The 72089-nt window shown below is 43.2% G+C and overlaps 1 protein-coding gene across 1 annotated transcript; it reads left to right on the top strand.

Annotated features, from left to right (window-relative positions):
- Positions 1–2249: 2249 nt before the first annotated feature.
- sfrp5 (secreted frizzled-related protein 5) lies at positions 2250–41598 on the top strand. Its single transcript, XM_021580873.2, has 3 exons — positions 2250–3454; positions 18315–18392; positions 40053–41598. The coding sequence occupies exons 1-3, from the start codon at positions 2866–2868 to the stop codon at positions 40379–40381; spliced, it is 996 nt and encodes a 331-aa protein (XP_021436548.1). The 5' UTR covers positions 2250–2865; the 3' UTR covers positions 40382–41598.
- Positions 41599–72089: the final 30491 nt, after the last annotated feature.

The raw sequence follows: 72089 nt of genomic DNA on the forward strand, positions 1-72089 counted from the left end.
ACTGGACCGCACGACTCTGCTGCCAACAACTAATCGCCTATAGAGCCCATAATCTGTACCTCATATGGACTAGTGAGCTACAGGCAGGAATCACAGTAATGTTTTTGTGGTGAAGCACACTGGTCACTCAGACCCTTGCCAAGGCCCCTTGTTCCAGGAGTTACCCCAGGGACTGAACATAGGCTAAACAAGAAAGCTACCTCAAAAACTCCACCGTGGGGAGGCAGGAATGGCTAGTAATAGCAAGCTTTCCTCAGTGAGTTAGCCAACCTGGTTAAAAAGCTATGCAGTGCTCATTTGTCTAGCCCGGTCTCAAAACTTCACATTGGACCGGATCACCGAGGTGGGACCAGACCCTTCATCAATAAGTCTGGGAAGAGAGGCAAGCAGTGCTTGACCGAGGCTGACACAGGCGCCGGGGTGTACCCACCAAACCTGGCCACCCTCTCTCTTTGAGTAGCCTCCTGTAATCGGCGACAGAGCACACAGGAGTCGGGTTGGGCGCGGGCAGACAAGGCAGACAAGACATTTGCTCCGACCACCCAATCCATCTCCTCTTCCAGCACCTCGGTCCCAGCCGATACTGGCATCCGGGAAGGGAACGTTGTCATCGGTAATTCCAAGCTTCCTCAAGAATGCTTACACGTCTTTCCAGGATGTTGGTACACAGTACGTGGCAATGCGCACATGGACTGGTTCGAGCGAGGGCCGCCGAAGCATGCTCCAAGCCAAGACACACTACACATAGCATAGACTGTGAGTATCTTTCAGAGAAATGCTATAACCACATGACTGGCAGCATAATCTCGACCCTATTGCACCTATTGCACCAGCAAATTGAAGATTAATTAATTGTTTGTGATTAGAAACTTAAGAGAACAAGCACAACCTTCAACACACAATGTTGTGGGGGTGAGCACAATCTAGCACTAAGAGACAGTTTAGTTAGCACAACATAATTGTTTGTTTAAGTAGTGTGAATTGTTCCTCTTCACTCCAAGGTGAAGAGCAGAATAATTGAATGAATGAATCTGAGTCTCAGGCTTATCACCTGTGGAAGGTGGGGCTTCCAGCAAGCCACCAAATTCTTTGGCCTTGTCAGGTGTGATTGTAGATCCTTCAACCGATGTCGCGAGAGTGCAACTCCCCATAGTATGTTATACCGAAGTTGACTGACTGAAAGATAGGCTTTGCTGTGAACCCCTATTTATAGTATTTTCACCAGTTTTAGCATGCAAAGAACATGCAAACACAAATCCACTAAAATGTGTCTGGTTGAAGCCCCTTTCCCAATCTCTAACCCTGCTTTATTGTGGTATTTGCAGAGTGTCTGGACAGTGACATGAGCCCATATGTCCTGGCAGCGGGGAGGTTTCAGCAAAGTTGCATGGACGCTGGGTTAATTGCTGTGTGTGTGTTTGACCCCCCTAATTAGTGGACATAACTCTAAAATCCATTGGTACTTTCTTTGTCCACCCAATATGGTGACTCAACAGAATTTGAAGAATGTGTAGAACACTGAAAAATCACCTAATTGAGGGCATCCATATGAATCCAACACACCAGTCCACCCACTAAGTTAGAGTGCTTTGAATGAGAGATGAATGAGAATTGGATTCATTTTGATGCTATTGTTGGGCCCCTCTGTGTGTTGTGTGTGTCAGTGTTACTGATGGAAAGAGACAGAAAGGCAGCGCACCTCTATTCAACACCACCATAGACATTAGCATATCTCACAGAGTGTAACCAAACGACCTAGCCACCTGTAGCTGCTGTAGCCTGACTGACTCTCAATATAGTGCAAAAACATTTCACTGCCACCCCACTCTGTGTGTGTGTGTGTGTGTGTGTGTGTGTGTGTGTGTGTGTGTGTGTGTGTGTGTGTGTGTGTGTGTGTGTGTGTGTGAGCGAGAGAGAGAGAGCAGGGAGAGTAGAAAAGTCTCGACACATTGGGCTTTCCTTCTCTCTCACTTCTTACTCTCCCTCTCCTATCTCTCCTGCTTTCTCTCCCTCTCCCTCTCGCTCTCCCTCTACCTCTATAACTCTCCTTCTTTATCTGTCTCTCTCTCTCCACAGCACACAAACACACACACACTTGGGCACACTTAGTGCTACTCTCTCTCTCTCTGCCTCAGGGAGTGTCTACCAGAGAGGGTGATGAGGGGGGAGAATCTCATCCCCCTTCAGGACCTCCCCCTGGTCTCTGATTGGTTGAGGTAGCATTGTGTGAGGCATGTGATAAGCTGAGCCAGAGCTGTGTGGGGCCAGTGGGAGGGAGAGTGTTCTGGGAGTCTGCTAGGGGACCTGACAGAATACAGGGAGAAACTATCCCACTAGCTGATATACTGTAGCTGCTCCACACACACTGCTAGACACAGACAGAGAGAGAAGGAGAGAGGTGGAGGCAGAGACAGAGGAAGAGACAGCTGTGGAGTGAGATAGAGAGAACTGCAGGAAGAGAGTAAGAGAGAGATAGAGAGATATAGAATTTGACAGACAGAGAATTAGACAGAGGGAAAGGAGGCACACACAGCACTCACCCTCCACTGACCCCTCGTCTTACCCTCGACTCACCCTTATCTCCCCACTTACAACAACCTGAGGCAGAGACACACAGCTCTACCAGCGCAGAGATGAGATGACTGGACACACACTAACACACACATTTTCTCTCTGTTGAAAGAAGACCAGAATACACACTTTCTTTTTGTTTTCTGTCTCAGCTCCTGCTCTCGTTCTTGGCCAGGAAAAAAGGATTACAGTTTATTTCTTCAGCACAGTCTTTATTCTCCAAAAGCCCCGAGTCACGTTGGACAATTTGGATACGTTCCTCTTTCCTTTCTCCCTCCAAGAGCACAGAGCAACATGGCACAGGGACAAAAGAACCACAGCAACAGCAGGCAACAGCGGGCACAACTACTCACTAACCCCTTCTCCACCATGGCACTGTCCCTTTCCATGTCCTTCTTCCTCCTCCTCCTCTTCCTCACCTCCCCTGCCTCGACCGCCGACGAATACGACTACTACAGCTGGCAATCAGACAACTTCCACAACGGTCGTTTCTACACAAAGCAGCCGCAGTGTGTGGACATCCCCGCCGATTTACGCCTCTGTCACAACGTGGGCTACAAGAAGATGCGCCTCCCCAACCTGCTGGACCACGAGACCATGCCGGAGGTCAAACAGCAGGCGGGTAGCTGGGTGCCGCTCCTCGCCAAGCGGTGCCACGCAGATACACAGGTGTTCCTGTGTTCCCTTTTCGCCCCGGTGTGTCTGGACAGGCCCATCTACCCGTGTCGCTCGCTGTGCGAGGCCGTGAGGGATAGCTGTGCCCCAGTTATGGAAACCTACGGGTTCCCTTGGCCAGAGATGTTGACCTGTGATAAGTTTCCTATTGATAATGATCTGTGTATCCCCATGCAGTTTTCTGGGAACCAGGCCACCCCGGCTCCAGGTAAGATCACACACACACTTATTCACAACCTTATTTTTTCTTGCATGTTTAGAGACTGTATGCTGACTTGTGTAAAAGATTGCCCCTAAATTACATGGTAATTGTCCCTTCCCTATAGTAATAACTTGTTTAGTTGACTGTTTGTCAGGTTGAATGTTGCTTGTGCCTCCACACATCACACTGGCTCTAGATGGGAGAGAGCCCAAGCCCTAATGCAGGTTAACTCTTACTCCTGCTTCAGAGCTTTGAACAGAAGATATGGTAGAACAAGATTTACGTTTCATTTTAAGTAATGGAAGGAATAATCTTTTGATAGGAAAGAACAAACCACTGAAACAATTTTGATAGTTATAGATACAAATATACACATTTAAGTCAATGTAACTGCTATAAGATATACTGTAGCTAGGGAAGGAAGTATAGTGATGTTCCAGATTAGATATAAGAATGAATTATATTCCATTAGGTCAGCTAATATGCAAGTCAGTGTTTCTTCTACTGTATGTGAAAGCTGGAAATAATAGATAGACACAATGAAATGTCCATGTGTTCAATATAACTTCTACTATAAAACAGAGTGACATTAAAGAAAGACCAAGGGGACGTTTTCATGTCAAATATTGCAACGATTTATTGTTATTGCAATGGCAGAGATTAAAATAAAAGTTATTGTAGACAAGGGAAAGATTTTCAGTTCGTGTATCAGACTACAGTAGAACTGCTAGTGTGTGTAAAAAATAAAATGAAGAACAAGTTGACAGTTTCAGACTGATCTCAGTGACAGCAGCTTTTCAGATAAACCCTTATACCAGGCACAGTCTAAGGCTATTCCTGAATCTCTGAAAACACTTTCAGAGATTCTGCCTTCAGCATGCTTTTAACTCTCGGAGTAGGTTTATTCTGGGTCAGGGAAACCGACCCTAAACTTAAATGTGCTTCCAAACAAATTCTCAGTTAAAACAAAAAAAGAAGAAAATATCAAAATCAGATGCTGATTGAAACCATGTTTGTCTTTTAATATTTTAACTGATTTTAGTTACATTCTTGAACATTTCTTGAACATTATCAGTGACTGGGCTGATCAGGGAGCTATTCTATAAGAAAATCTTAATAAAATCACAAAACAAACTATGTAACATACCCGTAGAATTCATGCAAAGTAGGGATTAACTATTCTTCACAATGATATAACATGAAATATAAGATGTTACATTTACATGCAGTAAGTGATGAATAGATTATCATCATTCATAATGTTAATGTCAACATGGTCTCGTTAGTATATGTAAAAATAGTGATATTTAACCATTTGAGACATATTTTACTGACAGTGACATATTAGTTATATTTTTGCTAATGTAACACAGAAAATGGCATTAAATCTCATATGTTATGAGTGATGTGCTGACAACAGACAGTGAGTCTAGTGAGAAACTAGCCAGGAGTAGTTTAAGCACAGAGAGACAGGGAGCGTGGAGGGCTCTCTGGCTACGACTCGAGTGCAGGACAGAGAAATACACACTTTTCCCAAATCAACTACTGTATGACCCCTGATGTGTGAGTTTGTATGTGTGTGAAACTTAGAGTGAGTGTGTGTGTGTGTGTGCACAGCAACTAGCTAGAGAAAAAGAGAAAGATAGAGGAGAAAGAAGAGAGGAAAGAGAAAGACTGTGAGTGAGAGAGAGAGAGAGAGAGAGAGAGAGAGAGAGAGAGAGAGAGAGAGAGAGAGAGACTGTGTGTGAGAGAGTCAATGTGAGTCTAGAGTCTATAGAATGTGAAGGGGACACTCTCCTCTGTGTCTCTGTTGTCCAAGCCTGCTCTGTCTTTTGTCTGGTCGGCCACTTAGACAGCCAATTAACTAGCCAACTAATTACTGAGGGCGAATTAGTCTACAGAGAGAAAAGGAGAGACGGAGGGAGGGGGGCAGTTAGAGAGGGAGAAGGGGGTGTAAGAGAGAGAATGAGGGAGAAAAGGAGAGAGAAAAAGAGGGAGGTGAGAGAGTGATGGAAAGAAGGAGAGAACGAGTGGGCTTTAGAGAGAGAATGAAAAAGGGGAAAGAGAGTTTAGTGAGAGAGGGGAGGTTGTGAGGGAAGTAAAGTGAAAGAAAAAAGTAAAGAAAAGAGAGTGGTTCCCTTCCAGTTTCAATGAGGAAGGGAAAGAGAATGTTTCATTCATTAATTCCTTCATTTATGTTTTGTTTTGTACTTTGCTACCCAGGTTGGTCAATTTAGAACCAGGGCCCAGATTCACAAAACAAAGAAGAAGAAGTTCATAAGATAGTTCTTAAGTGCAATTCCTCAACAATATCTTAAGATTTGACTAGATATCTAGCTAGCAATGGCAATCATGCTAGCATATTTCTTACTGAGATTACTGTTGTAAAACATGTTCTTGGGTTTAAAATAGTCAACACTGAAACTTTCAGCTGAAGTTTGTGAGTGAATTAAACATCTTTGCTTTCATGAGATTTGTTTTATCACTGCCCTGAGTTTAAGACAAGGGTTTATCTATCTTGAAATTAAGAACATTTCCAATAACTTTATTTTCAAGAATCAAATTTCTTCTTTACTTTTTGCTTAAGGATAAACATAAGAACATTTTTGAGGAATAGCAATATTGCTTATCTTTCTTCATAAGTCTATAGTTAAGGAGAAAATGGCAGTTAATAAGAAATGTCTTCTTAAGAAGGTTTTGTGAATCTGGGCCCAAGTTTTCACCTACAGTGCACCATCTCAGGCAATATGAATAGAATCGGTCTATGTAATACTAGAATCCTTCTGGTTCTATGCTTCAGACTGAACAATCTATTTAAAAGAGTACAAAGACAAGAAACTGGCTTAATAGAGTCAGACAAACTTGGCCGAGAAGGACAATGTAAAGTGTGGATAGGGGAAGGATGAAAGAGACATATGGCCGACTTAATCTAGGAAAACATGTGTCAGTTTTAATCAGTCTGAACTCTGAATGATAACATAAGTCTGCAAACCTTTCATGTTTCATCAGGAAATATGAAGTGTTCAGGGAAAACTCATCCAGCAAGTGTCTACGAACACACACACACACACACACACACACACACACACACACACACACACACACACACACACACACACACACACACACACACACACACACTCAAACACACACACACACACACACACACACACACACACTCAAACACACACACACACACACACGTGCGGTGTGAAAGGAAGGCATTTGATAGCATTGGAAGACAGAGATTCATAGAAGCTTTTTCATTGAGCTCATGCAGAGGAGAGAAGTATGTCCCAAATAGCACCCTATTCCATATGTAGTGCACTGATTTTGAAAAGAACATGCACGATATGGAGAATAGGGTGCCATTTTGGATGCAGATCATATTCCATTATGAAAATATATGTTGTGTTTTTATAGGACTAGAATCAACTATGTGACATATTCACTTCCCAGAGCCATAACTCACTCTTTTACATGGTCCTTGGAAAGTAGACGGCATGAATTGTACCTGAACTTTATCTTTTTATATGGAAAACCACATGTTTATCTATTCAAATGATAATATATAGGTTATTTCAGAGTGTACATTTAATTTCAATGACTTGTTCATGGTCAAATAGTTACAATACAGTTGCAAAGTCCAAGCACACAATGTGATATTACAACATATGCTGCTTTTGAAATACCCAAATATTGGTACAAATAAAATAAACGCTTTATATAAATATTTTACTCTGTTATGTTCGGATTAATGCATTTTTTAAAACACTGATCACAAGGTCAGTGTCATAAAAAAAACTACGATTTCAAGAACAAAATGCATTTTTGACTTTTTTCTGGAAACCTGGTTACAGCTTTTGATTGAATATGGCTCCCGGTTTGTGTCTCCATCCTGTTAGAGTGGAGCATTTGAGATTTACGCTTGGCAAATGTGTCGCCGTCTTTGTGTGTGTGTGTGTGTGTGTGTGTGTGTGTGTGTGTGTGTGAGTCTTTGTGTGTGTGTGTCTGTGTCTTTGTTTGTGTGTGTGTGTGTGTGTGCGCGCGTGCGTGCGAGCGAGCGTGTGTGTGCATGTGCCTGCGTGTGTGTGTGTGTGTGTGTGTGTGTGTGCGCGTGCGTGCGTGTGTGTGTATGTGCCTGTGTGTGTGTGTGTGTGTGCGTGCGTGCGTGCGTGTGTGTATGTGCCTGCGTGTGTGTGTGTGTGTGTGTGTGTGTGTGTGTGTGTTCCTGCGTGCGTGTGTGCGTGTGTGTGTGTGTGTGTGTGTGTTCAAACAGATTGAACCCTTATCAGTTCTAGCCTGGCGGGTTAGAGGCTGCTGACATGCTGTTAAGATCCAGAGCTTCTCTGATGTACCGGCTCCATGTCCTGAGAGCCTCTTAGTCTGATACTACACCTAACCCTGCAACGTTTCAGACACACCATAATAATCCTTCTAACACACAACTGCTACGAAACTCCTCTAAAGACGCAATCTACACTGAAAGAACATACAGTATAAACGCAACATGTAAAGTGTTGGTCCCATGTTTCATGAGCTGAAACCAAATATTCCAGAAATGTCGTATAAGCACAAAAAGCTTATTTCTCGCAAATATTGTGCACAAATTAGTTTACATCCCTGTTAGTGAGCATTTCTCCTTTGACAAGTTAATCCATCCACCTTACTGACAGGTGTGGCATGTCAAGAAGCTGATTAAACAGCATGATCATTACACAAGTGCACCTCGTGCTGGGAGCTATAAGAGGCCGCTCTAAAATGTGCAGTTTTGTCAAACAACACAATGCCACATATGTCTCAAGTTTAGAGGAAATATGCATTTGGCATGCTGACTGCAGGAATGTCCACCAGAGCTGTTTCCAGAGAATTAGATGTTCCTTTCTCTAACATAAGCCACCTCCAACATTGTTTTAGAGAATTTAGCATTACGTCCAACCGGCCTCACAACTGTAGACCACGTATTTGGCATGTGTGGGTGTGTGGTTTGCCGATGTCAACGTTGTGAACAGAGTGCCCCATGGTGGTCGGTGGGGTTATGGTATTGTCAGGAATAAGCTACGGAAAATGGAAAAAAATTGCATTTTTATCGAGGGCCATTTGAATGCCGAGATCCTGAGGCCCAATGTCATACCATTCATCCGCCTCCATCACCTTATGTTTCTGCATGATAATGCACGGCCCCATGTCTCAAGGATCTGTACACAATTCCTGGAAGCTGAAAATGTCACAGTTCTTTCATGGCCTGCATACTCACCAGACATGTCACCTATTGAGCATGTTTGGGATGCTCTGGATAGACATATGCCAATATCTAGCAACTTCGCACAGCCATTGAAGAGGAGTAGGGAAACATTCCACTTGCCACAATCAAAAGCCTGATCAACTCTATGCGAAGGAGATGTGTTGTGCTGCATGAGGCAAATGGTGGTCACACCAGATACTGACTGGTTTTCTGATCCACGCCCCTACCTTTTTTTAAGGTATCTGTGACCAACAACTGCATACAGTATCTGTATTCCCAGTCATGTGAAATTCATAGATTTGGGCCTAATGAATTTATTTCAATTGACTGATTTCTTTATATGAACTGTAAAACTCAGTAAAATCTTTGAAATGTTTGCCCAACGGTGAAGTCACAATTTTTCCAACATGGTAGAGTACCAGCTTAGAGGTATCTCATACATACACTACTTAGTCTGGTCTAGGGATGCCCCCGATAGTATCTGGAGAACTGAGGGGGAACTTCAGAATTGTAAAATCTAAGCACATAAACAGGTGGCCTTAATGGAACAAATTAAAGCACATTATTTATATTTTTAGGTAGTGATTATTTGTTCAACTTTTTTCTCATAGCCTCTGTTCCTCTACTCAGAGCTCTAAAATCACTTCAAAGTGTAATGAATGGTTGGTCTTTAGAAACCTCTAGATCATTCTTCCCTGTATCGTCTTTCTGACTTTTTATCACTCAGAGGGATCTCTCCTGTCTGTCTGCAAGAACCAGATACCAGCTATTCTGCAATTGCATGATATAGCACAGCTACACACACACACACACACACACACACACACAAACACACACGCACGCACGCACGCATGCATGTTCATTCACACATACATGTGCACGTTCATTCAAAGTGACACGCACATACAAACACACACGTACACACACATACACACACGTACACACACATACACAAGAGAAAAGGGAAGAGTGAGGAAAGACAGAGAGAGAGCGACAGAGAGAGACAGGAAAGATAGATAGAGAGAGGAAAGAGAGAGCAAGAGAAAGAGGGAAAGGGAACACAGTTAGGGAGCTGGTGTAGAAACTAGCACAACAGAGTTAGATTCACTTTCCACCTCTCGCTTCAGAGAGAGAGAGAGTGCAAGAGAGATAGAGAGAGAGGAGCACTACCAATGTCCAACTGTGTGTCTGTGTGCTTGTGGTGTTTGTGTGCTATTTGTGTGCACATGTCCATGTACGTGTGTGTGTGTGTGTGTTTGGGCACTGGGTGTGCGATTACATGAAACTGACACCTAGAGATAGCAAGGCAAGACAAACAAGCAGCGGTACCTGGCAGGACCATGGGTTTTGGGGTTGTTATAGGAGAGAGCGGAACAGGGAGGCTGGAGTGTATGAAAGCATAACAAGCAGAAGAGGATTGGACTGACAGTGCAAGTGTGCATGTGTAGGGTGTTACTCAGTGTTGGTGCAGAGCTTCTGCAGGATTTGATAACCACTTTGTGGGACGTACTCAGCTCACTCGAGAAATGGGATGAGGGGGTCTAGAGGGTAGAGAGAGAGAGAGCGAGAGAGAGAGAGATGAGGTGAGGTGAAAAGGAGGTGTAGGAGAGAGAGAGAGAGAAAGAGAAAGAGAGGTAGAGAGAGAAGAGAGAGATGAGAGGGAGGTCTGGGAAGCCCTGTCATCCTAACCTTAAAAATCCAGGGTGATGCCTAAACTTAACCTTAAACACTTTGAATAACTTAGAAATTTGATGTTTGAGAAACATGAATGAACATCTAACTCTGACGCGAGGCTGTGAGAGCTGGTAGGCTAGGACACTTGTTTTTATTATTTTCTGTTTTAACTCATCCCTAACCTTAACCCTTACCTTAGCCAGTCGAAACTAATGACTAAACGTATTATTATTATTTATTTTAACCCTTTTTCTCCCCAATTTCGTAATTTCCAATTGTCCTATCACTGAAACTGCCCTATGTACTCGGGAGAGGCGTCCTCCGAAACACGACCCTGCCAAGCCGCACTGCTTCTTGACACAATGTGTCGGAGGAAACACTGTCCAGCTGGCGACCTAGGTCAGCTTCCAGGCGCCTGGACCGCCACAAGGAGTCGCAAAAGCGCGGTGGGATAAGGAAATCCCGTCCGGCCAAAACCTCACCTAACCCGGACGACACTGGGCCAATTGTACGCCGCCTTATGGGTCTCCCGATCACGGCTGGCTGTGACACAGCCTGTAATCAAACCAGCTTCTATAGTGACGCTTCAAGCACTGTGATGCAGTGCCTTAGACCGCTATCCCACTCGAGAGGCCCAATGCCTAAACTTAACCGTCAAGTTTTTCCTGTTTTAACCCTAACCCTGTCCCAACCCTTAAACCTTGACTTAGCCAGTCGGAATTAATGCCTAAACTTAACTGTCAAGTTTTTCCTGTTTTAACCCTATCCCCAACCTTAACATTTACCTTAACCAGTCAAAATTTGATGTTTATCCCCCCCAAACGTTGGATACTGAAGTGAGACAGTGACATCTTGTTGGTCACTGAGTGTGTGATGACTGGCCTGCTGTCTACTGTCAGATTGAATAACACTGATCCTAAACAGAGTGTGCAGTATCACACACACACACACGAACCCATGCATACACACATGCTACCGCACAAACACGCACGCACACACACACACACACATGTAAACACACATGCATACACACGCACACACACACATAGACACACACTCATAGACACACACTCATATTTGCACACACACTCACACACTCCCATGTATCAGAGGGGCTTTTATGAATAAACTATGCACAGGTCACAATCTCACGGCTCATTTGGGCTGTTTAACTTACGAGCAGAGACACTTCTGACATAAAACGCTGCTGTGGCGGGGATGAAATACACACACACACACATGAAATACAGCATGTGATTTATGTCAGTGAGGCTAACATCTGGTTAAATGCACCATGCTCACAGACAGAGAAGAGTTTAAACATCGCCCCGCAGGCCGACCCCTGGGACCACTAAAATACAGCACGCTTCTCGCATCTGTAGGAATCCTATACCCACAGTGTGTATGTGTGTGTGTGAGTGTGTGTCCTCTACAGAACAGAAATAATATTCTCCAAAGGCATGGCCAGTGTTCCGTGTACAGAGCGTTGGATCAGATGTTCCCTTTTAACATCAGCCCAGCAGTATGACTAGTGGTCATTGTGCTATTGGTGACCTGAAAGTTTTAGACTGGTCCCAGATCAGTCCTGCCAACTCCTATGGTCACTGGTCATACAGCAACGTTAGGACCTATACAACACAAATTGATCTGAGAACTGGCTATGACAGTGCTGACTCTCTGTCAATGTTTAGAACATACACTGACCACTTTAACGAAATTATTAGAGGCTAGTGTATTTACATGACCCCTGTCCAGTTTGTACTGTCATGTGCAGATACTTATGCATTCAAACATGTACTCATAGAACTAAATAAAGAGAGAGAGGGAGGAGAGGGAAAGTAAGAGGGAGTGAGAGAGAGCCCATTCATTATCAGGCCAGCCCGTTCACCTCCAAAGGTCAGAAGTCAAAGGTTGGAGGTTATCACCTGGTCCTAACTAGCCGTCTGGCCTGATAATGAGAGGGGTCAGAGTTCAACATGCCTCACTGCACTGGGTCGCATCGAGGTGAACTTTTTAGTCACACAGTGTGTGTGTGTGTGTGTGTGTGTGTGTGTGTGTGTGTGTGTGTGTGTGTGTGTGTGTGTGTGTGTGTGTGTGTGTGTGTGTGTGTGTGTGTGCGTGCCCTTGTCTTATTGTCAGCAACACACAATTAAAGCCTTGACCCCCTCTGTGTAGCAGGCCTCACTGTGTTAATGCATGGGAACCTTCACGGTGGAATGACAGTCTCTCTCTCTCTCTCTCTCTCTCTATCTCTCTCTGACACACACACACACACACACACACACACACACACACACACACACACACACACACACACACACACACACACACACATACACACAAACGCACATACACACAAACAGCCTCTCTCTCCTCCCCCCATCTCTCTCTCCCTCTCTGCTCTGCCTGTTTTGAACGATTCACTTGGAGGCTGTTGCATCTTATTCATCCCATAGAGTAATAGATTGTAATTTCTCTGGGGTTGTGGTGTGTTGGCTGGCTGCCCAGTTGTCTCAGTGCCAGGGTTTGTGTCAGGAGAATACATTCCTTCTATACAGCACAACCAACGCTCTGTCCTGTTTATTCATTAACAGGGGAAATCAATTAGACTGGGCTGGCTGCAGTCAGTGAATAGGTCCCAAATGGCACCCTAATCGCTATATAGTGTGCTACTTTTGACCAGGGCCCATACTATATTGTCTTGTGATGTAAGTGAATTGAATAAGTTCCTTTTAATTAGATATTCCCATAGCAATCATGAATTTAAAGAAATTTGACTTGTGATTTTTTCCCTTGTCCAAATACACTCTGTTATTATGCATTTAAATTAACAATCAGGTAATATAGAGTGCCTTTGGGAAAGTATTCAGACCCCTTGACTTTTTCCACATTTTGTTAAAATACAGCCTTATTCTAAAATGTATTAAATAAATGTTTTCTCTCCTAAATCTACACACCCTATAATGACAAAGCTAAACAGGTTTTTAGACATTCTTGCAATTTTTATATAAGTATTCAGACCCTTTGCTATGAGATATAAAATTGATCTCAGGTACATCCTGTTTCCATTGATCATCCTTGAGAGGTTTCTACAACTTGATTGGAGTCCACCTGTGGTACATTAAATTGATTGGACATGATTTGGAAAGGTCCCACAGTTGACAGTGCATGTCATAGCAAAAACCAAGCCATGAGTTGGAAGAAATTGTACGTAGATCTCCTAGACAAGATTGTGTCGAGGCACAGATCTGGGTAAGAGTACCAAAAAATGTCTGCAGCATTGAAGGTCCCAAAGAACACAGGGGCCTCTATCATTCTTAAATGGAAGAAGTTTGGAACCACCAAGACTCTTCCTAGAGCTGTCTGTCCAGCCAAACTGAGCAATTTTGGGGAGAAGGGCCTTGGTCAGGGAGGTGGCGAGCTCTAGAGTTCCTCTGTGGAGATGGAAGAACCTTCCAGAAGGACAACTGTCTTTGCAGCATTCCATCAATCAGGCTTTTATGGTAGAGTGGCCAGACGGAAGCCACTCCTCAGTAAAAGGCACATGACAGCCTGCTTGGAGTTTGCCAAAAGGCACCTAAAGACTCTCAGACCATGAGAAACATGATTCCCTGGTGTGATGAAATCAAGATTGAACTCTTTGGCCTGAATGCCAGGCGTCACATCTAGAGGACACCTGGCACCATCCCCACGGTGGTGGCAGCATCATGCTGTGGGGATGTTTTTCAGCTCGCAAAGCCGTCGGAGGTACCACAAATAAAACCGTCACTCTCTCATGGGAATTCCACTAACGGTCCGTATGTAGACAAACATAGCTGTTGCTCATGTCGGTATTTGTGCTGATGCGCAAAAGCCACGACAGGGAGACATAGTGGAGTGATAACGCACGTGCAAGCAGTTGTTCCCGACACCACTTGGGTACACTGCAGCATCCACTGAGAGGCTCTTGCTACCAAGGGAATGCCTGACAGCTTGAAAGACGATTTGGACACTACAGTGAAACTGGTTAACTTTGTTATAGCAAGGCCCCTGAACTCTCATGTATTTTCTGCACTATGCAATGATATGGGCAGCGACCATGTAATGCTTTTACAACATACAGAAGTGCGCTAGTTATCAAGGGACAAAGAATTGACACGTTTTTTAAAATTGAGAGACGAGCTTAAAGTTTTCTTTACTGACCATTATTTTCACTTGTCTGACCGCTTGCCTGATGACGAGTTTCTCACACGACTGGCCTAATCAAGCTTACAGACAATGTCAAATGTGATATAGTCGAAGCACCTGAGTGAGTTGAGTGCACAATTACGCAGGTACTTCCCCAAAACAAATGACACAAACAACTGGATTTGTTATCTCTTTCATTCCCTGCCTCCAGTCCACTTACCGATATCTGAACAAGTGAGCATCATCGGAATTGCAAAAAGTGGTTCTGTGAAAATTGAGTTTAATCAGAAGCCACTGCCAGATTTCCATGGCAAATCGTGCTGTTAAGACACTGATGCCCTTTGCAACCACATACCTTTGTGAGAGTGGATTCTCAGCCTTCACTAGTATGAAAACTAAACACAGGCACAGACTGTATGTGGAAAATTATTTTTGACTGAGACTCACTCCAATACAACCCAACATTGCTGAGTTATGTGCATCCTTCAAGCACACCCTTCTCATTAACCTGTGGTGAGTTATTCACAATGTTTGATGAACAAATAAGGTTTTATATTTAAGAAGGTTAAATAAAGAGCAAAATTATTGATTATTATTGTATTATTATTTGTGTCCTGGTCCAATAAGAACTCTTTGTGACTTCTGACGAGCCGGGTTGTGACAGAAACTCACACTCATTCTTATATTTAATAAATGTATCGTACTGTGTGTGTGTGTGGTAGGCTTACAATGATGACAAAAACAACATTTGAGAGTGCGCTGACCCTGGTGCTAGAGGGGGTATGCAGCTGGAGGTTGAATGTTGAAGGGGTACGGGACTATAAAAAGTTTGGGAACCACTGATGTAGATGAAGCAGAGAAGACAGGTTAAAGAACAATTTTTAAGCTTTGACACAATTGAGACATTGATTGGGTGTGTGCCATGGGCAAGACAAAATATTTAAGTGCCTTTGAACGGGGTATGGTAGTAGGTGCCAAGCGTACCGGTTTGAGTGTGTCAAGAACTCCAACGCTGCTGGGTTTTTCATGCTCAACAGTTTCCTCTGTGCATCAAGAATGGTCCAACACCCAAAGGAAATCCAGCCAACTTGACACAACTGTGGGAAGCTTTGGAGTCAACTTGGGCCAGCATCCCTGCTTTCAACATCTTATAAAGTCTATGTCTGACGAATTGAGGGTGTTCTGAGGGCAAAAGTGGGTGCAACTCAATATTAGGTAGGTGTTCCTAATGTTTTGTACACTCAGTGTATGTTACAGTGGTAAACATACTATTATTGGCAACCACATCCTTACCCCCGCTGTCTCCCCTCTTGCTCTCTTTCTCTCTTCCCTAAACGTTTGTGTGTGGATCAATTAACTAATTTCGGTCTCTATAGGAAATGGCATAAGACAACTGCATAGACATTCTTAATAAAACCATGTGATTTAACACACCCATGTGCACACAAACACACACACACACACACACACACACACACACACACACACAGTTAGTTAAACTGAGACGAGAGGCCTAATTTTAGTAATTTTAGTAATTTGCTTTGCTTTTCCCTTGATTTTCCACTGTAGCCTATCAGACTACATTTGTGTGTTTCATGTTTGGGACATACTGTATGACTGGTTCTCTGCTTCTGCACACAAAATCACTGTTCATTAAACTTAGCTGTTACTGTAGCCATTTACCTCTTACACACAGACACACACACACGCACACAAACATGAACACAGACACAGATGCACGCATGCACACACACAATCCAAGCCCCAACACACACACACAGTAATGAGAAAAACACACATACGAACACACATGCCACGCCTCAACACCAAAATATACAACTTCTCAAATTAAAACATTTTCTCCAGAGTAATTGCAGTGAAAACATCACTCAAGATCCTGCGCTATATATTCCCTCTTCGGCAAATAACTTCTGACAGGCTGCTTCTAAACAAGTGCTTCAGTCTAGACTAGGGCATAAAACAGCACAGGCTGATCTATATATAGTGCATTCAGAAAGTATTCAGAACCCTTGACTTTTTCCACATTTTATTACGTTACACCTTATTCTAAAATGTATTAAATTGTTTTATTTCCCTCGTCAATCTACACACCATAATACCATATAATGACAAAGCAAAAACAGGTTACATAAGTATTCAGACTCAGAACTTTGTTGAAGCACCTTTGGGTAACGATTACAGCCTTTGAGTCTTCTTGGGTATGACTCTACAAGCATGGCACACCTGTATTTGGGGAGTTTCACCCATTCTTCTCTGCAGATCCTCTCACGCTCTTTCAGGTAAGATGGGGAGCGTTGATGCACGGGTTCAAGTCCGGGCTCTGGCTGGGCCACTCAAGGACATCCGAAGCCACTCCTGCATTGTCTTGGCTGTGTGCTTAGGATCGTTGTCCCGTTGGAAGGTGAACCTTCACCCCCAGTCTGAGGTCCTGAGCACGCTGGAGCAGGTTATCATCAAGGAGCTCTCTGTACTTTGCTCTGTTCATCTTTCCCTCGATCCTGACTAGTCTCCCAGTCCCTGCCGCTGAAAAACATCCCCACAGCATGATGCTGCCACCACCATGCTTCACATGGTGATGGTGCCAGGTTTCCTCCAGACGTGACGCTTGGCATTCAGGCCAAAGAGTTCAATCTTGGTTTCATCAGATCTTTAGGTGCCTTTTGCCAAACTTCAATCGGGCTGTTATGTACCTTTTACTGAGGAGTAGCTTCCGTCTGGCCAATCAAGCATAAAGGCCTGATTTGTGGAGTGCTGCAGAGATGGTTGTCCTCTGGAAGGTTCTCCCATCTTCACAGAGGAACTCTGGAACTCTGTCACTGTGAACATCGGGTTCTTGGTCACTTCCCTGACCAAGTCCTTCTCTCCCGGTTGCTCAGTTTGGCCGTGCGGCCAGCTCTAGGAAGAGTCTTGGTGTTTCCAAACATCTTCCATTTAAGAATGATGGAAACAAATGTGTTCTTGGAGACATTCAATGCTGCAGAAATGTTTTTGTCCAATTCCCCAGATCTGTGCCTTGACACAATCCTGTCTCGGAGCTCTACAGACAATTACTTCAACCTCATGGCTTGGTTTTTGCACTGACATACATTGTCAACTGTGGGACCTTATATAGAGAGGTGTGTGTCTTTCCAAATCATGTCCTATTAATTGAATTTACCACAGGTGGACTCCACTCAAGGTGTAGAAACATCTCAAGGATGATCAATGGCAACAAGATGCACCTGAGCTCAATTTCAAATATCATAGCAAAGGGTCTGAATAGTTATGTAAATAAGGTATTTCTGTTTTTTTGTTTTAATGAATTAGCAAACCATTCTAAAAACCTGTTTTCATCATTTTGGGGTGTTGTTATTATAATGATCCATTTTAGAATAAGGCTGTAACGTAACAAAGTGTGGAAAAAGTGAAGGGGGCGGAATACTTTCCGAATGCACTGTATGAACAAGCTGATTCTCTGCTCTACAGTAGACTTCTTCTCTTCTTTAGTCCACTCTACTCTACTGTACTCTGGCTGTTGTATATAAGCAACTGCCTACACTAGCTGAAATTAATACATGCATTTTCAGTAATAATTCATTATATCGTTGCGATCTTAACCCAACACAGAGCTTTGTCGTGAAGAGGTTTGAATGTCTTGGTGTGAAATCCAAGGTGTTGGGCTGAAAGTCGGAAGGTCCAAGGTTCAAGTTCAGGTTGGAACTGCCCTCTGCCTTTGCCACAATATCAATCATTCTCCTCTCTCTCTCTATTTCTTCCCAGCATCTAAAGCCTGCCCTCCATGTGACAACGAACTGAAAGCTGACACCATTATGGAACATTACTGTGCCAGTGACTTTGGTAAGTACTACAAACACACGCACACACACACACACACACACACACACACACACACACACACACACACACACACACACACACACACACACACGCACAGTAGTGTGACGTGTGATGTGTGTAGTTGGGTCATTCCACCAATTCAATTTGATTTCGCCAAATTTTTACATTCTGTCTACATGTTAAACTTCATAAAAAACACGTTTTCCCATCTCAAAATAATTTAGTAAGTGCCTATTAAGTGCCAAATAAAGTAACAGGGTTGGCCGTAACAGGGTTGACAATTTCATCTTAATTCAGCCATAAATCCCCTTGTGACATGGGGAATGGAAGCTTGTTGTGTGCAAAACGTGTCAAATTGCCAAAAATAGTAGAACCAGCTTTTATATTATGATTTATTTCACTATTAGATGTTTCATGTTTCTTTTGAAAAAAATATATTAAAAAAGGAATAGTTTCATCATATTATAACAAGTGTTCAGTAACAGGGTTGACCTTAAATGAGCGACAGACGTAAATGATTCACTAATCACATGAAATAAATCATGATCTTCAGAACATTTAAAACATCTGATTTATTGAATTCTCCATGTTGTCTTTAATAAAGGGCAATTTGTTTAATATAACAGGCCTTGGAATTCTATATTGGTGCATAATCTTTTCATTTAAAAGGGACGCAAAAGTGGAACGACCCTGTTAACAGGAATGGCGAATGACAGTTTTATATGTGTTTTGATGTTATCACAATTATTCTACAATGTAGAAAACAGTAAAAAATAATGAAAAACCCTTGAATGAGTAGGTGTGTGCAAACCTTTGACTGGTACTGTACGTGTAATCAGATCCTCCCCAACGCTGATTACAAATAGGAAAGATACAATAATACAAATAGAAAATCTAGTCGGCAGGTTGTGTTCGAGTTCAGTTTAAGTGCATTTTGAAACAATTTAATGTAAATTGTTAAACAATTTAATCTACTCAATTTGATCCATTTCATATTTTAAATGGTACAATTCAGGCAATGTCCTGATAGTAACGTCCATACAACATAGAGGTCATGCATGGCTGCAGGAAGATGTTTTGGTTTGGGGGTACTGGTGACCAAAATACTAATACACTACCATTCAAAAGTTTGGTGTCACTTAGAAATGTCCTTGTTTCCCATGAAAAGATATATGAAATTAGTTGCAAAATGAATTGGAAATATAGTCAAGACATTGACAAGGTTATAAATAATGATTTTTAATTGAAATAATAATTGTGTCTTTGCTTTCGTCAAAGAATCCTCCATTTGCGGCAATTACAGCCTTGCAGACCTTTTGACATTCTAGTTGTCAATTTGTTGAGGTAATCTGAAGAGATTTCACCCCATGCTTCCTAAAACACCTCCCACAAATTGGATTGGCTTGATGTTCTTACATTTATGGTACATAAGGTAAAGCTGCTCCCACAACAGCTCAATAGGGTTGAGATCCGATGACTGTCCTGGCCACTCCATTATAGACAGAATACCAGCTGACTGCTTCTTCCCTAAATAGATCTGGCATAGTTTGGAGCTGTGCTTTGGGTCATTGTCCCGTTAGAGGAGGAAATTGGCTCCAATTTAGCGCCGTCCACAGGGTATGTCATGGCGTTGAAAAATAGAGTGATAGCCTTCCTTCTTTAAGATCCCTTTTACCCTGTACAAATCTCCCACTTTACCACCACCAAAGCACCCCCAGACCATCACATTGCCTCCACCATGCTTGACAGATGGCGTCAAGCACTCCTCCAGCATCTTTTCAATTTTTCTGCGTATCACGAATGTTCTTCTTTGTGATTCGAACAACTCAAACTTAGATTTGTTTGTCCATAACACTTTTTCCCAATCTTTCTCTGTCCAGTGTCTGTGTTATCTTGCCCATCTTAATCTTTTTTTTTATAGGCCAGTCTGAGATATGGCTTTTTCATTGCAACTATGCCTAGAAGGCCAGCATCCTCTTCACTCTCTTCACTGTTGACATTGAGACTGGTGTTATGCGGGTACTATTTAATGAAGCTGCCAGTTGAGGACTTGTGAGGCGTCTGTTTCTCAAACTAGACACTCTAATGTACTTGTCCTCTTGTTCAGTTGTGCACCGGGGCCTCCCATTCCTCTTTCTATTCTGGTTAGGGCCAGTTTGCGCTGTACTGTGAAGGGAGTAGTACACAGCATTGTAGGAGATCTTCAGTTTCTTGACAATTTCTCGCATGGATTAGCCTTAATTTCACAGAACAATAAAAGACTGACGAGTTTCACACACGTTCTACACAAGTCTGTGTAGAACTATTCACTGAATGATTATGATAATCATGGACATTGCCCAAGCTGTCCAGATCTCTAGTGGCAATCAATCAGTGTTCAAAACAAGCAACTAAAGCAAAGATATTCTACGTCTTTCAGGTTTTTGTACATGAGATCACAGAGTACACTATTACCTCTTTTATGTATCACCCCAAAATGTAAGATATTACCCAAGTTCATATGATACCAGCCATACCTTTAATTAATGAGAAGGTACTTCTGGTTGAAGCATGGCGGAACAGTGTCATTAATAAAATGACACAAAAGAGTGAATGTGTCCCAAATAGAACCCTATTCCCTACATAGTGTATAAAGCCTTATAAACCCAAGTCAAAACCAGTGCACTGTACGCGCATTGCGCTAGCCATATTTCGCAGGTCACTACTTTTTAAAAAGGCAGAAATGCCTTCTGGAATGTAAACTTTCATGTGCCTTAATAACAGACTTGTATGCCATCTGTAAATGCAAATTAAAATGTTAAATTATGAGCCTACTGTAGTTGGTTTAGCCACAGAAAAAGACAGCAATCTTCTCGCTAGCCATGATTGGCTGAGATAATGAGTGGGCTGGACATGCCGAAAGATGAGTTCGGATTGGTCTGCCTTATAGCACGCTTCTGTGTATTTGAGCAGGTAAGTATGTGTAAGTAATCCTGTCTAAGCAGCTTTTTTTATATATCGCATCATATAACAGCATAAGTGTTGTTCACCACTTTCTGGAGGACCGAGTTTTGAAATCAGTGGAATTAGAGTATGATAGCTAAGTAGATGGAGAAAACACCTTTTCCGGATTACAGCTTCAAACTAAGGGCAACCATGGCATCCATGACAAGGAGTAGCGTCTATGATGTATATGGGTAAGATAGTCTAGAAAGCTACGCAAGTAACCATTTCAATAGAATGTCACTACGACAACTGTTGATAGACGTAGCTGGTAAATTCAATATGGCTATCTACTCCGATTTCAGAGCACGGGTAAGATAGTCTAGCTAGCTACATTTTCAGATATTACACGTTTCTAATTTTGACAGAAGGTCGTTTTCATTTCAAGTTAGTGTACTGTTAGCTATCTAGCTAACGTTAGCTGTCTGGCTCGCTAGCTAATGTTACGTGTATGATCTTATTATTTGTATCTCAGAGCCATTTGCTTTGCTAGTTATAGCCTAATGTTAGCTAGCTAACATTGAACCTGGTTGGTTAGCTACCTGCAGATTTATGCAGGGTAGTAACTTCATGAGTTGGGATTATGGCTAATTGTTTACCTAGCTAGCTAGCTAGCTACATGTCTTAACAAAAAGACTCCACTACGCAGGTAACCATTTCAATAAAATGTCACTGCGACAACTGTTGATAGATGAAGCTGTTAAATTCGCTCTGGCTATCTACGCCAATTTCAGAGCACTCAGCCTCAGGCAGACCGACATTAGTTGTAAAAACACTGCCCCTCTGTGTCATTCAAACATACTTTTTATTATGTTTTATTTGTACTTTAAAAAAAACATTTATCTTTAACAATCATTCTATAGCCCGCACAGCAACTGCACTCCCACTTGTCTCCTATTCCACATACCAACCCCCAGCTTCCCTCAGCCCATCCCATCTATCTCTGCTGGCCACCCACTTTGGGTTTCTACACAACACATATCTTTGACCTATGCTGTGATGCTTAATGTACAATTTCAATCTATCTAATCGAATATAATTTACAGATTGCATTTTAAAGATAAATACTTTTACTAAGAGTATTAGTATATTAGTAATTGACTGACCGGTCTCTCAAGTTCTCCAAACAGTACTATTTCTAGGGTCAATTTTAGTTCAATGCTATGCATTTTCAGCCATTCCTGAACCAGAGACCAGAAACAGGCTACCTGAGGGCAATACAAAAATAAATGGTCTATTGATTCTGTATCCTCACAACAAAATCTGCAGAGCTTCGATGATTTTATGCCCCAAATATTCCACATTTTGTTGGTGGCAAGAATTTTATGTAATAATTTTAGCTGAAAAGCATGAAGTCTTGAATCTTGTGTTGTCATATATTAACTCATACACCTTGTACCATGGAATTGGTAGATCAAAAATCTCTTCCCAACTATTTTGCAATCTGTATGGCACAGTTGTCAACATCCTGGTCCTCAAATGAAACTGGTATACTTTCCGGTTTATGCTATTTTTATTCCTCTGCCAGTTTTGATCCTTTATACTGGGCAGACAGACCAGTTCCCCACCTCCTCTCGCTGCCAGCTGCCTCCTCACTTTTTGGGGTAATGCTGTAATCAATTGGTTGTATTCTTGGATTGAGCAGACCTTCCCATATAATTCTGATAATTCCATGAAGGACATAACTCTACCATTCCAATTTACAATATAATTTAAGAACAAATAAATACAGGTATTGTATAAACCAGCACACAGGGGGATGAAGTTGAAATTGTAGCCAGCTCTGCAATGCTTGTTTGAAAAAGAGAGATACTTTGAAAAAAGTATAATTTTCAATTAATCGAAAATTAAACATGGCCATCTGTACAAAGGCAAAAAGGCCATTCTTAAACAATGGATGAGCTTTTCTTAGTAATCTACCTGAGAACCATTTAGGGTTTAGTGCTTTTATATTTAATAATCTCAACCAACCCAATTCATATTCATTATATAGACAGGCACATTTTATTTGGTCTGGTTTAGCGTCCCAGATAAAGCAAAATAAACTGAACTATGACTAAGGAGTTAATCAGGGCAATTTTTCCATAAATAGACAGCTATTTATCTCTCCATGGTTGCAGGATCTTGTCTATTTTTACAAGTTTTACAAGCTATTGAAATTCATTGTGGAGAGCGTATTTATATATTTTGTGATATGAATACCAAGTATGTCTATTTCACCATCAGCCCATTTTATAGGTAAACTGCAGGGTAATGTAAAAGTCGTATTTTTTAAAGAATACATTTGTAAAATTGTACACTTATCATAATGAGGTTTTATTCCAGAGAGTACAGAAACGTTATCTAGATCTTCAATGAGACATTGCAGATGGACATCTTTGTTTTTAAGCCTTGGATTTCTAATCCTCTAAATTGTTATTGATTCCGATTTCAATAGCTATCATTTCGATGGCCATAACGATATGGTGACAGCGGACCCCCTGTTTAACTCCTCTTGACAATTCAAAACTCTCTGAGAAGTAGTCGTTATTTACTATTTTACACCTGGGGTTGCTATACGTTATTTTTATCCATTTTATAAGAGAGTTACCAAAATGTAGAAATATCCAGGCATTTATAAATAAATTCCAGTCTTACTTTATAAAATGCCTATTCAAAATCCGCTAAAAATACCAGGCCTGGCTTCTTAGATGTTTCATGATGTTCTATTATTTCTAGTAGTGTTGTATATTATCTCCAATATATTGTCCACGTAAAAAAACCTGTCTGATCAGGATGAACAATACCTGGTAAAACCCTTTAAATTCTGAATGCTATGCATTTCGCGAGGATTTTTGCATCACAACATTGAAGTGTAAGGGGCCTCCAGTTTTTTAGATAGACTGGGTCTTTATATTTGCCATCTGGGTCTTGTTTAAATGACAATCAGACCTTCCTGCTGAGTACCTGACAGACTACCATTTCTATAGGAGTAGTTAAAACAATCTAACAATGGAGCTTTTAGTATATCTAAAAAGGCTTGATATACCTCTACCGGTGTGCCATCAAGCCCTGGTGTTTTTCCAGACTGAAAGGATTTAATAGCCTCAAAAAGTTATTCCTCTGTAATTTGTCCTTCACACTGATCTTTCTGTACATATAATAATTTTCCGTTTTTATATTATTTGGAAAGAATTCCTTTCCGTAATCTTCATTCAGTGGGAGAGGATGAGACGGAAAAAAGAACATCTGCCAAAAATGATTATCTTCCTCTTTTAAAATATCATTCGGAGAATCATAGATGACTCCGTCTTCAGTAACGAGTTTCTGCAAATTATTTTTGTTAGTGTTCCTGTGTTGGAGATTCAGGAAGAATGTTGTGCATTTTTCTCCATATTCCATCCAGTCTGCTTTATTTTTGTAATAGATTACATGAGATCGTTCTTGAATAAGTTCCTCAAGTTCTTTTTGTTTTTCCTCTAACTTATTTTGTCTCTGTAACATCGTTTTTATTGCTATCTACCTGTACTATTAGTTCATGTATTTCCCTTGTTAGTCTTGTCTCTTTAGCCAGAAACTGCGTTTTTCATTATTGATGAATATTGAAGTGAATGACCCCTGAAGGTACATTTTAAGGTATCCCAAACAATAAGGGGATTTGCTGAACCTATATTATACTGGAAAACTTCAGTTATAAATAATTTTGTCTTAGTTAAAAATAAGTTGCCCTCAGTAAACTTTGATAAATTTCCAATATCCTCGTCCACGTGGAACATCTATAAGAGTTATGTGAATGCCAATTAGATGATGATCCGATCACATTCTGTCCCCTATTATAACTTTTTTCACCTTTGATGGAAGAGAGAAAGAAACAAGAAAGTAGTCAAGGCGACTAGCTTGATTAACCAGTTGGATTTAGGGGGCGCTATTTTAATTTTTGGATGAAAAATGTTCCCGTTTTAAACAAGATATTTTGTCACGAAAAGATGCTCGACTATGCATATAATTGACAGCTTTGGAAAGAAGACACTCTGACGTTTCCAAAACTGCAAAGATATTGTCTGTGAGTGCCACAGAACTGATGTTACAGGCGAAACCCAGATAAAAATCCAACCAGGAACTACCGCATTTTTTGAAACCGCCTCATGCCAATGACTCCTTATATGGCTGTGAATGAGCTACGAATGAGCTTACTTTTGAAAAAAGTTTGGTGTTATAGTTCTAGCATTTTAGGGTCGATTTCTCAGCCAAGAATGATGAACAAACGGGAGCTATTTCGCCTACAAAAATAATATATTTGGAAAAAAGGAACATTTGCTATCTAACTGGGAGTCTCCTGAGTGAAAGCATCTGAAGTTCTTCAAAGGTAAATGATTTAATTTGGTTGCTTTTCTTATTTTCGTGAAAATGTTGCCTGCTGCCAGCAGAGCCTAGCATAGCATTATGCCACGATAAACTTACACAAATGCTTGTCTAGCGTTGGCTGTAAAGCATATTTTGAAAATCTGAGATGACCGTGTTTAGGGTGTCGGGTAGGGTGGAGGTGATATGGTCCTTGACTAGTCTCTCAAAGCACTTCATGATGACGGAAGTGAGTGCTACGGGGCGGTAGTCGTTTAGCTCAGTTACCTTAGCTTTCTTGGGAACAGGAACAATGGTGGCCCTGTTGAAGCATGTGGGAACAGCAGACTGGTATAGGGATTGATTGAATATGTCCGTAAACACACCGGCCAGCTGGTCTGCGCATGCTCTGAGGGCGCGGCTGGGGATGCCCGTCTGGGCCTGCAGCCTTGCGAGGGTTAACACGTTTAAATGTTTTCCTCACATCGGCTGCAGTGAAGGAGAGTCCGCTTGTTTTGGTTGCAGGCCGTGTCAGTGGCACTGTATTGTCCTCAAAGCGGGCAAAACAGTTATTTAGTCTGCCTGGGAGCAGGACATCCTGGTCCGTGACTGGGCTGGATTTCTTCTTGTAGTCCGTGATTGACTGTAGACCCTGCCACATGCCTCTTGTGTCTGAGCCGTTGAATTGAGATGCTACTTTGTCTCTGTACTGACGCTTAGCTTGTTTGATAGCCTTGCGGAGGGAATAGCTGCACTGTTTGTATTCGGACATGTTACCAGTCACCTTGCCCTGATTATAAGCAGTGGTTCGCGCTTTCAGTTTCACGCGAATGCTGCCATCAATCCACGGTTTCTGGTTAGGGAATGTTTTAATCGTTGCTATGGGAACGACATCTTCAACGCACGTTCTAATGAACTCGCACACCGAATCAGCGTGTTCGTCAATATTGTTATCTGACGCAATACGAAACATGTCCCAGTCCACGTGATGGAAGCAGTCTTGGAGTGTGGAGTCAGCTTGGTCGGACCAGCGTTGGACAGACCTCAGCGTGGGAGCCTCTTGTTTTAGTTTCTGTCTGTAGGCAGGGATCAACAAAATGGAGTCGTGGTCAGCTTTTCCGAAAGGAGGGCGGGGCAGGGCCTTATATGCGTCGCGGAAGTTAGAGTAACAATGATCCAAGGTTTTTCCACCCCTGGTTGCGCAATCGATATGCTGATAAAATTTAGGGAGTCTTGTTTTCAGATTAGCTTTGTTAAAATCCCCAGCTACAATGAATGCAGCCTCCGGATAAATGGATTCCAGTTTGCAAAGAGTCAAATAAAGTTCGTTCAGAGCGATCGATGTGTCTGCTTGGGGGGGGATATATACGGCTGTGATTATAATCGAAGAGAATTCTCTTGGTAGATAATGCGGTCTACATTTGATTGTGAGGAATTCTAAATCAGGTGAACAGAAGGATTTGAGTACCTGTATGTTTCTTTCATCACACCATGTCTCGTTAGCCATAAGGCATACGCCCCCGCCCCTCTTCTTACCAGAAAGATGTTTGTTTCTGTCGGCGCGATGCGTGGAGAAACCCGCTGGCTGCACCGCCTCCGATAGCGTCTCTCCAGTGAGCCATGTTTCCGTGAAGCAAAGAACGTTACAGTCTCTGATGTCCCTCTGGAATGCTACCCTTGCTCGGATTGCATCAACCTTGTTGTCAAGAGACTGGACATTGGCGAGAAGAATGCTAGGGAGTGGTGCACGATGTGCCCGTCTCCGGATTCTGACCAGAAGACCGCCTCGTTTCCCTCTTTTTCGGAGTCGTTTTTTTGGGTCGCTGCATGGGATCCATTCCGTTGTCCTGGGTGAAAGGCAGAACACAGGATCCGCGTCGCGAAAAACATATTCTTGGTCGTACTGATGGTGAGTTGCCGCTGATCTTATATTCAGTAGTTCGTCTCGACTGTATGTAATGAAACCTAAGATGACCTGGTGTACTAACGTAAGAAATAACACGTAAAAAAACAAAACACTGCATAGTTTCCTAGGAACGCGAAGCGAGGCGGCCATCCCTGTCGGCGCCGGAAGTAATATGTAATTCTTACAACAACGATCGTGATACTTACCATAGCTAGATACTTTTCTCAGTCTAAATTGACCATAATTAATGCTTGTAAAGTTACCTCCATCAGAGGTATTATGACAGTCAAAACTAGAGCTTTCAAATGTCTGATATTTAGAATTCAAGAAATGGGTTCTAGCAATATTTGTTTTATTCCCTTGCCTGTTTGCCTGTGAGCCAATCCCACAGATGTTAGAAAATTGAGACAAGATACTATGTGTGTAGTAAATCTGAGTAGGTTGATGTGTATGATATTGGATGTGATTTAGTGACAGTGTCTACGATGTCTGTATAAGTGTAAGATTATAATGTGTGATTTTCAAATAAACAATAACTTCGCCAATTTGCATCGTTGAGTGTCTATTTGTGTAACATGTAGTGCGTATAGTTTTAATATTCATGATGATAATTGTAATCCATACGTTTCACCTTCATAGTTGCATCATAATTACCTTTAGTATCATTGAAAAACACACACTCTAAAGACAGCTTCACTATAGAACAAATGTATTCCGTACAATATGTTATTATTCCCTAATAACCCTATTCTGATATCTTCCCCTTGCTTGTTGTAAACATACAGTATATAAACTTGTAGACAAATACATAAAAAAAGAGACAAACAATAAACACATTAAAATATAAAACCGTTCTCGACAATAGAGAGAGAGGGAGAGAAGAGAAGAGAAAAGAGAGAGAGTGAGAGAAGACAGTGAGATCATGTGTGTATGTGTACTGTATGTATAAGTCAGCATGTGTAAGCGAGCATGCAATTGAGTACGTGTGTGTTCATATCCACTTCACGATGTTCAGATATTTTCACAGTTCCCATACTTTATTTTTTTCATAACCTGAAGTCCCTGTAGAATTTAGTACAGCCATGGTGTTATGGAGCTGTCTCAGAATAGCTGTCCATCTATAAAGAGTTTGTCCACAATGATAAAGGCACGCTTACCCCTCTCCCATTGTTGCCTTTGTACCGGATACAGTCTCTTATGACGTTTGTTTATCTCCCTTGGAAATTGGTCATTGAGACTAAACATTTGGTCCCTTTATGTTCCCTTCCCCTGCTTTTGATCAGTTCCTTTTGTTGGTAGTGCTCAAATGCGATGATCGGACGGGGATCCTTGGTCTAGTCGCTCTGAGCTCCAAGTCTGTGTAGTCGGTGGAAAGCCACCTTGTTTACAGTCTCTAGAGGAAGTTTCAAGACGGATTGCATGAATTCTCTGATCGCGAACTCTGGATTATTGGATGCGTCCTCAGGAATCCCAGAAAAAAAATGATTTTCACGCATGCTACGACTTTGTATGTCTAGTAGTGACTCCTTCGTCACCCTGTTTTCCCTGAGTAGACAATCCCTGTTGAAATCGTGGATTTTTACCTTGGCTGTGAATGCCTTGTTTTCTCCATGGAGCGTGAGAATTTCACTCTGGCTGAACTCCAAACTCCCCCTCAGCTCTGCTACCTCCTCACACAACCTTTTCAGTGTTGCATGGATTCCAGCCAGAGCACTAGCCTCTACTTCAACGGTAAGTAAATCGTACATGTCTGTAGACACTGTTTTTCTTTTTTATGTCAGGTTGAAGTTCTTTTGTGAGGTTGTCTTTCCATGATGGAGTATGTTGTTTTTCCATAGCGTGAAGCTGTTGGTACTCATCGATTACCCTCAGGATCTCCTTAGTATCCCGGTTGGTTCTTTACTGCAATCAGTTGTTCTACGAAAAGATAACCATGAGTCTTTCCCATGACAATGACAGGTGTCCATAGTACAGCCAGCTAGCACTCGCAGAATCCACGCAAAAAAGAAAATGGAACAGAAATGTGCAGTCCCAGCTGTAAAGGCTATCCACGTTGTGAAATCCGTAGCAACAAAACTTTAGTTCTGATTAAAATTGATTTTATGAAAAAAATAATTATATTAACAACAAACCGAGTGTAGACAGTACAGTGTTATATTGTGCGCTCTGATGACGTATCTGATGACGAAAAAAGCATTGCCAGCAGCACAGTTGTAGTCACCAGATGGGTGGGGCTAAAGCTTAAGAGGGTGTGAACAATGCGGAATGGGTGTAGACAAAGAAGAGCTCTCCAGTTGGTACCAAAACATTCAAAGGCATTTTTCTCAAAAGTGAGGTTACAAGATTATCAACTTTCAAAGCAGAATTACTTTCCCATTGTTCCTCATATGTAGTGTATGATATACCAAGTTGTAGCTCTGTGTCTCTGCTTTTATCCAATGTAAAAAACACCATTTCAAATTTTGCTACATAAGACCGAATCAAGGCGGTCAGTCACATATAGGGAATAGGATGCAATTTGGGACACATCCAATGTCTTCATTCTCTTTCACATTTAGAGTAGCAGCCAAAGTCATATTCTTTGTCATCTAGCATGAGGTCACAGATACACACACACACACACACACACATACACACACACACACATCTCTTGTCATCTAACATGAGGTCAGAAACTCATCTAGATATATTTATTTGTCTGTTTAATTGTGAGATTGACTAATGGTAAATTGTGGAGTCCAGTTGGAATGAAGGAGAATAACAGGGGAATATAGCTTGAAAAAGCATGACGCAATACCTCTCTTATTAGAATGTAATATGATTGCGTATGACGGCAGATAGCCATTTGAAAAGACACAGAAACACACATGCAGATGCACACACACCAGGTGCGGCCGGTGCCGTTTAAGATGAGGGAGGACAATACTTTTTTATGAGCATGGCCTTTTTTCTATTACAGCATATTGGATGACTGTCATTCATATCCCATTCATCCAGCTCAATGTAACATCGATAGGTTTAGGCTACTACATGACACAAACAGTATCCCTATAAGCAGGTTTCCCAAATATAACTACAACCTCACCTGTGAATGAAAGTTTACAATGTAGGTGCACAGGTCAAGAGAAATTTGAGTAATCAAAGTGACAGACATTGACACATTCAATACCGCCTTGCACAATCATGCCTGCATCTAGCTGATCTAGGGTGTAATCATTAGTCCAACATTTGCAAACCAGACAAATTCAGGTATGTTTATCCCAGTTTCATTCCGTTTGCTTCAGTTTAAGAAATGTTTTTCAACAGAATCGGTGGAATGAATACACCCCTGATCACACACAAACACAATTCACTTTCATAGCAGCCAACATGATCACACTGATTGTTGTATAATTCCTACTCACATCTACGTGTTCTCCTTCTCTCACCTCTTCCCTTTGCTTGTGGACTTCACTGCCACAAATCAAATGTTATTTGTCACATGCGTCGAATACAACTGTTACGGTGCGTGAATGAGGACCCAAAAGCGAATTAACTTAAACAGAGCTTCTTTAATTACCAAACATAGGTAGGCTCAGACGGACCGGCAGATTCCGACAGGACAAGACAAGGTTACAGCAAACATGACGACAGTCTGGTTCAGGCATGAAACACAACAAACAAGAATCCGACAAGGACAGGAGCAGAAACAGAGAGAGATATAGGGACCTAATCAGAGGGAAAAAGGGAACAGGTGGGAAAAGGGGTGACGAGGTGGTTAGGAGGAGACAAGGCACAGCTGGGGGAAAGAGGGGGAGAAAAGCTAATCTAACAACGACCAGCAGAGGGAGACAGGGTGAAGGGAAAGGACAGAGACAAGACACAACATGACAGTACATGACAGTACCCCCCCACTCACCGAGCGCCTCCTGGCGCACTCGAGGAGGAAACCTGGCGGCAACGGAGGAAATCCTCGATCAGCGCACGGTCCAGCACGTCCCGAGAGGGAACCCAACTCCTCTCCTCAGGACCGTACCCCTCCCAATCTACGAGGTACTGGTGACCACGGCCCCGAGGACGCATGTCCAAAATTCTACGGACCCTGTAGATGGGTGCGCCCTCGACAAGGATGGGGGGGGGGGGGGAAGACGAGCGGGGGCGCGAAGGACGGGCTTGATGCAGGAGACATGGAAGACCGGGTGGATGCGACGAAGGTATCGCGGAAGAAGAAGTCGAACTGCGACAGGATTAATGACCCGAGAAATACGGAACGGACCAATGAACCGCGGGGTCAACTTGCGAGAAGCCGTCTTAAGGGGAAGGTTCTGAGTGGAGAGCCAAACTCTCTGACCGCGACAATATCTAGGACTCTTAGTTCTACGCTTATTAGCAGCCCTCACAGTCTGCGTCCTATAACGGCAAAGTGCAGACCTGACCCTCTTCCAGGTGCGCTCGCAACGTTGGACAAAAGCCTGAGCGGAGGGGACGCTGGACTCGGCGAACTGAGATGAGAACAGCGGAGGCTGGTACCCGAGGCTACTCTGAAAAGGAGATAGCCCGGTCGCAGACGAAGGAAGCGAGTTGTGGGCGTATTCTGCCCAGGGGAGCTGTTCTGACCAAGACGCAGGGTTGCGAAAAGAAAGACTGCGTAAGATGCGACCAATAGTCTGATTGGCCCGTTCTGCTTGACCGTTAGACTGGGGGTGAAAGCCGGAAGAGAGACTGACGGAAGCCCCAATCAAACGGCAAAACTCCCTCCAAAATTGAGACGTGAATTGCGGACCTCTGTCCGAAACGACGTCTGACGGAAGGCCATGAATTCTGAAAACATTCTCGATGATGATTTGTGCCGTCTCTTTAGCAGAAGGAAGCTTAGCAAGGGGAATGAAATGAGCCGCCTTAGAGAACCTATCGACAACCGTAAGAATAACAGTCTTCCCCGCTGACGAAGGCAGTCCGGTGACAAAATCTAAGGCGATGTGAGACCACGGTCGAGAGGGAATAGGAAGCGGCCTGAGACGGCCGGCAGGAGGAGAGTTACCGGACTTAGTCTGCGCGCAGACCGAACAAGCAGCCACGAAACGACGCGTGTCATGCTCCCGGGTGGGCCACCAAAAACGCTGGCGAATGGAAGCAAGCGTACCCCGAACGCCAGGGTGGCCGGCTAACTTGGCAGAGTGAGCCCACTGAAGAACGGCCAGACGAGTAGGAACGGGAACGAAAAGAAGGTTCCTAGGACAAGCGCGCGGCGACGGAGTGTGAGTGAGCGCTTGCTTTACCTGCCTCTCAATTCCCCAGACAGTCAACCCGACAACACGCCCCTCAGGGAGAATCCCCTCGGGGTCAGTGGAGGCTACTGAAGAACTGAAGAGACGAGACAAAGCATCAGGCTTGGTGTTCTTAGAGCCCGGACGATAAGAAATCACGAACTCGAAACGAGCGAAAAACAGCGCCCAACGCGCCTGACGCGCATTAAGTCGTTTGGCAGAACGGATGTACTCAAGGTTCCTATGGTCAGTCCAAACGACAAAAGGAACGGTCGCCCCCTCCAACCACTGTCGCCATTCGCCTAGGGCTAACCGGATGGCGAGCAGTTCGCGGTTACCCACATCATAGTTACGTTCCGACGGCGACAGGCGATGAGAAAAATACGCGCATGGGTGGACCTTGTCGTCAGAGAGGGAGCGCTGAGAAAGAATGGCTCCCACGCCCACCTCTGACGCGTCAACCTCGACAACGAACTGTCTAGAGACGTCAGGTGTAACAAGGATAGGAGCGGATGTAAAACGATTCTTGAGGAGATCAAAAGCTACCTGGGCGGAAACGGACCACTTAAAGCACGTCTTGACAGAAGTAAGGGCTGTGAGAGGAGCTGCCACCTGACCGAAATTACGGATGAAACGACGATAGAAGTTCGCGAAGCCGAGAAAGCGCTGCAGCTCGACGCGTGACTTAGGGACGGGCCAATCAATGACAGCTTGGACCTTAGCGGGATCCATCTTAATGCCTTCAGCGGAAATAACAGAACCGAGAAATGTGACGGAGGAGGCATGAAAAGTGCACTTCTCAGCCTTCACAAAAAGACAATTCTCTAAAAGGCGCTGGAGGACACGTTGAACGTGCTGAACATGAATCTGGAGTGACGGTGAAAAAATCAGGATATCGTCAAGGTAAACGAAAACAAAGATGTTCAGCATGTCTCTCAGGACATCATTGACTAATGCCTGAAAGACAGCTGGAGCGTTAGCGAGGCCGAAAGGAAGAACCCGGTATTCAAAGTGCCCTAACGGAGTGTTAAACGCCGTCTTCCACTCGTCCCCCTCCCTGATGCGCACGAGATGGTAAGCGTTACGAAGGTCCAACTTAGTGAAAAACCTGGCTCCCTGCAGGATCTCGAAGGCTGAAGACATAAGAGGAAGCGGATAACGATTCTTCACTGTTATGTCATTCAGCCCTCGATAATCTATGCAGGGGCGCAGAGACCCGTCCTTCTTCTTGACAAAAAAAAACCCTGCTCCGGCGGGAGAGGAGGAGGGGACTATGGTACCGGCGTCAAGAGCTACAGACAAATAATCTTCGAGAGCCTTACGTTCGGGAGCCGACAGAGAGTATAGTCTACCCCGGGGGGGGGGTGGTTCCCGGAAGGAGATCAATACTACAATCATACGATCGGTGTGGAGGAAGAGAGGTGGCCCTGGACCGACTGAACACCGTGCGCAGATCGTGATATTCCTCCGGCACCCCTGTCAAATCACCAGGCTCCTCCTGTGAAGAAGAGACAGAGGAAACAGGAGGGATAGCAGACATTAAACATTTCACATGACAAGAGACGTTCCAGGAGAGGATAGAATTACTAGACCAATTAATGGAAGGATTATGACAAACTAGCCAGGGATGGCCCAAAACAACAGGTGTAAAAGGTGAACGAAAAATTAAAAAAGAAATGGTTTCACTATGATTACCAGAAACAGTGAGGGTTAAAGGTAGCGTCTCACGCTGAATCCTGGGGAGAGGACTACCATCCAGGGCGAACAAGGCCGTGGGCTCCTTTAACTGTCTGAGAGGAATGTCATGTTCCCGAGCCCAGGTCTCGTCCATAAAACAGCCCTCCGCCCCAGAGTCTATTAAGGCACTGCAGGAAGCTGACGAACCGGTCCAGCGTAGATGGACCGACAAGGTAGTGCAGGATCTTGAAGGAGAGACAGGAGTAGTAGCGCTCACCAGTAGCCCTCCGCTTACTGATGAGCTCTGGCCTTTTACTGGACATGAAGTGACAAAATGACCAGCGGAACCGCAATAGAGACAGAGGCGGTTGGTGATTCTCCGTTCCCTCTCCTTAGTCGAGATGCGGATACCTCCCAGCTGCATGGGCTCAGCACCCGAGCCGGCAGAGGAAGATGGTAGTGATGCGGAGAGGGGGGCAACGGAGAACGCGAGCTCCTTTCCACGAGCTCGGTGACGAAGATCAACCCGTCGCTCAATGCGAATAGCGAGTTCAATCAAGGAATCCACGCTGGAAGGAACCTCCCGGGAGAGAATCTCATCCTTTACCTCTGCGCGGAGACCCTCCAGAAAACGAGCGAGCAAAGCCGGCTCGTTCCAGCCACTGGAGGCAGCAAGAGTGCGAAACTCAATAGAGTAGTCTGTTATGGATCGATTACCTTGACATAGGGAAGACAGGGCCCTGGAAGCCTCCTCCCCAAAAACAGATCGATCAAAAACCCGTATCATCTCCTCCTTAAAGTCCTGATACTGGTTAGTACACTCAGCCCTTGCCTCCCAGATTGCCGTGCCCCACTCACGAGCCCGTCCAATAAGGAGAGATATGACGTAGGCGACACGAGCAGTGCTCCTGGAGAAAGTGTAGGGCTGGAGAGAAAACACAATATCACACTGGGTGAGGAACGAGCGGCATTCAGTGGGCTCCCCAGAGTAACACGGCGGGTTATTGATTCTGGGCTCCGGAGATTCGAAAGCCCTGGAAGTGGCCGGTGGATCGAGGCGGAGATGGTGAACCTGTTCTGTGAGGTTGGAGACTTGGGTGGCCAGGGTCTCAACGGCATGTCGAGCAGCAGACAATTCCTGCTCGTGTCTGCCTAGCATCGCTCCCTGGATCCCGACGGCTGAGTGGAGAGGATCCGAAGTCGCTGGGTCCATTCTTGGTCGGATTCTTCTGTTACGGTGCGTGAATGAGGACCCAAAAGCGAATTAACTTAAACAGAGCTTCTTTAATTACCAAACATAGGTAGGCTCAGACGGACCGGCAGATTCCGACAGGACAAGACAAGGTTACAGCAAACATGACGACAGTCTGGTTCAGGCATGAAACACAACAAACAAGAATCCGACAAGGACAGGAGCAGAAACAGAGAGAGATATAGGGACCTAATCAGAGGGAAAAAGGGAACAGGTGGGAAAAGGGGTGACGAGGTGGTTAGGAGGAGACAAGGCACAGCTGGGGGAAAGAGGGGGAGAAAAGCTAACCTAACAACGACCAGCAGAGGGAGACAGGGTGAAGGGAAAGGACAGAGACAAGACACAACATGACAGTACATGACAACAACAGGCACCTTACAGTGCAATGCTTACTTCCAAGCCTTTAATAACCAACAATGCAGTTTTAAGAGAAATATGTTTTAATTCAGTTTAAAAAAATAGATAAGTAAAAAATAAGAAATAAAAGTAGAGCAGCAGTAAAATAACAATAGCGAGGCGATATACAGGAGGCACCAGTACAGAGTCAATGTGCAGGGGCACCGGTTAGTCGAGGTAATTGAGGTAACATGTACATGTAGGTAGAGTTGAAGCGACTATGCATAGTTAATAAACAGAAAATGCAAGTAGTCTGGGTAGCCATTTGATTAGATGTTCAGGAGTCTTATGGCTTGTGGGTAGAAGCTGTTGAGAAGCCTTTTGGACTGAGACTTGGCGCTCCGGTACCGCTTGCCGTGCGGTAGAAGAGAGAACAGTCTATGACTTGGGTGGCTGGAATCTTTGACAGTTTTTAGGGCCTGACACCGCCTGGTATAGAGGTCCTGGATGGCAGGAAGCTTGGCTCCAGTGGTGTACTGGGCTGCACGCATTAGTCTCTGTAGTGCCTTGCGGTCAGAGGCTGAGCAGTTTCCATACCAGGTGATGCAACCATGGTGCAGCTATAGGTTTTGTCCTGCCCTCTTCACAACTGTCTTGGTGTGCTTGGACCATGATAGTTTGTTGGTGAAGTGGACACCAAGGAACTTGAAGCTCTCAACCTGCCCCACTACAGCCCCGTCGATGAGAATGGGGGTGTGCTTGGTCCTCCTTTTCCTGTTGTCCACAATCATCTCCTTTGTCTTGATCACGTTGAGGGAGAAGTTGTTGTCCTGGCAATACACGACCAGGTCTCTGACCTCCTTATAGGCTGTCTCATCGTTGTCGGTGATCAAGCCTACCACTGTTGTGTCATCAGCTAACTTAATGATGGTGTTGGAGTTGTGCCTGGCCACAACACATCAGCTTTCTGTGACCAGGCAAAAAAAACTTTCCAAGCCAACCTTCATATCATAACTGCTAACTGCTACACACAGCCTACATCATTGTCACCATGTTAACGGCATAGTCAACATAGCTACTAGAACTAACGTGTTAGTAAACCCGTTACAAGTACAGTGTACAGTCAGCAGCAAACAGTTTGGCAGTTTTGTTTGTGTTACCTGTTTGCTGACACTGTTACTCTCTAGTTCCATGTCCGTTATTTATTAAATGTTTTACTCCCCGTACCTGCATTGTCTCTCCAGCGTCATTCCATGTGACATTCTCTCTCTTTGAGTCAACTACTTATCACATGTTATACACTGCAATGCTAGCTAGCTGTAGCATATACGTTCAGTACTAGATTCATTATTTGATTCTTTGATTGGGTGGACAACATGTTGCAAGAGCTCTGATAGGTTGGAGGACGTCCTCCGGAAGTTGTAATAATTACTCTGTAAGTCTATGGAATGGCATGAGAACCAAGAGCCTCCTAGTTTCGGTATTGCATTTAATTTACCCAGAGGAAGATGGAAACTAGCTGTCTTCCGACTATTGCGTAGACAATAACTCAGACATGATTTCAAGTTGAATTAAAGTTTCTTGTCAATCAGGCAACCAAAATTGGACGTTGATTTGACATTGTCAGGTTTTTACCCACTGGGCAGCTGGATATCCAGTCAGTCACTGGCAATAAACTGCTGACCAAGCAAAGCAGTCCCAGAGAGACCTGGCTGTGGACCTGCTAGGTATAACCCTCTTAGGTGTGGTCCTGTAAATACCCAACACCTGCGTGTTAGTGAGGCTGACGTGCTCTCGCCCCAGGAAGTGCTGTTTCTGCTCAAAATGACAGGCCCTCTCTCTCTCTCTCTCTCTCTCTCTCTCTCTCTCCGTCACTTTCTCCTCCTTTGCCTCTCTCTTGGTTTCTCTCTGTCTCTCTCGGTCTTTCTCAGGCTCTCTCGGTCTCTGTCTGTCTGCCCCCCTCGTTCTCTCGCTCCTTTCATTTTCATTGTATAAAGCAGGTTGAGCTTGTCATCAGGACATAGGTGAGACTCACTCACACACAGACTCCGAGAACATTACTTATGACATATCTCTAGGTGGGCACACAGGGCATTTTACTTACAGCTGACCCCTTTTGAAGCTTCCATCATTGTGTGTGTGTGTGTGTGTGTGTGTGTGTGTGTGTGTGTGTGTGTGTGTGTGTGTGTGTGTGTGTGTGTGTGTGCGTGTGTGTGTGTGAACTAGGCCCACCTAGCCATCCAACCTGCAGTTTCCTCACTGAAAACTGTGTGAGACAACTCTTTCCATGGTCATTTTATTGTATGTTACTTGCATTATTTTGTTCAATGTCTCAGGTCAAATCCCACTAAACAGACACATGTCCCCCTGAACATACTAAGACCATGTGTGTATATGTGTGCATGAAATGAATATGGAATGTATGTTTATAAAACAGCAGGCGAGAAGTGAAATGGCAATCTTCCAGGCGGTTTGGAAACATAGCAATGTTTCATACCAATGTTGGTCCTTACCCTCAACATGATTAATTTTGCCTGTCAGGGTGTGTTCACATGGAGAATTCCTCTCTGTTACACACACACACACACACACACACACACACACACACACACACACACACACACACACACACATGCACAGGGCAGTCCCATTTAACCCGCCTTCACGTGTATACATTAAGCTGTATAAATGAATGTATTGGAGTCACTAGCTTAATGCTCTGTTTGTCATAGCATATACGTATCTACGCTGTTGCTATCTATTTGTGGTTCACCAGAATGTAAACAACCATGTAGAGGAATATACAGTGCCACATGTAGGAATATTTACATTATAAATGCCTTATAACTGGGTTTCAGTAAGTAAGAGAATAAAACGTTTGTCATGGGTTGCGTTTCAAATGGCATCCTTTTCCCTTTATAGTTTGTTACTTTGTATGCCATTTTGGGACACATCCACCAGTGTAACTTTCCATTGTAGTGTTTAGGTGCTCAATAGAGGGACAACGATTAGGGCGTACACACACACACACACACACACACACACACCCACACACACACACACACACACACACACACACACACACACACACACACACACACACACACACACACACACACACACACACACACACACACACACACAGAGGATGTAGTCTTGAGGCAGTCCCAAGGTAATAGAGATTAGTTGTGTCAGGGGTAAATGACGACCCTCTAGATCAGGGTTCCCAAACTCGGTCTGGGGGCCCCCGGTGGGTGCACATTTTGTTTTTGCCCTAGCACTACACAGCGAATTCAGAAAATAACCAACTCATCATCAAGCTTTGATTATTTTAATCAGCTGTGTAGTGCTAGGGTAAAAACCAAAGGCACCCGTGGGTGGGGCCCCAGGACCGGGAAACCCTGATCTAGAGAGGTGTAGAGTACCCCTGTGCCTGGGGCAGGATCTAACCGCGTGTGTGTGCATCTGAGTGTGTGCGTATTGCGTGTGTGCGTGCATGCGTTTGTGTGCTGTCAAAGCAATGGCCAAGTCACAACATAAAACACATGATTAGCTTTCGTATACTGTCGTCTTTGAATGATCAGGTCCAATGTTAGGCTGATTTGATTTGCTAAAGAATGTATTGTATGTTTTTTTTGTTTAGCTCATGGATTTAAGTTTTCTCTGTTTACCCTACCATAGATTCAAATAAGTTAAATATGTTGTTTAAAGGCAACACAATCATTAGGATGTTAATCTGAAATAAAATTGATGTCATTGATCCAATTTTGTATAACTCTTCATATTTCCTCCCTCTCCATCTCTCTCTCTCTCTCTCTCTCTCTCTCTCTCTCTGTCTCTTTCCCTTCTCTCTCTCTCCTTTCTCTCTCCCTCCTCCCTCCATCTCCTCTTCTCTCCTCACTCCCTCTCTTTGTCCTCTCTCTCGCTCCCTTCTCCCATAGCTATCAAGATGAAGATCAAAGAAGTGAAGAAAGAGAAGGGTGACCGTAAACTCATCGCTGCCCAGAAGAAGAAGAAGGTGCTCAAGATGGGTGTCCTGCGTAAGAAGGACTTGAAGAAGCTGACACTGTACATAAAGAATGGAGCCAACTGCCCCTGTGCTCAGCTCGACAGTCTTGGCAGTAACTTCCTCATCATGGGTCGTAAGGTGGACCAGCAGCTGCTGCTCATGTCCATCCACAAATGGGAGAAGAAAAGCAAGGAGTTGAAGTTCGCCATCAAGTATATGAAGAGTCATCAGTGTCCCACCTATCATACTGTCTTCCAGTGACCTTAGTTATACAACAATCACAACCCTACTTCCCAGTTGTTGTCCCCTCTCCCGTCTATCCTTCCATTGTCCTACCTATCATACTGTTTTGCTGTGACATCCAGTGGTTTTGTGATGCCTGTAGAAGTGGGTATACTCTAATTCTGCCAAAAATATTCCCAAATGGCCCGCCCGTCAAAGGAAAGGCAAAAAAAAGATATATTTTCCTATAGTTTTTCTGTATTTTCCTATAGATTTTTCAGGTTTTTCAGGTCACTCTCAGAATCACACTTTTTTTATATATAGAAAAACAAATGTATGTTCTAAGTCCACGATAATGCTTAACCACATCAGGGGACCATTTTTGAGGCCTGGGAAAATCGTAATAAAATATTTTTGGCAGGTAGTAGTTGCCCATTAATTCAGTTGTACACCTAGCAAGATACCCTTTATGCACTACAAATGCAAAATACAGTAACTACATATTTTTTGACTGTATGATCCGTCTTCAAAGTATTTTTCTGTCTAGACAGACAGCATTCTCTGATACTCAATGATATCTTCTGATCAACTGGTTTGTTCTTGTGTCCGGAAACTTAATTCCACATTAATCAGATAATATACTTAGCCATTAGAAAGGATCAAAGACTTTTGAACAAATTCGTAGTTACTGCATTTTGCCTTTGTAGGGCGGAATTTGGCTAGTGGTGTTTCTGTACTGTACAATGTCCTACATGTGATGGCAGAGTTTGTAAAACAAATGCCCTCCCAATTGATACAAATCATCATGGTATCATTCTACCATTCTACTTTGTAATCAACATTTAATTGGAAAGGATTTTTGCCAGACATTTTCATTCAAACAGCGCATGATGACTGAATTGCACACCAATTTCGGACCCCACTTTTTCAATATCTGGTTTGCATACACATTGTTGCCTTAGTTAGCATTTACTGGTAGATATCAAAAGTTTAACTGTCTTTCCTACCTACCCTACTAACCGATGTCGTTCTTCTGTGAGCTGCTCCATGAAACAACCAGTTGATAGCTGCGCACTCTTGCTGTCTGCTCTGAAACTAGGCTATGTGTGCAGCTCACATGTGAATATACACCATATTTACAAAAGTATTTAGACATCCCTTCAAATGAGTGGATTTGGGTATTTCAGCCACACCCATTGCTGACTGGTGTATAAAATCGAGCACACATCCACGCAATCTCCATAGACAAACAGTGGCAGTTGAATGGCCTTACTGAAGAGCTCAGTGACTTTCAACGTGGCACGTCATCGGATGCTACCTTTCCAACAAGTCACTTTGTCAAATGTCTGCCCTGCTCGAGCTAACCTGGTCATCTGTAAGTGCTGTTATTGTGAAGTGGAAACATCTAGGAGCAACAATGGCTCAGCCACGAAGTGGTCGACCACACAAGCTCACATAATGGGACTGCTGAGTGCTGAAGCGCGTAGCACGTTAAAAAAAATGTCTGTCCTCTGTTGCAACACTCACTACCGAGTTCCAAACTGCCTCTGGAAGCAACATCAGCACAATAATTGTTCTTTGTCTAGGCCCCCTTACTTCCAGTGAAGGGAAATTTTAACACTACACCATACAATGACATTCTAGACATCTCTGTGCTTCCAACTTTGTGGCAAAAGTTTGGGGAAGGTCCTTTTCTGTTTCAACATGACTATGCCCCCACACACAAAGCGAGGTCCACACGCAAATGGTTTGTCGAGATCAGTGTGGAAGAACTTGACTGGCCTGCACAGAGCCCTGACCTCAACCCCATCAAACACCTTTGGGATGAATTGGAATGGCTGTGAGCCAGGCCTAATCATCCAACATCAGTGCACAACCTCACTAATGCTCTTGTGGCTTAATGGAAGGAAGTCCCAGCAGCAATGTTCCAACATCTAGTGGAAAGGCTTCCCAGAAGAGTGGAGGCTGTTATAGCAGCAAAGGGGGATCAACTCCATATTAATGCTCATGATTTTGGAATGAGATGTTCAACGAGCAGGTGTCCACATACCTTTGGTCATGTAATGTATTTCACATGCCTTGCGTTTGTGTAGGATACTTTGTGCATGATTTCTTCATTGTACTACATAATTGATCCGATGTATACCGCCATTACACTAGAAGTACACTCATTAAAAAGTGAGGGTAGAGGCCTCCCGGGTGGCGCAGTGGTCTAAGGCACTGCATCGCAGTGCTAGCTGTGCCACCAGACATTCTGGGTTTGAGCCCAGGCTCTGTCACAGCCGGCCGCGACCGGGAGGTCCATGGGGCGATGCACAATTGGCCCAGCGTCGTCCGGATTAGGATTGTGTTTCGGAGGATGCATGGCTCTTGACCTTTTGCCTCTCCCGAGTCCGTACAGGAGTTGCAACAATGAGACAGGACTGTAACTACTACCAATTGGGGAGAAAAAAGGGGTAAAAAAGGAGTGAGGGTATGCAGTGCCCACGGGGGATTAAGAAGTGAGTGTACTTCCACTGACATTTTTTCGGGTATACGGCGTATACCTGGGGATACCCTCCACTAAGCCACTGTTCACATCTCACAAATAGCTCTATTAGTATCGGATTAGTATCCTCATCTAGTCTGGTCCCAGATCTCTTTGTGCTCTTGTGAACTCCATTTCTGTCCTTGTCAAGCCAAAATGACAATGAGTTGGGCATGATACCACAAACAGACTGGCACTCGGGCTACTTCTCACCTGGCTATCTATCCCTCATTCTCACCCAAGTCTCCCCAGTCTCTCTCCCAAGTCTCGCCCAGTCTCACACCAGTCTCCCACATATCCCACCATGCTCTAGAAAACACCCTCTATGCCCCTCGTCTCCAGACCCCTCCAGATCCTCTAGACCCCTCCAGACCCCTCCAGACCCTCTAGACCCCTCCAGACCCTCCAGACCCCTCCAGACCCTCTAGACCCCATCCAGACCCTCTAGACCCCTCCAGACCCCTCCAGACCCTCCAGACCCCTCCAGACCCTCCAGACCCTCCAGACCCTCCAGACCACTAGTCCAAACATTGAACCTTTTTGTGGCCCAATCTCCTTTCTGCTACCCACCCACCCCTGTAGACTATTCTGATAACTCACTCCCTAGCCGCTACCCTACAGTAGCACTTTCTCTAGCCCCTACCCTTTCTCTAGCCCCTACCCTAGCCCATACCCTACAGTAGCACTATTTTATACCTGACCTGAGAGCCCCAAAGAAACCCAGACTTTCCTGTTTTTGAGATGGTTACTACAGATTTTTGATACAGGGGTGGTGGTGTTACTAACCTGCCATATATTGGAGTCAGCGTTTATCACAGTCACAAGGTGACGGGATCCTCCAAGACACTATGAGATTGTTAGATCCTATAAATAAAACAATCACATGTATATTTTACAGATGTCCCCTTATCATTATGACGATAGCAGAGGGGGTTAGTAAAAAAGTATGGTAAGACTTGCACAGATTGTGGTAAGGACAATGCTTTTGGTGCTTTGAATGATTTTATAATTCTTCAAAAGAATGCAGACATTGGAGTAAAGCAAGCTTCAAGATTTGTTAATAGTCAAAAGGGAGAGTTTATGCTTTTGAGAAAAAGGGGTAAGAGAAAATGCATGTGTAAAGTTTGAGTTAAAGGTTGTGCAGGCTGTTTGTGTGTTCAGTAGACACTGAAATAGACAAGCTACCTGTCTGTCCAGGTGGATATAGAAAGTTAGTTAGCTGCTGATGACACCTTATTTTAATGTTCTGTCATACGCTCAAAATCATGACTGAGCAGGATCAGGTATTTCCTGAAAACACAGACGTTGCAAAATTCCAAGGTTTTTCAGAAAACGGGATTGGAGGATATCCACATGTCCTTTCTATTCCCTCCCGATTCCAGGAATTTTTCAACCAGGATTTCTAGAAAACCAAGGAATTTGGGGAAAGTTATCGGAATTTTGCAGGCCTACACAGAAACAGTATGGAATATTCAAATAACATGTTTCCATTCCTTGTTATGTTTCTCATTTTGTGTAGAAAAGAATGAAAAGGTTAATAAAATGAAAAAAATATAATAATAGGTTGTTGATATCAAAAATATCAAAAAAAGATGGATGTATGAATTCCTAGAAAGAAGAAGAAGATATGGATTGATGGATTGATGCTGCCACTGACTATCGTACAGAGAAGCCTGCATTGGGACCATAGGCCTACTCCTCAGAAAGAGATATAGAGAGAGAAGGATACTAAATCTGAGAACAGAAAGAAAAAGAAGAGAGGCCAGAGAGAGAGAGACTCATATTATGGAATAAAACTACCCATTGGGTGGTGAACTCTCTGGTTCTCACTGTGTTTCACTATCACTATTGAAAAATGTCACTTTTTAGTAACGCTTGATTTTACGGCTCTCTAGTTACCAGGTATTTACCTATGTATTAAAATATATTGTGAGAACATATCGGTTCATTTGGGAATTGAGTGTAATATAGACCAGAGAGTACCTTTTGTTAGAAGAAATGTCACATTACATACCAGATGATAATTACAGTGGTAAAAAGGCAGTAAAGGGACAGCATTCAACTTTAAAACAAAAAAATCAATTTGTTATAATTTGCTCAGAATTATACTTTATGGTACGGTACACCAAGAATCAAGAGTCATATACAGACATTGCACTTGAATTCATGAAAATATTAATTTCACTTAGGCAGTTATGTTTTTAACTCTTTAAAACTTTAAGTAGTTCTGTTACTGAACCACTTTTTATTGTTTTGCAAAAGTAAATAAATGAAATATAAAATTAAAAATAGTTGACATTTTTATAAAGATAACTATCTTAATGGTGCCATTTATTTTCAAACCAAAAGATATATGTGATTTTGTCATTCACTATCTAACATTGTTTACTCTATGGAACATTTAGGCATTTTTGTTTGCTTCTCTTTCTACATTTCTAATACTAACTCAAGTCTAAGAAGGGAGAAGATAGTAAAACAAGGGACCACACACACACACAACAGCCTCTGTCTCAGAGGGCTAAGTCACCTTTTCTAAGTGCCCTTTCTCCAGGCAGCACTAGCGATCATGTGGGTGTCCTCCTTCTCCGGTCCTTGTATGTGTGTGTGTATGTGTGTGCGTTTCCTCCCACGTTCCAGCCTGTCTCCTCAGTAGCAGGTCTGAATATGTCTGGAGGAGCTCCAGACAGCCCAGCACAACGCCCAGCTCTCCCCAGCCCACACTGCCTCTAATCAGGCTACACACAGACTAGTCCCCCCAGGCTGGAGCTGCTACCCGGGTCAAGGGGAGGGAGGGAGAGAGAGAGACAGAGAGAGAGAGAGAGAAAGAGACAGCAAGATGGAGAGAGAGAAATAAATAAATAAAGAGAGAGAGAGGGAAAGCGAGAGAAAGAAAAAGGGAGAGATAAAGAGAGAGAGAGAGAGAGAGAGAGAGAGATATGATTCCAACAGACAGAGGCTGCATTTCTGACACACTAAAACGAACACACACAAATACACATACAATAACAAACACTCAAATTAGTTGATAGTTCATACATTCTCCAAATACATTCTTAGACAATGCTGTACTGTATTTGTATGAGATATAAAAACCTTCTTCTGTTGAGCCGTCTCTCGAACCACTGAACCACCCAGGAGGGGAGGAAGAGACAGAGAGTGACGGAGGAGAGAGCGATAAAGAGAGAAAAGGGGGAGGGAGAGAGAAAGAGTGAGAGTGAGAGAGAGACAGACAGACAGGATAAAGAAAAGAGATATAGAAGGGAAAGAGAGAGAGGGACAGACAGACAGACAGACAGACAGACAGACAGACAGACAGACAGACAGACAGAGAGCTAGCAAGGGAGAGGGACAAGAGAGAGAGGGAGAAGGAGAGGTAGATAGACAGGAGATGGGACACAGCCAGAAAGTCTATCTTCACCTCCTCAAAGGTCACTTAGCGTGACTAATGAGGGCCTGATGAGGGACCCAGGACACAGACAGGAGCCAGCTTTGTCCCCTGGTCCCCTTGACACACACATGCACACAAGCACATGTGCACGTGCATACACACAAAGACACACAAACACACTCACAAGGATGCATATCCACACGCACGTAGACACACAAACACACACACACAGACATGGCCAATATCAAACTAATTCAGATCCCCCATCAGCTTCTGTCAGACTGTCAAGCCTGGCTGATGTCCTCCACTCTGCTTTCCCAACAAGATCTCACACTGACATGGTTTGACTTCAGTATTCAACGTTTGTTCAGACGGGGGATAATCATCCAATTTTCACAGTTAAGTTTAGGCATTAATTCTGAATGGTTACGATAAGGGTTGAGGTTTTGGATAGGGTTAAAACAAACTTAACAAAAAACTCAGGAACTGCATGTTGCAGATATAATGAATAGACCAAACACAATCTCCTGTACCATTCCAATCTATCTGACAGGAGATCAAATTTGATCTACACAATACATTTCTATCTGAACATTCTGTATATTTCCTTTCTCCTGAACAGACCCCAGCTGTAGATAATCAAGTCAAACCAATCAACCAATGATTCTTTTACAGATAAGTATAAATAAGTTGTGATACTAAACTACAGTATGCTTCTTTCAACATGCCACTGAAAAGGTTGAAAGCTGTAATACATTTTATGATGCCTGAAAATACTGCAGAGAAATTAAAAGAAATGTGCAAACATTGCAGGCAGGGAGTTGGATGCTCGACAAAAACAACGTAGAACCTCTTTGTCTATCTGAGTGTTCTTATTTCAAACACACAGTAAACCATATTTAAAGGGATGGTTTAATCAGACAAATTAGCATGATTTCCCACCCACCTTGGCTGTCAAGAAGGCAGTTTTCTATATTTAGTTCCCTTAGACACTTAATGGCTATATTTTAACCGTTACTGTTAGCATTATTAATAACAGTTATTGCGCCTGTGTAACAACACTGTAATCACTTTTAGAGCACAATTTTATTAGTATGCTGTTACATAATACTTGGGTAATTAAATTGCATAGCAATGAGCCGAGAGATCTGGGAAATTACTGTGCACAAGATTAGTGATTGTACCTTATTCCACTGGTGTAATAACTCCCTTATTTTGCAAATATAAACCAATATCTAAAGTCTTATTTCATAACCATGTTGCTATTGTAGTAATCACAAGGTTACTACATATATGGTATATTGTATATGTATGTTATATGAACTTGACGTCCAGTGTTAATGTACCTTACGTTTCACTCATTAAGAAAATGTATTTTAGACAAGCGTTCCAACTCCAATGTTGAGATGAGTCCATGTCCCTCACGAACAATTGATGTACCTAAAAGCCTGATTGATTTACATTTGTGTCCCTTTCCATTATTTAGATACATGTGAATGCTTGCCGTGTTTTATTTGATTCAATCATTAACTTTTTAATGATAGGCTATATATCAAGATTCATACCTGAAAGTCGTACAAACCATGTGATAATCATCATGTATCTAGAATACCTAAACTAATTGTTGTCGTTTTTGTGTTCTTTATTAAATATTTCGCAGCCATCAAATAACTACATTTTTTTTTCTGAGAGGTATTCAAAATACGTTGTTTTAAACCAATTCATTAAAAAGCCATTATCTGTGCTTTAAAATATGATTTGTTTTTCTGAGACCTGTATATGAATATCTGGGAAATATTTGCCTTCAGTGGATTCTCTACATGTTCCACTACCTTTTGACTAGCTTGAGTATTTGAAAATGTGATGTTTTCAAATAAACTATAAAATACAAATATTTTCTACACAGGTCTGAAGCACACTCAAACTCACACGCACACACCTACCCACTCAAACTCACACACACACACACACCTACCCACTCAAACTCACACACACACACCTACCCACTCAAACTCACACGCACACACCTACCCACTCAAACTCACACGCACACACCTACCCACTCAAACTCACACGCACACACCTACCCACTCAAACTCACACGCACACACCTACCCACTCAAACTCACACACACACACCTACCCACTCAAACTCACACGCACACACCTACCCACTCAAACTCACACGCACACACCTACCCACTCAAACTCACACGCACACACCTACCCACTCAAACTCACACGCACACACCTACCCACTCAAACTCACACGCACACACCTACCCACTCAAACTCACACACACACACCTACCCACTCAAACTCACACGCACACACCTACCCACTCAAACTCACACGCACACACCTACCCACTCAAACTCACACACACACACCTACCCACTCAAACTCACACGCACACACCTACCCACTCAAACTCACACACACACACCTACCCACTCAAACTCACACACACACCTACCCACTCAAACTCACACACACACACCTACCCACTCAAACTCACACACACACCTACCCACTCAAACTCACACACACACACCTACCCACTCAAACTCACACGCACACACCTACCCACTCAAACTCACACACACACCTACCCACTCAAACTCACACGCACACACCTACCCACTCAAACTCACACGCACACACCTACCCACTCAAACTCACACGCACACACCTACCCACTCAAACTCACACGCACACACCTACCCACTCAAACTCACACGCACACACCTACCCACTCAAACTCACACGCACACACCTACCCACTCAAACTCACACGCACACACCTACCCACTCAAACTCACACGCACACACCTACCCACTCAAACTCACACGCACACACCTACCCACTCAAACTCACACGCACACACCTACCCACTCAAACTCACACGCACACACCTACCCACTCAAACTCACACGCACACACCTACCCACTCAAACTCACACGCACACACCTACCCACTCAAACTCACACGCACACACCTACCCACTCAAACTCACACGCACACACCTACCCACTCAAACTCACACGCACACACCTACCCACTCAAACTCACACGCACACACCTACCCACTCAAACTCACACGCACACACCTACCCACTCAAACTCACACGCACACACCTACCCACTCAAACTCACACGCACACACCTACCCACTCAAACTCACACGCACACACCTACCCACTCAAACTCACACGCACACACCTACCCACTCAAACTCACACGCACACACCTACCCACTCAAACTCACACGCACACACCTACCCACTCAAACTCACACGCACACACCTACCCACTCAAACTCACACGCACACACCTACCCACTCAAACTCACACGCACACACCTACCCACTCAAACTCACACGCACACACCTACCCACTCAAACTCACACACACACACCTACCCACTCAAACTCACACGCACACACCTACCCACTCAAACTCACACGCACACACCTACCCACTCAAACTCACACGCACACACCTACCCACTCAAACTCACACGCACACACCTACCCACTCAAACTCACACACACACACCTACCCACTCAAACAAACACATACACACACATCATGAGAATAGGTCCTTTATGCCTTTATTGATGTGCAGTGATAAGTGGAACATTTTTCACAGTTGATTAGAGCCTTTCTGTCTGCTTGTCTCTGTTTACAAACACACACAGACGCACACACACAGAGATACACACACACACATGCACACACAGACGCACACACACACAGACACACAGACGCACACACACATAGATACACACACGTGCACACACAAATGCTCATGCACGCACGCACACATACACGTACACACACACACACACGCACACGTACACACACACACACACACACACACACACACACACACACACACACACACACACACACACACACACACACACACACACACACAGCAAACTTGTATTACAACTTGATCTAGAGAGAGATGACTGTTTTTGCTTAGAGTCCTGGATTTATAACAAAGCCAATTTGAAAGGCCTAGGGAAAGGATAGTAATATATTCCAATCCAGACACAGTAGTCAGAAAACAAGCACACAACTTTGACCCGTGAGGCCATGACAGCGTAGGGAGTGTTGTGTCACTGTGAGAACACTACAGTTTTCCCAATTGCTAAAACACAATTTTGCAAACTAGGTTTTATCTAAATACTTAACACAACTCACAAAACCACACCCCCAAACTGCAAAATACCTCATATATCCTACAAAATGAAGCACTGCAACCAAAACTACATATAGCATTATCAAAATCAAACGTTTGCACAAAATGGCACACACTTCATTCATATTACCAGATGTTTGTCTAACCAACTACACACTGTTGGGCATAATGAAAAGCACTCTCATCTTTAGAATGCTTTGCCATAATACTAAAATAGTTCAAATTGTCGAAAATTCTTCAGATGCACAGAAATATTTGCAGATACACACACATGCTGAAAAATGTATTTCTTTATTTTTCACCAAACAAGTCAATGCAACATATGCACAGCAGATATATTTACATTGCATTGAACAAAAATATGCTCACAAAAAAACAGTAAACTGAAAAGGAAAATTGCAGAAAAAATGTGCATAAAAAATATATCGAAAAAAAGAGGCAAGAAAAATAATTAGGCAGCATCTTGCCGCACAGCTGGGTCTGGCCACAACGCCTCGTCCACATCACAGCTGGGTCTGGCCACAACGCCTCGTCCACATCACAGCTGGGTCTGGCCACAATGCCTTGTCCACATCACAGCTGGGTCTGGCCACAACGCCTTGTCCACATCACAGCTGGGTCTGACCACAACGCCTCGTCCACATCACAGCTGGGTCTGGCCACAACGCCTTGTCCACATCACAGCTGGGTCTGGCCACAACGCCTTGTTCACATCACAGCTGGGTCTGGCCACAACGCCTTGTCCACATCACAGCTGGGTCTGGCCACAACGCCTTGTCCACATCACAGCTGGGTCTGGCCACAACGCCTCGTCCACATCACAGCTGGGTCTGGCCACAACGCCTTGTCCACATCACAGCTGGGTCTGGCCACAACGCCTTGTCCACATCACAGCTGGGTCTGGCCACAACGCCTCGTCCACATCACAGCTGGGTCTGGCCACAACGCCTCGTCCACATCACAGCTGGGTCTGGCCACAACGCCTCGTCCACATCACAGGCAATATCTTCCCTTGCCAGACATCGAGGGAAGAAGGGCCTTGAGTGCCTTATCCATCCCTGAATCGCGCCCACATCAATCTCATCACATGCCTCTTCCATAGCCTGCACAAGAGGCCTGCGCACAAAGGGCTGCCGGTCGTATACCTTCCACCGCCGTGCCGAAAATAACTCTCCTATGGGGTTCAGAAATGGTGAGTATGGTGGGAGGTATTGCACAAGAAATGGTGGGTGGTCAGCAAACCAGTTTTGGACTGGGGCTGCAAGATGAAAGCTCATATCGTCCCATACTACAACGTACCGGGTTCTTTGATGGTCTGCATCATTCATACGCTCTGGTGGTATGAGAATGTTGTGGAGTCTGTCCAGAAATGTGAGAATATGGGCTGTGTTGTATGGTCCAAGGTTGGCATGACGGTGGAGGACACCATGCGTATTGGAGATGGCAGCGCACATTGTGATGTTCCCACCACGTTGGCCAGGAACATCTATAATGGCTCTGTGGCCAATGACGTTTGTCCCCCTTCTTCTGGTCTTTGCTAGGTTGAACCCAGCCTCATCTATAAAGATGAACTCATGTGGGATTGCATGAGCATCCATTTCCAGTACTCCCTGAAAACAAAGAACAAAAGCAGTCTATATGGTGTTATCCAGTACACTGGGAAACAATGTTGTGTGTAGTGTACTGCAGTCAATATGGTGTTATCCAGTACACTGGGAAACAATGCTGCGTATAGTGAACTGCAGTCAATGTTGTACTTACATCCACATATGCTCGTCTGACCTCTTTGTTTCTTTGAGAGTTTCTCTCAAACGGCACCTTATAAAGTTGTTTCATTCTGATTTGGTTTTGCTTGAGAATGCGAGCCAATGTGGACAGACTGACTCGTTGAATGTTGTTGAATATGGTGTTGTCTTGGATGATGTGGCTTTGAATTTCTCGTAATCTGATTTCATTATTTTCCAAAACCAAGTTTACAATGGCAGCTTCCTGTACCCCGGTGAACATTTGGCCCCTTCCTCCACCATGGTTGTGTCTCTCAGTCCTTTAGAGAAAAAAAAATCATAATATATAGGGCTTGGACAATTCTACAGGAAATTTGTGCAGTTAGTGTATGACATCAACCATTCATGAAGTAAACAGGTGTCACCCAACTGATACACTATGACATGGGGTGTACTACATAGTGTGAAAGAAATTTTGGTTACACACCTGTACTTCAGTCTAAATATCCGGATGACACAGGCGACAGTAAAACGGCTCAAGTTGGGCTGCACTCTCTGTCCAGCCTTTCGCATTGTCAGCCCATGGTTGATGACATGATCAACTAAGGTTGCTCTGATTTCATTTGAAAGTTGTTGTCTTCTTTGGCCATGAACTCCTCTACCAGCTCTACCCCTACCTCTCACTCTTCCTCCCCCTCTCATTCTCACCCTCCCTCTTCCTCTTCCTCTCTCTGCAACGGCTTCCATTGTTGTTGTAAAACAAAAGGTGCTCACCTGTGGTCTTTTCATAGTGCTTACTTCCTGATTGAAGTGGTAACAATAAACCATTGAGGTGTTTGGCCAGGTGGCACATGTATTGGCCAATTAGCTCAGGTAGTGTCATTTTGAATGGCAGTGTTTTGAAATGGCAAACATGTGACTTTATGTCAGGTTGTTGTGTCTTATGCAGAGAACTGTGTGCAGTGCATTTAAAAAGTGCCATTTTGAATTGCAAAATGTGTGTAAAGCAGAAAATGTGTTTAGACTTTTGGAGACTTGAGAAGAGGTTTTGCTCTCAGTTTAAATAATTGTGCTGTACATGTCATTCTAGTGTGTTAGCAATTGGAAAAAACTGTAATTGATATAATGCCTGTACTCTTTCCTGTCAGGCCCTTTTCAGTCCCTAATCAATGGAGATGGGGAGAGAAAGAGAGAGAATGTGTCTGTTTATGTGTGTGTGTGTGTGTGTGTGTGTGTGTGTGTGTGTGTGTGTGTGTGTGTGTGTGTGTGTGTGTGTGTGTGTGTGTGTGTGTGTGTGTGTATTTTCTTCTATATTTTTCGTAGCTGTTGATTTAACACCAGAAAAAGATGCTGACACTAAGACCACACTCAATGAGCTGTATAGAGCCATAAGCAAACAAGAAAATGCTCAATCAGCAGTGGAACTCCAAGTGGTCAGCAATTTTAATGCAGGGAAACTGAAATCAGTCTTACCTCATTTCAAACAGCATGTCACCTGTACAACTAGAGGCGACCAAACTCTGAATCACCTTTACTCCACACACATAAACGCATATAAAGCTCTCCCTCGCCCTCCATTTGACAAATCTGTCCATAACTCTATCCTCCTGATTCCTACTTATAAGCAAAAACTCAAACAGGAAGTACCAGTGACGTGCTCAATACAGAAGTGGACCGATGAAGCGCATGCTAAGCTACTGTTTTGCCAGCACAGACTGTATTATGTTCTGGGATTCATCCAATGGCGTTGAGGAGTTCATCATATCAGTCACCGGCTTCATAGACATCAATACAGGACTAAAATCGAATGCTACTACCCCGGCTCTGGCGCTCGTCCGATGTGGTGGTGCTTGCAATCTATCATGGATTACAAAGGGAAACCCAGCAGCAAGCTGCCCAGTGACTCTGACCAACCAAGCAGCTTAAATGCCTTTTATGCTTCGAGGAAAGCAACACTGAACCATAAATGAGAGCACCAGCTGTTCTGTATGACTGTGTGATCACGCAGTCAATGTCAGTAAGACCTTTAAACAGGCGGATTATCAGGATGTGTACTCAGACATGTTCTCTCCTTTCCCTGACCGTGGCTGTAATACCTACATGTTTCAAGCAGACCACCATAGTCCCTGTGCCAAGAATGTCAAGGTAACCTGTCTAAATGACTATTGCCCAGTAACACTCACATCTGTAGCCATAGCTGATCATTTCTCACATCAACACCATCATCCCAGACACCCTGGACCCACTTCAATTCACATGCTTTATCTTGGCCAGGTTGCAGTTGTAAATGAGAACTTGTTCTCAACTGGCCTACCTGGTTAAATAAAGGTGAATTAAAAAATACAAAATAAATAAATGAACATACCTCCCCAACAAATCCACAGATAACGCAATCTCTATTGCACTCCACACTGTCCTCTCCCACCTGGACATGAGGAGCATCTATGTGAGAATGCTGTTCACAGACTACAGCTCAGTGTTCAACACCATAGTGCCCTCCAAGCTCATCACTAAGCTAAGGACTCTGGGACTGAACACTTCCCTCTGCAACTGGATCCTGGACTTCTTTACAGGCCACACTCAGGTGGTGATGGTAGGTAACAGTACATCCGTCATGCTGATCCTAAGCACAGGGGCCACTCAGGGGTGCGTGCTTAGTCTCCTCCTGTACTCCCTTTTCACCTACAGCTGTGTGGCAATGCACGACTCCAACACCATCATTACGTTTACTGACGACACAACGGTGGTAGACCTGATCACTGACGGTAATAAGACAACCTATAGGGAGGGGGTCAGGGGGTCAGACACCTGGCAGTGTGGTGCCAGGACAACAACTTCTCCCTCAAAGTCAGCAAGACAAAGGAGCTGATTGTGAACTACAGGAAAGGGAGGCCCAAACACGCCCCATTCAAATCAAATCAAATTCAAATAAAATGTTATTGGTCACATACACATGGTTAGCAGATGCTAATGCGAGTGTAGCAAAATACATGTGCTTCTAGTTCTGACAGTGCAGTAATATCTAACAAGTAATCTAACAATTTCCCAACACTACCTAATACACACACATCTAAAGGGAGGAATAAGAATATGTACATATACATATATGGATGAGTGGCATAGGCATGGTGCAATAGATGGTATAAGGTACAGTATATACATATGAGATGAGTAATGTAAGATATGTAAACATTATGAAAGTGGCATTGTATAAAGTGAAGAGTGATCCATTTATCAAAGTGGCCAGTAATATGAGTCTCTATGTAGGCAGCAGCCTCTCTGAGTTAGTGATTGCTGTTTAGCAGTCTGATGGCCTTGAGATAGAAGCTGTTTTTCAGTGTCTTGGTCCCAGCTTTGATGCACCTGTACTGACCTCACCTTCTGGATGATAGCGGGGTGAACAGGCAGTGGCTCGGGTGGTTGTTTTCCTTGCTGATATTTTTGGTCTTCCTGTGACATCCGGTGCTGTAAGTGTCTTGGACGGCAGGTAGTTTGCCCCCGGTGATGCGTTGTGCAGACCGCACTACCCTCTGGAGAGCCTTGCGGTTGAGGGAGGAGCAGTTACAGTACCAGGCCCAACACGGTTGTGTCGTCTGCAAACTTGATGATTGAGTTGGAGGCGTGCATGGCCACGCAGTCATGGGTGGCCATGCAACAGGGAGTACAGGAGGCTGAGCATGCACCCTTGTGGGGCCCCAGTGTTGAGGGTCAGCGAAGTGGAGATGTTGTTTCCCACCTTCACCACCTGGGGGCAGCATGTCAGAAAGTTCAGGACCCAATTGCACAGGGCGGGGTTGAGACCCAGGGCCTCCAGCTTAATGATGAGTTAGGATGGTACTATGGTGTTGAATGCTCAGCTGTTGTCAATGAACATAGGTATTCTTACATAGGTATTCCTCTTGTCCAGATGAGAAAGGGCAGTGTGCAGTGTGATGGCGATTGCATTGTTGAGGACCTGTTGGGGCGGTATGCAAACTGAAGAGGGTCAGGTGGAGGTAATATGATACTTGACTAGTCTCTCAAAGCACTTCATGATGTGAGTGCTACGGGGCGGTAGTCATTTAGTTCAGTTTGCCTTCTTGGGTACAGGAACAATGGTGGCCATCTTGGAGCATGTGGGGACAGCAGACTGGGATAGGGAGCGATTGAATATGTCCGTAAACACTCCAGCCAGCTGGTCTGCTCTTGTTTTTGTCGCACTGCTTTGATTTATGTTGGCCAGGTCGCAGGTGTAAATGAGAACTTGTTCTCAACTGGCCTACCTGGTTAAATGAAGGTGAAATATATATATTTTTTAATAATCACGTGTACATCCTGCTTGAGTTTCTGCCTATAAGACGTTAGGAGCAAGATGAATTGTGGCCGGATTTGCCGAAGGGAGGGATAGGGGAGGCCTTGTATGCATCACGGAAGTTAGAGTAGCAGTGATTGAGTGTATTGGCCGCATGATTGCTGCAATCAATATGCTGATAGAATTTAGGTAGCCTTATTCTCAAATCTGCTTTGTTAAAATCCTCAGCTACAATAAATGCAGCCTTAGGATATATGGTTTCGAGTTCCCTGAAGTTCCCTGAGGGTCGTCGTGGTGTCTGCTTGAGGGGGTACATACACATCTGTGACGATACCTGATGAGAATTCTATTAGAAGATAATATGGCTATCATTTGATTGTAAGGAATTCTAGGTCGGATGATTAGAAGGACTTGAGTTCCTGTATGTTGTTATGATTACACCATGAGTCGTTAATCATGAAGCATTCACATTGACAGGGCTGTAGTGGAGCGGGTCGAGAGCTTCAACTTCCTCTGTGTCCACATCACTAAGGATCTATCATGGTCCACACACACTAACACAGTTGTGAAGAGGGCACGACAATGCATCTTCCCCATCAGGAGACTGAAAAGATATGGAATGGGCCCTTAGATACTCAAAAAGTTATACAGCTGCACCATTGATAAAATATTGACAGACTGCATCACCGGTTGATATGGCAACTGCAAGGCGCTACAGAGGGTACTGCCTACGGCCAGTACATCACTGGGGCCGAGCTCCATTCCATCCAGGACATCTATACCAAGCTATATCAGAGGAAGGCCTTAAAAAAACTCCAGTCACCCAATTCATAGACCGTTCTCTCTAATACCACATGACCAGCGGAACCGATACATCAAGTCTGGACCCCGAACAGCTTCTACCCCCAAGCCATAAGACTGCTAAATAGTTAGTAATAAAGTTAACCAAATATCTAATGGGACTGTCTGGATTGACCTTTTTTGCACTAACTTTTTTTGATTAATCACATACACTGCTGCTACTGTTTATTATCTATTCTGTTGCCTAGTCACTTTGTTTCTGGTGATATGTACAGTTGAAGTCGGAAGTTTGCATACACTTAGTTTGGAGTGTTTTTCAATCACGCCACACATTTCTTGTTAACAGTCTATAGTTTTGGCAAGTCGATTAGGACATGTACTTTGTGGATGACACAAGTAATTTTTACAACAATTGTTTACAGACAGATTATTTCACTTATAATTCACTGTATCACAATTCCAGTGGGTCAGGTCTTTACATACACTAAGTTGACTGTGCCTTTAAACAGCTTGGAAAATTCCAGAAAATGATGTCATGGCTTTAGAAGCTTCATAATATGAGTCAATTGGAGGTGTACCTGTGGATGTATTTCAAGGCCTACCTTCAAACTCAGTGCCTCTTTGCTTGACCGTATAGGAAAATCAAAATAAATTAGCCAAGACCTGTAGACCTCCGCAAGTCTGGTTCATACTTGGAGCAATTTCCAAATGCCTGAAGGTACCACGTTCATCTGTAAAAACAATAGTATGCAAATATAAACACCATGGGACCACGCAGCCATCATACCACTCAGGAAGGAGACGCATGCTGTCTCCTAGAGATGAACGCACTTTGGTGTGAAGATGCTGGAGGAAACAGGTATAAACATTTCTATATCCACAGTAAAACGAGTCCTATATCGACATAACATGAAAGACAGCTCAGCAAGGTAGAAGTCACTGCTCCAAAACCGCAATAAAAAGCCAGACTGCGGTTTGCAACTGCACATGGTGACAAAGATCATACTTTTTGGAGAAATGTCCTCTGGTCTAATGAAACAAAAATATAAATGTTTGGCCATATTGACCATCGTTGTGTTTGGTGGAAAAAAGGGGGAGGCTTGCAAGCTGAAGAACACCAACTGAACCGTGAAGCACCAGGTTGGCAGCATCATGTTGTGGAGGTGCTTTGCTGCAGGAGGGACTGGTGCACTTCACAAAATAGATGGCATCATGAGGTGGGAAAATTATGCGGATATATTGAAGCAACATCTCAAGACATCAGCCAGGAAGTTAAAGCTTGGTCGCAAATGGGTCTTCCAAATGGACAATGACCCTAAGCAATACTTCCAAAGTTGAGGCAAAATGGCTTAAGAACAACAAAGTCAAGGTATTGGAGTGGCCATCACAAAGCCCTGACCTCAATCCCATAGAAAATTTGTGGGCAGAGCTGAAAAAGCGTGGGTGAGCAAGGAGGCGTACAATCCTGACTCAGTTACACCAGCTCTGTCAGGAGGAATGGGCCAAAATTCACCCAACTTATTGTGGGAAGCTGTGGAAGACTTTCCGAAAAGTTTGACCCAAGTTAAACAATTTAAAGGCAATGCCACCAAACACTAATTGAGTGTATGTAAACTTCTGACCCACTGCGAATGTGATGAAAGAAATAAAAGATGAATAAATCATTCTCTCTACTATTATTCTGACAGTTCAGTCTTAAAATAAAGTGGTGATCCTAACTGACCAAAGATATGGAATTTTTACTAGAATTAAATGTCAGGAATTGTGAGAAACTGAGTTTAAATGTATTTGACTAAGGTGCATGTAAACTTCCAACCTCAACTGTACATATCTACCCTAACTACCTTGTACCCCTGCACAACGACTTGGCACTGGGTCCCCGTGGTAACAGGTTACTGTTACTCGTTGTGTATTTATTGTTACATGTCATTACTTTTCTATTATTTTATTTCTTTCTTCATTTTTGGGGAAGACCCGTAAGTAAGCATTTCACTGTTAGCCTACACCTGTTGTTTACTAAGCATGTGATGAATACAATTTGATTTGATGTGCAGATCTCACTGCAATATCAAACGTCCAAACCCTATCCATTATCATCACATTTCTACGGTTAAATTGAGGTATTAATTGCGAAAGCTTAAGTTAAGAGTTAAGGTTTGGGATAGGGTAAACAAATAAAACATTCTAATTGGGATTGAACATGGAACCCTTGGAGTCAGAGCTCACGGCTTACACCAAACCCCAGGCCTACTTGATGGTAATAGCACTCAACTTTGCCCCTAGTGGCCGGTTTTGACGTCATCTCCTGACGTCCTTCTTACTTGGACAGATGTCTAATTTCACAACGGATCTTGAGCTGCCTAGCTGGTATGTCTGTGTGTTTTCCATGCCAGTGTAAATCTCCTGTCTGACATGTTTGTTCTGTAGAGGAACAGCAGGACTGGGAATTTACTGATAGACTCAACAGATGCTCCCTGGCCTCTGTATACTTCAGATTTTCCATTGGTGATGATTCTGTGGCTACTGTGTTTATTTTAATCTTATTATTACCTACCTTGATGCCTTGTCACTTTACCATGCCTTCATGTACATTTTCACCTCAAATACCTCATACCTCTGGTACTGGTACTTCCTGTATACAGCTCCACTCTTGTGTATTTTATTTTATTTTATTCTTCTTCTTATTATTATTAAACCTGCACCATTGGGAACGTAAGTAACCATATATATTTTATTTGATTGTTTCCGAGACCCAATGTCCCTGGGGTTTGGTGCGTTTGGTGGTGTTGTATGGGTGGGGACGGGAGGATTTGTGTGTGTGTGTGTGGGGGGGGGGGGGGGGGGGGGGGGGTTGTTTGTGTGTTATCAGAAGACATGACAGTAGAATACAGATTTCTTTCAGACAGATTTTGGCCGACGACTCTGTGGTAATTTTTCCGCTTTTACGAATCAAAAATCCCCCTAAACTGAAGCTCTTACAATACATCTTTAAACTAAAGAATATAATCTTTCACATATTTAAAGTGTTTATGGGTCCTAATGATCCAACAATATGAAACAGCAACACATGTTTGGCATGGGAAAAGGACTTTAGTAAAGCAGAGTTTGAAAATAAATTGTTCAGCAGAAACTGTGTTTTTTAATGATGTGACGACTGTCTGGTCAGGGGACTTATGCACTGGCGTACCACTCCCACCCAGACATCATATGATCACATAAACCATGGCAAATATTTTAGAATGACAGTAAATCAGCTTTAAGTCTGCACAATTTTCTCTCTGCCTCATGGCAAAATGTGTAGAATAGCATGAGATTAGGTATGATACTGCTATTTTTTCTCCATGCCCCATGGCAAAATGTGTAGAATAGCATGAGATTAGGTATGATACTGCTATTTTTTCTCTCTGCCTCATGGCAAAATGTATATAATTGCAGGAAATTAACCTTTTTCTCTGAGCCTCATGGCAAAACGTGTAGGATAGCATAACATTAGCAATGAAACGGAAAATGTTTCTCCATGTCCCATTGCAAAATGTGTAGAACTGCAGGAAATTAGTTTTAAAAGAGCAACATTTTCTCTCAACCTCTTGGTAAAATGTGGATAATTGCAGGAAGTTAGATGTCCTTGCACTCCTATTCTAAAGTGATTTATAGTAAGAGTGCTGAGAGTCGATATCCACTCCCACACGGCCGAATGAGTGCAAACTTTTCACAGAAGCTGTATGGACAAAACTAATGTCCAATATAAATAACAAAGGGAATGTCTGTTGACTGTTTTGCTGTTCATGATATTTTAATAAAACATTGGTTATAGGCTACTGATTAGGCTATTGTGTGCCTCTGCTGTCAAAATTGATGCCAAAACCAATTGCGTTACTGCTAAGACCAGCTTTTGGTGAGTCTTAAATATCACCAGTAGTGCTGCTTGAAATTGGCACATTGGCACACGTTTTTAAAGACACACCTAAAATATTTCCACCCCTTCCACCTCAGTGCAAGCGAGCTGATATAAGACAGGTCAATTATCAACACTGGCATGAGGGTTGGAAAATAACAGAGCGCTGGCTTTTACAAGTCGAAATTGCCAAAGAGCGTGCGTTTGACACTGGCACCGCCTTAACGCCGGGCCAAAAATAGAGCCCTTAGACTTTTAGGGGTTAAGGATCAGTTTTGCCTTTTAGATCACATTGACAGGATGGACCTGATCCTATATCAGCACTCCTACTCTGAGGAGCTAGTTACATACAGCCCTGTAGGACCTGTAGTTTGTGCTGGTCAGATAGCAGCACAATTAACACACTCATATACACTTTAATTTTACCTTTATTTAACTAGGCAAGTCAGTTAAGAACAAATTCTTATTTTCAATGACGGCCTAGGAACAGTGGGTTAACTGCCTGTACAGGGGCAGAACGACAGATTTGTACCTTGTCAGCTCGGGGATTTGAACTTGCAACCTTCCGGTTACTGGTCCAACGCTCTAACCACTAGGCTACCCTACCCTACATGCACACACACACTGTGATCAGGCATTTTTCATTAAACCCTCTGTCCCATCACAGTATCTCCTTTCACACTTTTTAATCTACGATACACACAGGGACTCATCCTCTCTCTCTCTCGCTTACACACACACACACACACACACACACACACACCCTCTCAAGGTTACCGCCTCACAAAGTCACACCAAGGAATCAAATCAAATCATATTTTATTTGTCACATGCGACGAATACAACAGGTATTACCTCACAGTGAAATGCTTACTTACAAGCCCTTAACCAACAATGCAGTTAAGAAAAATAAGTGTTTTGAAAGTATTTACTAAAATAAACTGATGTAAAAAATAACAAAAATAACAAAAATATATATACACATTGTAAACAGGGGGCACATTGACAGACTCAAAGTGTGGGGGCACCGGTTAGTCGAGGTAATTGGGGTAATATGTACATGTAGGTAGAGGTAAGTGACTAAGCATGGGGTCTTTGTCAATTTTTAGGGCCTTTCTCTGACACTGCCTGTTATAGAGGTCTTGGATGGCAGGAAGCTTGGTCCAAATGATGGACTGGGCTGTACACACTACCCTCTGTAGTGCCTTGCGGTCGGAGGCCGAGTAGTTGCCATACCAGGCGGTGATGCAGCTCTCGATGGTGCCGCTGTAGAACCTTTTGAGGATCAGTCTCCTGAGGGGGAATAGGCATTGTCGTTCCCTCTTCACGACTGTCTTGGTTTGTTTGGAACATGATAGTTTGCTGGGGATGTGGACACCAAGAAACTTGAAGCTCTCAACCTGCACTACAGTTCCGTCGATGAGAATGGGGGCGTGTTTTGGAATGACCAAGTTTATCCAAAATCACTCCTGACAAGTGAGAGTTAGAGCATTTGAGGAGAGAGGAACGGATGGAAAGAATGAGAGAGGGTAAGAGAGAACTAGAAAAGGGTAATTGGGGATAGAGAGTGAGAGAGTGAGGAAGGGGAGAGCTGGAGAGAGGTACGTGTGGATAGAGAGTGAGAAAGTGAGGAAGGGGAGAGCTAGAGAGAGGTAATTGGGGATAGAGAGTCAGAGAGTGAGGAAGGAGAGAGCTAGAGAGAGCTAGTTGTGGATAGAGAGTGAGAGAGTGAGGAAGGAGAGAGCTAGAGAGAGCTAGTTGGGGATAGAGAGAGAGAGAGTGAGGAAGGGGAGGGCTAGAGTGAGGTACTTGGGAATAGAGAGAGAGGTATTTGGGGATAGAGAGTGAGTGAGTGAGAGAGGAAGGAGAGAGAGAATAAGTATAGTAACATGTAGAAAAATAGATAGAGAGAGAGAGAGAGAGAGAGAGAGAGAGAGAGAGAGAGAGAATAGAAAGAAAGATGGATAAAAAGAGTAAGTACATTATGTTTTGTAGCTATCCAACAGAATGGCCTCCCAGATGTAAATTATTTATCATCAGTCCTGTTGGTTTCTGTACTCCACTCAGCTTACATGGCTTTGAAAATGTTTGTTCCCTTCCAATATAATGTAACATCATTTATATATCTTATACAACAATAAATACACGTCTGCTCTCTATCAAATATATGTAAAATAAAATGACCCCTTCAGACCCCTTGACATTTTCCACATGTTGTTATACTGTATTACAGCCTTATTCTAAAATTGATAAAATTTAATATTTTCATCATCAATCTACACATAATACCCCATAATGACAAAGTATCAGGAATCAAGGTAAGACCCAGATGCAGACACGTTGCAATGACAATGGTTTAAGATTCCAACAGGGATAGGCAATAGACAGGTCAAGGCAGGCAGGGGTCAGTATACCAGAGGGGGGGCAACGGTACCGGTCGGCAGGCAGGCTCAGGGTCAAGGTAGTCAGAGATCAATAATCCAGAGGTGGGGCAAAGGTACATGTTGGCAGGCAGGCTTAGTGTCAGGGGCAGGCAAAGTGGTCAGGCGAAGTGGTCAGGCAAAGTGGTCAGGCAGGCTCAGAGTCAGGAAGGCAAGGGTCAAAACTAGAAGGGCGAGAAAAAGAGAAACTGGGAAAAGCAGGAGCTGAGAACAAAAACACTGGTTGACTTGACAAACAAGACAAACTGGCAACGGACAAACAGAGAAACACAGGTATAAATACACAGGGGATAATGGGGAAGATGGGCAACACCTGGAGGGGGGTGGAGACAATCACAAGGACATATTAAACAGATCAGGGTGTGACACAAAGTGAAAACAGGTTTTCAGAAATTGTTGCAAATGTATTAAAAAAAAAACATGTACACTGTAACAATAGCTTTTCAATCTTTGTCATAAGCAACGCAATGGGTTAATGGCAGGATTTTTGTCTGAGAGTGCTGATCTAGGATCAGTTGTGCCTTTTAGATCATAACGAATGCAATTATTATTATTATTATTATTATTACTAGGTCAGCACTCCTACTCTGAGACACTTGATAAATACAGGTCCTGAATAATTGTGTGAGCCCTCAGTGCAAACAAGGCTTCAGTGGGCTAGCAAGGATGATCAGGGTTTGATTACACAGTAAATACCTATCAGCTGTTGGGGTTGCTGCAGAGAGCTAGGAGGAGGAAGTCAAAGTGGTGATTTGTCTTGTAGGTGGTTTGGTCAACTATGCTTGGGTGATGAGTAACCTTAGGGTATGAGAAAGATACACATACGAAGAGATACAGGGAGAGCAAGAGAAACCGCATATGAACTCACCACACATCACTCAACCATCAAGAGTCGAAACTGTAGGTATGTGAAGGCCAGAGAGCTCACACTCCAAACACTAGACCGAGTAGTGTGTGAGTGTGCATGTGTGTAGCATGCAGGCTAATTTGGAAGGGCTCTGTCCGGGATATAAGGTGACACAGGGAAGGGAACCCCAAACGAAACGAGACGTGAAATACAAAACCAAACACCACAGGGTATGAAAAATACTTCCTTTCAGTTATTTCTGTCGTCTCTAAAGGAAAAGTGAAAAGCTAGCAGTTCCACAACCTTATAAACAAACTGAAGAATGTTTGAGGAAAGGTCAAAAGTAAAAAGTGATAAGAAAGAGTTTGTCCTAAAAGTCAAAAATGGCTTTATTTCCTCCAATTATTTCCTCCTCTCCTTGTTTCCTTTCCTTCATAAAACAAAGGTTAAAAATGGAATACCAGCCTATCATATAGTGAGTTTACATCCATATAATGACAGATGTAATATAAGCTGTCCTCCAACCATAACCTACCAGTTCTTAGTTCCCCCCCAAAATAGGAAGAAAGTGAAACAATTCAAAAGCATTTGGTGCAGGGTCAGAGTGTCAGTTTCAGGCATATTCATCTGTATGATCTCTGCAATGGACACATTTAAGATGGGACATAAGACATACACAGATTTGATTTAATATCAAAACAGGAAAGAAAACCAAACACAGGAGACGTGATGACATTGCAAACAAAACATTTGAATCATACTCACATTGAGGCATATTGTGATTTCTATTAGATTATTAACTTCAGATGAGAATTGAATTGCTCCAAAATCCCTTGAGAGCGACAATCCCTGAAGCTGTCAACACATTTCATCTTCGCATGAAGACATCTCCAGCTGAAAACATTTATAATTCACATGAAGTCATTCCTGTACGTGACACTCACAGCAGGTTGTTGGGGAGGTTGTAAGTAGAGCAAATGGGAAAGTGAAAGAGTTTGAAAGTTAGGAGAGTGACAGGACAAGTTTGGTCTCCCTCTCAGTTGTCAAAGTATTCTGAGAGCATTCTGAACATCCCAACATGGAGCTCATGTTGTTCCCTGAGGCGCTTTGATTTGTAACAATGTTCCTTTGTGTTCTGTGTTGTCCGGTGTTGCGTCATATCATTTTCTGTCATGTTATGTTCCTAGTGCTTCAGATGAGAGAGGATGCAGCTAGATGGATTGTGAGGCGTTCAGCCTTTCATTGGTAAAAAGCTCATAAACAATCAAGGACTCTGTTCTCTCTCTTTCTTTCTCGGTTTGACTTCAATGTCTGTCAAGAGACGGGGATAAACACATAATTTTGACAGTTAAGTTTAGGCATTAATTACGAAAGGTTTGGGATAGAGTTTATACAAAACAAGCCAGAGCTTATGTCTTACGCCCTGCCATCTGCCATCCCCGTCCACAACGCACTAGCAAGCTGCAAGCCTACTTGATGGTAACAGTGCTCACTGTTGCCCCTAGTGGTCAGTTTTGAAAGCATCTCCCAACTTCCTGGGGACCTGGATGAATGTCGAATATCGCCTTGGATCTGGAGTGACCTGGCTGCGCTCAGAGGGATGATGTATTTGTTTAGACAGGGGTTAGTGAGCTCACATTCACACAGAGAGGGAACGGACACAGGGATCCAAACCGCATGGCAGACACTGAGGACAGGACACACATGTACAATACACTCTGCACATACACATTCACACACACACACACACACACACACACACACAAACACATGCACACACACGCACAAAGGGGTTCTGATTACAGTTGTGCCATTCTGCTTTGGCACTGCAGTGTTTTCCACAAGCACATGGAGAAACCAACCAAATAGAAAAAGTAGGCAGCAATGACTCTGGTACATTTTAATGCTACACCGAACAAAACAATATATGCAACATGTAAAGTGTTGGTTCCATGTTTAATGAGCTGAAATAAAAGATCCCAGAAAATGTCCATATGCAAAAAAAAGGTTATTTGTCTAAAACGTTATGCATACATTTGTTTACATCCCTGTTAGTGAGCATTTTTCCTTTGCCAAGATAATCCATCCACCTGACAAGTCAAATCAAATCATATTTATTTATATAGCCCTTCGTACATCAGCTGATATCTCAAAGTGCTGTACAGAAACCAAGCCTAAAACCCCAAACAGCAAGCAATGCAGGTGTAGAAGCACGGTGGCTAGGAAAAACTCCCTAGAAAGGCCAAAACCTAGGAAGAAACCTAGAGAGGAACGAGGCTATGATGGGTGGCCAGTCCTCTTCTGGCTGTGCCGGGTGGAGATTATAACAGAACATGGCCAAGATGTTCAAATGTTCATAAATGACCAGCATGGTCCAATAATAATAAGGCAGAACAGTTGAAACTGGAGCAGCAGGACGGCCAGGTGGACTGGGGACAGCAAGGAGTCATCATGTCAGGTAGTCCTGAGGCATGGTCCTAGGGCTCAGGTCCTCAGAGTGAGAGAAAGAAAGAGAGAAAGAGAGAATTAGAGAGAGCACACTTAAATTCACACAGGACACCGAATAGGACAGGAGAAGTACTCCAGATATAACAAACTGACCCTAGCCCCCCGACACATAAACTACTGCAGCATAAATAATGGAGGCTGAGACAGGAGGGGTCAGGAGACACTGTGGCCCCATCCGAGGACACCCCCGGACAGGGCCAAAGAGAAAGGATATAACCCCACCCACTTTGCCAAAGCACAGCCCCCACACCCCTAGAGGGATATCTTCAACCACCAACTTACCATCCTGAGACAAGGCTGAGTATAGCCCACAAAGATCTCCGCCATGGCACAACCCAAGGGGGGGCGCCAACCCAGACAGGATGATCACATCAGTGACTCAACCCACTCAGGTGACGCACCCCTCCCAGGGACGGTATGAGAGAGCCCCAGTAAGCCAGTGACTCAGCCCCTGTAATAGGGTTAGAGGCAGAGAATCCCAGTGGAAAGAGGGGAACCGGCCAGGCAGAGACAGCAAGGGCGGTTCGTTGCTCCAGAGCCTTTCCGTTCACCTTCCCACTCCTGGGCCAGACTACACTCAATCATATGACCCACTGAAGAGATGAGTCTTCAGTAAAGACTTAAAGGTTGAGACTGAGTTTGCACCTCTGACATGGGTAGGCAGACCGTTCCATAAAAATGGAGCTCTATAGGAGAAAGCCCTGCCTCCAGCTGTTTGCTTAGAAATTCTAGGGACAATTAGGAGGCCTGCGTCTTGTGATCGTAGCGTATGTGTAGGTATTTACGGCAGGACCAAATCCGAGAGATAGGTAGGAGCAAGCCCATGTAATGCTTTGTAGGTTAGCAGTAAAACATTGAAATCAGCCCTTGCTTTGACATGAAGCCGTGTAGGGAGGCTAGCACTGGAGTAATATGATCAAATTTTTTGGTTCCAGTCAGGATTCTAGCAGCCGTATTTAGCACTAACTGAAGTTTAGTTAGCGCTTTATCCGGGTAGTCGGAAAGTAGAGCATTGCAGTAGTCTAACCTAGAAGTGACAAAATCATGGATTAATTTTTCTGCATTATTTTTGGACAGAAAGTTTCTGATTTTTGCAATGTTACGTAGATGGAAAAAGCTGTCCTTGAAATGGTCTTGATATGTTCTTCAAAAGAGAGATCAGGGTCCAGAGTAACGCCGAGGTCCTTCACAGTTTTCTTTGAGACGACTGTACAACCATTAAGATTAATTGTCAGATTCAACAGAAGATCTCTTTGTTTCTTGGGACCTAGAACAAGCATCTCTGTTTTGTCCGAGTTTAAAAGTAGAACGTTTGCAGCCATCCACTTCCTTATGTCTGAAACACATGCTTCTAGCGAGGGCAATTTTGGGGCTTCCCCATGTTTCATTGAAATGTACAGCTGTGTGTCATCCGCGTAGCAGTGAAAGCTAACATTATGTTTTCGAATGACATCCCCAAGAGGTAAAATATATAGTGAAAACAATAGTGGTCCTAAAACAGAACCTTGAGAAACACCAAAATTTACAGTTGATTTGTCAGAGGACAAATCAAGTGTGGCATCTCAAGAAGATGATTAAACAGCAGGATCATTACACAGGTGCACCTTGTGCTGGGGACAATAAAAGGCCACACAATGCAATTCCACAGATGTCTCAACTTTTGAGGTAACATGCAATTAGCATGCTGACTGCAAGAATGTCCACCAGAGCTGTTGCCAGAGAATTTAATGTTAATTTCTCCACCATAAGCTGCCTCCAAAGTCATTTTAGATAATTTGGCAGTACGTCCAACCGGCCACAAATACTTATTTTCCACCATAATTTGCAAATAAATTCATTAAAAATCCTACAATGTAATTTTCTGGATTTGTTTTCTCATTTTGTCTGTCATAGTTGAAGTGTACCTATGATGAAAATTACAGCCCTCTCTCATCTTTTTAAGTGGGAGTACGTGCACAATTGGTGGCTGACTCAATTTTTATCTGTATTCCCAGTCATGTGAAATCCATAGATTAGGGCCTAATTTATTTATTTAAATTGACTGATTTCCTTATATGAAATGTAACTCAGTAACATTTTTGAAATGATTGCATGTGCATTTATATTTTTGTTCAGGTTAGATTGTATTTTCAATCAGCGACTATCAAGAAATACATTTGTTCACACTTTTTCCAGTGTTAGTTTCATCAGTTGTTGTACAATATGAAATAAAACAAAAGGAAAAGTTCATTTTGACTGCACTGGGCCTTTAGTGAATACAGTAAGAGTGTGCTGTCTTCCACAGGCTTCAAGCTTCCTTTTAAGAGGCATTTTCTCAACTGCAATACAGGTATGACTGAAGAATTAAGCAGTTGTTAAACATGAGCTTTGCTACACAGAAAGCAGCAGTTGACTACTCCATTGTCAGCACTTTGATTAAATCAGTAGACCTAAATCTAAATCTTTGAAAATACCATATAAGTATCAATAGCTTTTAAAAAATTTCAATCTGTTTTATTTGATCATATTTTGGACCAGAGTGAGGCTCTCTCTACACTAGCCTACCTATTGTTCCTGCATTGAGAAGTGTTAACCATCATCATTAAATGTTGTTATAATTTATCTGCAGATAATCACCAAAAACCATATCAGTATGCAAATTAGGCAGCCAAATAAAAGGCTCTCTTAACGAATTTGGTCACTTTAACGTCACTGTCTGGCAAGTCCTGATAGAATTCTTATGGAAAATACTAACAAGATCTTTAGTTGACTTGTCCCGATGCAATACCATGGACATACACTGAATGTACAAAACGTTAACGACACCTTCTTATTATAGAGTTGCATCCCATTTTTCCCTCAGAACAGCCTCAACTCGTCGGGGCGTGGACTCTACAAGGTGTCGAAAGCCTTCCACAGGGATGCTGGCCCATGTTGACTCCAATGCTTCCCACAGTTGTGCCAAGTTGGCTGGATGCCTTTTGGGTGGTGGACCATTCTTGATACACACAGCAAACTGTTGAGCGTGGAAAACCCAGCAGCGTTGCAATTCTTGACACACATTTTTATTTTGTCTTGCCCATTCACCCTCTGAATGGCACACATACACAATCCATGTCTCAATTGTCTCAAGGCTTAAAAATCCTTCTTTAACCTGTCTCCTCCCCTCATAGCTTTCACCTGGATTCACCTTGTCAGTCTAAGTCATTGAAAGTCCAGGTGTTCTTAATGTTTTGTACACTCAGTGTATAACTACGTGGCAACTTTACTTGACATCCACTGTAATTTCACGTTATGACACGGTCATAACCATGTCATAACAGCTGACATAACTTGTCATAACCTGTCATAATATGGTTTTAACACTGTCATGGCACATATATTTACACCTGTTGTGACATACATTGTATCATTTTATGGCTGGTTATGACACCAACTTAAGAGTGTCAAAACCATTAAACCTACCACGGTAGTTATTTTATGTATAGTTATGACACCAACATAAGAGTGTCAAAACCATTAAAGCTGCCACGGTAGTAACTTTATGTCTAGTTATGACACTTACATAAGAGTGTTAAAACCCCCAAAATCACACAAGGCGAAACATTTCATTAAGCAATTGTCAACAGTATGTTTATGTTATCTAACATTTTCTGAAATTGATGTCAGACAAGCACCTACCCCAATGCTCTGTATCTGATGTCTGGTATGAATGCAGGAGCAGGTTTCAGAAGCAGGACAAGACACCCTCTTTTTGACTGACGACTGACTTAAGGGTATGTACGTGATAGGCCTATCTGGCTTATATGATTCTGATGGTCATAATGCTTATTGACAGTGTCATAAAGTGTATTTTCTTAGTCCAAGTAAAGTGACACAGGATGGCCATTATGCTTCTTGACAGTCATAAAGTGATTAGAAATTTGATGGAGAAAAAAACATGACTGTAAAGAATTGATTACAACAACAACAACAAAGGACTTAAGAAACAAACGTTCAAACGAAAGTAAACTTCTTGGCAGGGAAAAATACATTTGAGTAAATGTGGGTGTCATAAAATAGCACAATATATGTCACAACAGGTGTAAATAACTCAAATCAAATCAAATCAAATATGGGTCATGACAGTGTTATGACCATATTATGACAGGTATAACGACAAGTTATGTCCGCTATTATGTTGTATTTTTACATGGTTATGACCGTTTCATAACGTGTTATGATTCTGGGTGTCAAGTAAAGTGTTACCAACTACGTTGTATGATTTATGAATGGCAAGGACATATGAGATCGACTTTATTCAGTTAGCTCCACACCTGTTATAAATTAGTCAAGCTTGCTGTTTGTCAATCAAAGCACAATAAACATCCTATGTGTAATCACTCCGTGGCTGCATATGAAAAACAGCAGGGTCCAACACAATTTTTTTTCTCTCTGGCGCAGTTGGGCCAGTTGGCAAAAAATATACTGACCCGAACATAATTTCTACTGGCCCATACATGGTGTAGTTCTGAAATGCATTGGGATAATGCAGGGCATATAGGTTAGCATGCTTTCTTTCTATATTCCGCTATTAAGCTATTAAGCTATTATTCACTTTTGTTTCTAAAGTACTGTATTTCATTTTGAGACTAAAAAATGGGATGCTGCCCCTTTAAGACAGAGTTTCCAAAAGCAATATGACACGGCTACAGTAGGCTAGCCAAAACAAATAGTAGGTGTCTTTTGTAGATTTATTTTTTGCAGAATATCAACAGTAGCCAGAATATTGCTGGTACAGTGCCTTGCGAAAGTATTCGGCCCCCTTGAACTTTGCGACCTTTTGCCACATTTCAGGCTTCAAACATAAAGATATAAAACTGTATTTTTTTGTGAAGAATCAACAACAAGTGGGACACAATCATGAAGTGGAAAGACATTTATTGGATATTTCAAACTTTTTTAACAAATCAAAAACTGAAAAATTGGGCATTTCTGCTTGAAAAAGTTAGCCTTTGCTTTCGTAACTGACTGTGTATATTGGTTCCTGACTTCCCTGAAAAGTTGCATTTCGCGGGGACTATTCGATGCTAGTGCAGTACGCCGCAGGGTGTTTATGTGCTGGTCAAGGGCAGTCGAGTCTGGAGTGAACCA

This window comes from Oncorhynchus mykiss, chromosome 23, assembly GCF_013265735.2.
Source record: "Oncorhynchus mykiss isolate Arlee chromosome 23, USDA_OmykA_1.1, whole genome shotgun sequence".
Classification (NCBI taxonomy): Eukaryota; Metazoa; Chordata; class Actinopteri; order Salmoniformes; family Salmonidae; genus Oncorhynchus; species Oncorhynchus mykiss.

What these genes read in the sequence shown, in the direction of transcription:
- sfrp5 (XM_021580873.2), top strand. Translation starts at nt 2,866, where the DNA reads ATGGCACAGGGACAAAAGAACCACAGCAACAGCAGGCAACAGCGGGCA. An exon ending in CCAGGCCACCCCGGCTCCAG is followed by an intron (nt 3,455 to 18,314) that starts GTAAGATCACAC and finishes ATTTCTTCCCAG; the next exon opens with CATCTAAAGCCTGCCCTCCA. An exon ending in TTACTGTGCCAGTGACTTTG is followed by an intron (nt 18,393 to 40,052) that starts GTAAGTACTACA and finishes CTTCTCCCATAG; the next exon opens with CTATCAAGATGAAGATCAAA.